The sequence below is a fragment of the Calliphora vicina genome, chromosome 4, assembly GCF_958450345.1.
Source record: "Calliphora vicina chromosome 4, idCalVici1.1, whole genome shotgun sequence".
Taxonomy (NCBI): domain Eukaryota; kingdom Metazoa; phylum Arthropoda; class Insecta; order Diptera; family Calliphoridae; genus Calliphora; species Calliphora vicina.
Genome location: NC_088783.1, coordinates 46994872 through 47048126, shown reverse-complemented (window position 1 = coordinate 47048126; position 53255 = coordinate 46994872). Strand labels below are relative to the sequence as shown.

The following is a 53255-nucleotide window of genomic DNA, read 5'->3' as shown; positions in this document are numbered from 1 at the left end:
ATTCCAAATATTGAAAAAATTGACTTTGACCTTCACGATTTAAGGGTTAAAGTTTTCCGATTTTAGAAAAACTTTCAGACTACATTTAAAATTACCTGGACTATATTATTCTGAATAGATTTTACTTAAAAATCATTACAGTAAAAATCATCTGGTCATTCCCCAAAATATGGCCAAAAAATTAGTTTTTCTCGAAAATCGCAAAATTTATATCGCAGGTACGGAAAAACTATTGGAGGTATTAACATACTTTTTTCACATTTTTATTCCCTATTATGTTGTCAATAAATCCCCATGTGATGATCAAAAAATTCTGAAATTTGTTTAACAAAATTTTTAAAAATTTGAAATTGGAGTTTTGAAATTGCCGTTAAAAAAATTAAATTTTTTTGGTCATACCTGCGAATAGGTTAACGGTAACCTACGAGGACAAAAACTCATATACAAGTAAATATGGATATATTTTAAGTAAAAATAAGCTTTTATTTTAATATTTCTCAAAATATGTTAATTTTGTTCATAAATTTCTTGTTCTAGTGGCCTGAGACACGTTAATGGCTTGGCGATTTTTTAATAACTTTAACATTTTTTCACCAATTTTTGTCTTTTATATCTTATTATAACGACAATTATGTACAAATTTCGATTCTTTTAAATTAAATTGTAAAAGTCATTATTTAATGGCAAAATTTTTACAAAAACTGAAAAAATTGCATATTTTCCCCTTGTAAATGCACCTCAAAACTTCAGCGTCGTTGCGCCACCAGTTAACGTTATCCTATCATCCTAATATTTTACACAATGTGTTTCTACAATACATAGAACAATTCTAGAGGGGGGGACGGTCAAAATTCGCAATTTTATTTTTTTTGGAGCACTCTAATGTACATATATCTAAGATTATGATCACAGTAATGATATTTGTTGTAATTTAGTAGTATTACTTTATTTATTTAGCTGCTTTATAATAAAAAGTTAATAAAAACATTCAAGAAACATTAATTTGCTGCAAATTAAGCAAACTAATAAACAAAACTTTCAACTATTTAAATACATTTTGACCAAAGGCAATTAATACGTACTCACAATTATACGACTTCAAGTAAACACACTTTTGCTTGTATGTCGAATGTAGAATGTATGGATAAATGGTTGACTGAATGGTTGGATGAATGGATGGATGGATGGTTGGAAGTGAGTAATAGTAGTAATGTGTAGAAGAAATTGCATCTACCACTACCACCCTTAATGACAATAATTGCATGCAACATGCATTTAACCGCAATTAGTACATTTATTAGGCCAAGTATTAAATAACGTAAAAGTTGTTGTAGTTATTTGCAGCAGCAGTATTTAGTATGAGTACGTATGTATGTGGCAAACAATATGACGAGAATGTGAAGAAAGGATGTCCCTTAAAAAAATAGTCGCAAACATTATCTCGCCGTTGCAACTGTCAAATATGTGGAAATTTGTATTAGATTTATAAAGTTTAGTAGCAGGGACGAAATGAAAAATGTCTCTTCTGAATTTGATAATCTTTCTTATAAAAGATGGATCCATTACGATAACCCAAAGCGTAATAGATCTTATGTAAAGCCCGGCCAACCAGCCGAATCGATACCAAAGCCAAATGTCCATGGCGCTAAGGTAATTCTCTGTATTTGGTGGGACCAAAAGTGTCCTATCTATTATGAGCTGCTGAAATCTGGCCAGACCATGACAGGGAACCTGTACCGAACGCAACTGATTCGTTTGAAGCGAGCACGCCTAGAATATGCGGACGTGGAACCACAAAAAAGATTTATTTATACGGTTTTTACTTTGGATCAATGAATAATTGCTTGTTGATCGATGACTTTTTAACCCTATTCCTGATATTTTTCCAAATGTGACTGAATTTTGAGCTGTCTTTAAAATGTGAGAGTCTATTATGGAAAATCCCAGCAGCTAATATATATTTAAATCTTTCACTACTTCTATATTCATGTTTTGGTTGATATGATCTTGTGATCTTGTTTCATAATATTTAAGAAAATTTAGCTTGAGTTTACAAACTTTTCAAGGGACATCCTTTCCATTAATGTATTGTTTTAACCCAAAAAATGCCTGTGAACAGTGAATTTAAACTGCATGTAATGAGCAGCCACTGCACTCTACTAAAATGAACAAAAAACGAACTAAACTTTAGCTGCAGGGACATTTACAAAAAAAAACAAAAATACAAAAACCCCAACAACAACATTCTTGTTGTTGTTGTTAAACTCCTGTTTAGTGCTGTTGTTGTTGTTATTGTTGTTTTTCATAAGTAATTTTGGTAACAAAACACGTAATACATTTAACACTAAACACTGCTTTTTGGAACGCTTGACTGACTACTGGCATTTCATTTCATTCACTTCAACTAAGTGTAGGAATATTTTGTTTATAATTCTTTTTTTTTTGTTTCTTATTTATTTCAGCAGCAGCTTGACAGGTTTTTAGGTTTTTAAGCAAACAGTTTTTTTTCTTTTTTTAAATTTTCCTTGAGTTTTGGCAAACAAATTGGCACAAATGTTTTACAGTGCCTTAAAACAATGACTGAAAATTAATAATTGCAATAAACAGAAACTACTATTTCAACACACAACAGGACTGAACCTAAAATATACTATTGTTTTTTCACATACATACAAGTCGAGCATTGCTACATTGCTACATTAAACTGTAATGCAAAAACCCTTTCATTAAACGTGGTTACGCTCAATTAAATATTATTGTTTGTCATTTAACTAACTGCTGCTGCACTGCAGTGAACTGCACTGCACAAGGGGTTTCCATTCACTCCATTAACCCATGCTCTAGAAAAGACAGACAGACGAACTAAGTAAGTATTTCAGTGAAATAATTATAAAAAACAATAAAATTGTTCAAATACCACAAATTAACATTTTTAATTATTAGTGGCAACATTTCTGCAGTTTAACTGTCAGTATTTAATGGAATCTAGTAAGTTTAGTTTAGTTTATTTTAATATGTTCAATACAGATGTTAAATTGTTTGGAAATCGTGTTGTTTGTTGTCAGAAGTTCTTGCAAATGTATACGTGGGTTATCTAGTAAGTTGCTAAAATATACTTTCATAATTTTTTATTTCTTACAAGAAACAATTGTTCCTTCTTTTTAAGAGACTAATTTGGGGTTCCTTTATCGCTCATGACTTAATTAGAGTCTTTTAATTGATTTTTGACAATATCCAAAGCATGATTACACGCAGAGAAAAAATATAGTTGTGCATGTTTACTGTAATGATTTCAATACTGTTAGAAGTTTTTTTAACAATATTATAGTCACAGTAACTATTTACATGATTGTGGTAATCATAATATGGTTAATTTACGATTCACATGATTTTATCAACCATATATATGGTTACAGCCATATTTATGATGAATAATTTTATCATAATATGGTAAGTCCTTCATCATATAAATGGCTGTCACAAACATATACTTGTTTACTGTAACTGTTTACTGTATATGGTTGATACAATCATGTGAATCGTAAATTAACCATATTATGATTACCACAATCATGTAAATAGTTACTGTGACTATAATATTGTTAAAAAACTTCTAACAATATTGAAATCATTACAGTAAACATGCACAACTATATTTTTTCTCTGCGTGTATTACTGGAAAATATCCTTAATTTATTACTTCTCTGAGAGCCATAGTAGTGATAATCGAATTTCACAAAGTTTGGAATACCAAAGCTTTATTATTAATGAATAGATCTTTTCCTAATATCCAACACTATCATACAATATTTAGTGGGAAGAGATCGCTGGGTGGTATTCTACTCCCACTTTTATGAGCTTGGTAGGCTTGGTCGTTTTGAATCACATCTAGATCAATCATGACTATACTGACAAATATTTTGGTTTCGGAATGATACCATAACAATATTGAATTGAAAATGAAATGTCACTACTTCTCATTTCTGAAAGCTATTGGAAATATTCGGAGGTTGGCCTATTTAGCAAGATTTTATAAATTGGTTTAAATAAATACTGAAATGGGCCGGGTCCTGATACCCTCTGTGCTTTAAGAATTAGATAAATAAACTACATCATCTACTACCACTGATTTTAGCAAAGTCTAAGCTAACAAGTTTTGATTGAAAGCACAGTGCACCATATGAAAAAGAGAAGTATTTTTGAAGGACTGTGTTTAAAAAGTGGCATATTTTTGATTCTAATTAAGATATTGACTTGAATTTTTTTTGTAAGAACAAAAATAAACTTATCTAAACAAAAAAATTAGTCAGCAATAAATATGGATCAAATTGTTTCTAATATTTGCAATTCTATTAACATTTTGATACAAATTTATGTTTTAGAAACTCAAATCTAGTTTTAGAATAAAATATGAAATAACCCCCAAGAAATAATCCCCCAAAAATAAAATGAAATAACCCCTCAAAAATTAGTACAGAGAGCAACAACAACAATTTTTGGGGGGTCATTTCATTTTTTGAATTGAGGGATTATTTCATATGAAATAATACCCCAAAAAGTTATTATGAAATAAGTCCCCAATATAAATGTTAGGGGATAATTAAATTTTTTAATATATAAAAAAAACGTAAAATCTGTAAATTATGTCCAGATATATTAACAACTTGTTTTACCATTCACAAAAAAAAATTTAAGTGATAATTTCGGAGAGTTAAGATCGTGATAATTTAGCAGTGCAAAGAAAGTTGTAAAGAATAAAAATTTATTTTGAAATTATAACTTGTTTGTTTTAAAAACAACAAAAATGTGTTTAAACTATCGGACATTATGACAATATGACCTAATAGCAGACCGTTGGAATCCCCCAATTTTTTTTGATCACCTTCACTGTGTTTGGGACGTATTTCATTTAAAAATTGAGGTTCTTTTTCATTTTAAATAATACCCCAATAATATAGGGTGTTATTATATAATAGGGTGTTATTTCATTTATGTTTGGGTCATTATTTCATTTCGTTGGGGTCTTATTTCATTTTCAAAATTGGGGTTTTATTGCATATGAAATAAGGTCCCAAATTTTGGGGGGTTATTTCATTTTATTTTTGGGGTGTTATTTCGTGGGGGATTATTTCATGCTGCCGTAATAAAATCTTTCTTAACAAAACTCAATGAAATGTTCAATGTTTTTTTAAATTTCTCATTGTAAATTTCAATGTTTAAAAAAACTAGTCACAAAAACAAACTGAATTCCTAATAATTGGAGCGAAAATCTCAAAAATTATATTTTTTACAATTTTGCCTATAGGGTCCACATTTCCTTCGTAAAGTTAACTTACAGAAAAACTTAAAATTGTTATACTATGTTCTTAAAGAAAGTTTTTTTTTTTTAAAGGAGTTAAGTCACCTTTTCACCCAAAAAAAATTTACTATTTTTAGAATTTTTATATTGAAAATGGTTTATTTTTTTGCCCAGAAATCTTCTGTAATTTAATGGTAATTTTGTTAACTAACTAACAGAAAAATTTGAGTCCATTCGGTCAAAAAGTACGGCCTATATTTTTAAAAGGTATGGTCAAGGTATGGCAAAATTTTAAAATTTCAATTTTGAAATGACTATAACTCTGAAATCATAAGAGATAAATAGCACACGCAAGTATCCAAAAATGTTAATCTTTGAATTCGGATTGGAAACAAAAAAAATTGCTCGTGTTTAAAAATGTTACATGTCGAAGGTACCCTAAATTGAGCACCCATTTTAAGGCCCATTTTAATAACTTAACCTCAAATACTCCTTGGCTACGAACTCGTCAAATTTTATCCCGATCGTACCAGCCGTTTAGAAATGCCAGATTTATTTCCAAAAAATGTTGAATCTTCCCCACTGTCTTGTAAAACTGAATCTACATACAAATGTCCTCGATGTAGATCAAAATTAGGTAAAAATTCGAGATAGACGTGGATTTTTGCTTATATCTCAGCCATTTGTGGGCAGATTTTCTCGACCTCTATAGCTGATATATTGATTTATGAATTATGTATGTAATAAAATATTTACTTATTGTATACCAGTTAGAGTGAATGAGCGATTGTAAATTTATCAGTACCTTAAATCGTCCACTAGATCTAGAACACATTTTTGAGCCCTGTCTGGCAAACTCAAATATTGGTGAAGGATTGAGATGTTGCACAATTTCAGATGGGGAAATTATTGTAATATAATCAAACTCGTGCTGTAAATTGGGGTTTTCAATGTAATTCTAAATTTATTTCGATGATTAGGTTACATATATTTGATATAAAGTACTCTGCGATAACGGAATTTTGTCCTATTAAGTTCCATTGGAGGGAGATACATGTCTGTCTTAACACTTTTGTTCTCACCTGTATGCGACGAAAAGCTGCAAAATACTTTGGAGCACTTTTTAGACATAATTTTTCAACAAGATCGCTCAAGAACTCTTTGAGTTAGAGGGGGTAAAAATTTGACATTTTGGCCAAAAAGGTGTTTTTTTCTCATCCATGTAACTTATTGTTCTTAACAAAATGTGTCCCAAATAGTTTTAGGTTAGGTTTCCAGGCAGCCACGAAATGAAGAAAAAGAAGGGCAGCTCACATGGGTCCAAGCAATGGTCCCTTTGTGTTACCTGAAAGTAGAAGAAAACAGAAGAAAGAGGGACAGATATAAGTGAAAAAGAGAGAAAAAAAAGTTAAGAAGGAGATGTCTGAAGAAAGAGAGAGGGAAGTTACGTGCTCATGAGTCGGCGGTTATTAGATCACTCTAAAGAGATCCCCGTGTCTGGTCTTTTTAACCAATTACTACTTCCTATAAAGGCATTAATGCCCTCAAGCCTCATATTCGAGAGCTCAGAAAGACTATTTAGGGAACGATGTCCCAGAAACCTTAGGCGTAGATCTCCTAATGCCGGACAATGACAAAGAAGATGAAAAATAGTCTTATCCTCCTTCTCGTTTTGACAACTTCTGCAGAAGTCGTGGTATGGCAGACTAAGTCTCCAAGCGTGGTTATCAAAGGTGCAGTGTCCAGTTATGACCGCCACTACACCACTCAATTGTGAGCGTGTAAAGCCAAGAAGATGTTTTGTTCGTCCCCGATTTAATCGGGGCCATATCGTCCTGGTTATAGTGCATGTGGGTTCACAATCCCATCTTGCCTGCCCGAGCTCATAGTAGAAGTTACTAATTTGTAGCTTGCATTTGGATAACGGAATCCCACATAGGAAATCTAGGTAACATGGCGCCTTTTTTCGCCAGATCATCGGCAACACAGTTGCCCATACTATCCTCGTGTCCCCGTACCCACGTGAGTACGACTGTTGAATGTCTCGCCATCCTGTTTAAGGATGAACGGCATTCCTGGACTAAATTAGATAGTTTAGATAGCTATTTCTTCAATATTTCGAAAAAAAAATTTTATTTTTTTTCCAAAATCAAAAACTTTTTTTTTTAAATTTTTTTGACAAAATCAAAAACTTTTTTGACTTTTTTTCAAAATGTCCCTCTAGAACATAGAACAAATATTTTTGACCTTAGTTATACTCTTTAAGAAAACTAACTAACAATTAAACACCCCTTTTTATAATTTATAATACTTTTGAGCTTTTTTATTCTGTTTTTTTTACGATAAAGAAAAAAATTTAATTAAATTACATTTATGACTTAAATACGAGAGTACATTATACAAATTACACAATAATATTATACAGATATCAAAACAAACATTATTCTTTTATTTTCAAATATTGTTAGTTTATTTTGAAATAATTCACACAATAATAATAATTTAAAATTTCAATTTAATTATTATTAAATTATATTTATACATCTTTATCACTTAGAATTTAAATAATACATATTTAAAAAAAGATAAACAACTCATAAATATTTTTTTGTTTTTTTTTTCATATTTTTGCTAAACTACCAAATGTCTTTATACAAAAAATAATAATTAATAATGAGAAACTTGTAAAATTATTAAAGGTATACAAAAAAAAAAAAAACAAACAATAATAATTAAGTAACAAAATACATTTAATACAATCAATATTGAGACTTTCATTTTAATTTAATTTAATATTTTTTTTTAGCTTTAGCTTAATTACTTGTTTTACTAAAAATTCTTTGTTTACTAGTAATAATCTTAATAATTCCTTTAATCTCTTTTTAAATATAAATTTGTGTTTAAATAAATAATTAATTAATTGGTTTATTGTTGTAATTAATTTCAAACTTGTATGTGATCTTCATCATCTGACTGGGCTTGTGATGAACTATCTACTGAACGTCCGGGTGGGCTGCCCGGATTTAGAGTAGGACTGGGGGATCTGGTGTTGGGACGTTGTATGGGTGAAGACTCCGCCAGCGGGGTGGGTGAGGGTGTGGTTGCTATGGGTTTAATGACACCCAGAGGTGATGTGGCTGAGGGTCCATTGGCTGCTGTAGGGGATGTAGCTTGAACTTGGGCCCCCGTGGCTGTTTGATAGTAGCTGCTGAGGGAGGACAGCGAACTAGAAGCGGTTAGATGTGAGAAAGGTGCTGCAGCGGCCGCTACTGGTAGACCAGCTAAATGTGTCATATTTGGCACTCCCGCATAGAGACTGTAGGGTAAAGGTTTTTGCATGGCTGCTGCTGCAGCAGCCTGCCTGTAATACAAATCAATTGAGGAAGCAGGAGGACCACCATGTCCAGGTTGGGCTCCGGGATAGGGCCAAGCACCTATGTAGGGCGAACCACCATATAGACGTTGGAAGGCAGCAAAGTTACCAGCTTCAGCTAAGAGTTCTAGACCGACAGCAGTTTGACGTTTCCATTTTGTTCTAAAATAAAGAAAATAAGAAAAAAGCAATTAGTTTTAAGTAAAAATTAAAAATGTGTTACAAAAGTGAACGAAAAAAATATGCAGGGGATCGAAACTCCAATAAAACAGAATTTCTATATGAGATTCTCTTCACCTTTTTGTTGTAGCCTAGTGTAATTATGCAATTAACCGTTATATTATAAGATTAAAAGCCTACTTTTGGGCGCCAACAAAATCACTACCTCTTAAACCAAACAATCTACCATTAAACTTTAAATATGTTAAATTAAAAGAAATTATCTCAAAAATTGTTTTCTTTCTTTCTTAATTTTTCTTCATAAATTTATAGCTGGGGGCCAAATATTTTCCACGAACAATTTTCTAACTCAGTAACTTTTAAAATTCCTAGAACATTTAAATGTTTTTTTTTTTTGCCAGGCTAAAAGAGAATTGCGTTAACAAAACAAATTAACGTAAAGTTTTTGTTAACAAATAATTCTGCAATATGCAGTAATTTATTTATTTATTTGTATGTACAAAGTTTTCTGCACTAGTGCTGATGCTTTCACAGCTCAGTGTTTGTACAAGTAAATAAATATTGTAAATAAAAAGTGCCACACGCACTTCTCTCTGTTAGCATACAGTTGCAAGTTTTGTAGACATTAATTTTGTGTTACCCTTTTTTTGTGTCTTGTTGCTGCTGCTAGTCCGGCAACTATTTGCTACAAAATGTTTTATGGTTGGCAAAAATAATGAATGTGAGGACTATTGCTACTCTTACTACTACTACAGCAGCTTTAGTAAGCTGCTGCCTCTGCTGCAGCAATAGTGTCCAGTATTTTGCTACTTGTGGCAATTAAAATACAATACAAGTTTTTCCAAATACTCGTTACTAGGTTCTGTTTGTGTTTATTAATAAATACAATACACAACTACACTAACACCAAACAAAATTCCACGAAATTTTCAAATGTCTGCTTAAACATTTATGTCTGCAAACTGCTTGAACTTAAGCTGCTACGTATAAGAATTGTCTGGCTGGTTTAAAGTGACCATTACCAATGGCCATTATAAGTGGGCATATTTTTGTGTTTTGTTAAAGTAGCTCCCGGTTAAAACATTATTTTTTTTTGTTGCTTAACATATAACACATACGTTGTTTGTAACAAAATAATTTATGGCTTTTTATAAACAATTATTTTTTTCTCTCTCTCTCTCGCTGTTAGAAAGCTCAAAGTATTTGTAGGTAATTTACAGATGTGTGCTTTGGCCGACTGAAAAAGACTAGTGTTAAGTACCCAAAATTGTCATTTGTGTGTTTAAAATGAAGAAATATTTTAAATTTGTAGCTATTTGGTGAGTCAGAGGAATTATTTTGAAGTAGATATTAAAAGACAGAACAAAAACAGGACGCTCTGGTCGATTGCAAGTGCTACATACATAAAGGAGATCAGCTGGAATGAAATGTCTCTTGCTCAGTTTTATAAACAAATTATTCTTTTTTCTAAAGACTCATACTGAATTGTCATGTCCAGAACAGGAGCTTCCCATTCCGTTAACATACATAAATACAAATGAAGCATTTCTGTTCTTTGCGCCAACGTCAGTTAACACAAACAAAGTGATCAGTTGCACGATCACTGAATAAAACTCAATTTAGCCGTCGTTGGTCGATAATTATGAGCGAAATTTTTGGCTGATTTTTTAACTTCCTAACTAATGTAATTTCAAGGACCTGACGGTTCCATTCATCAGCATCTGGGTTATGGCTAAAGACACTTTGATTTACACACATCTGGCAGTGTAGTCTGAGTGTAAGACCTGAAAGCTCAATATGGATGTGGATAAAGAAACTTTGTTGGCTAAATACAACACAATTGAACGGCTAATTGCAGACTGGAGGACGGCCACAGAGTGCTTTCTTGTAACCTTAGAATATCATATTCAGAAGCCAACTAAGGTTCTCAAAATTAAGGAATACAACATAACCTTCAGGAAGTAGACATGTGAGAAAAGACTTACGTAGGTTAGGTTACGTGGGTTGCTCGCAAATTAGGGAGTTTACTCGGATGTCTTGTGGCCCATGTGGTACCCTTAGAAATACTATTCTCCTTATGCCGAGAATTCATACATGAAAGGGGAATAGTTTTCCTCATTAATATCGTTGGCAATGGGATTCCTTTGATCTAATAAATCTGATCAAATTTACTAGTTACACATCTCTGAGACATTCCAGATCATTAAAAAGAGTTCTACCAAGATGTAGTAAAGCTGTTGTAAGGCCGGGCTTTCACATAGAAGGTGTTGTACTGATTCTTCCTCCTCTTCATCTAAACAACTTCTACAATAGCTATAACATGAGTAACCCATACATTCCGACATGTGAACTAACCTTGCAGGGAATGCCAATAGTAAATTTGTAGTGATTTACTAGTGACATTGTCAGTAGCACTACTACCATATGTACCCCAGCCAATGAAATCTTCTATTGACATTTGACATTAGCTTGTCATTGAAAATCCACCAGTAGACACTTATCACTATTGACTAGGTAGTTATTTTCTATACCTATTGATTAAACAGCATAATAAAAAAAACCATACTATTGACTCGATCGTCGACAATGTCACCAAAAATACATTAGAACTGTTGTCCCTTACGTGTTCCTACCGACGCTTAAAGGAAAGTTTATCGACATTTTAACTAGTGCAATTGTCTGTAGAGAAATAGTATTGACATATAGACATATGGTCCTAGGCTGGCTACAGGGAAGAGACAAAAGAGTACTGGTCCTGTCCTTTGTCAGAGTGGACCAGAGCATGATATTTGACCACCTGAGTTCGGTCTCCACAAAGCCCATTCAACTATCAAATTTCATACGGTCACCAAGGGAGTGTGTGAATATGCAAGAGTTATGTCCAATGACGACCCGTTGGTTGCGCAGTCATCAGATACTTCAATTCCCCGGATGCTCTCGTGTCCTGGAACCCTAGCAACTCGACGTGACTTGTGACAGTGATTGGATACAATTCAGAAGACATTTCAAACTAATAACGTTGGAGTTAAGAGCCTTGATTGATGCAAGGCAGTCCAACTAGATATGTATAGTCGAATTTTCGAGATTCAGTTCCCGGATTCTTCTTGCGGCTGTATTGATGACATAGATCTCTTCCTGGAAAACCCTGCAGATATCGGGCAATCGAAGAGACAACATAAAGTTCATCGGAGAAAACTCCCGAACCCGTGCTTTTGTCTGTTTTGAAACCCCAGTGTATATTAAGATCACGTCGTGTGTAATAGAAGAACACATTTGATCCCTGCTCGCACATACTTGATATCACATTTACCGAATGTAGCAGATGCCAAGAAGATTCAGCTGCTGAGAATAATTCAAAGCTGCCAAATTGCAGCCTTAAGGAACTCCAATGGTTGCTTTCAGATAACCTTAGAATGCTATGTTCTGAAATAAGCAGAATCTGTACTGGTCAAGGAGTACAAAGAAAAATGATCGGCAACAGATTCTTTAACAAGGATCTAGAAGAAGATCTCTGCTCGTACATTCATTAATTCCAAGACTGTAGCTGATGTCGAAAAGATTCTGCAGAAGTCTGGTTCCGCATAGACCATAATGTCCCCTACATACACTCACTATCTTTTTAGGATTTCCATGACACCCCCATACTGGACTTGATCTCTATGCTGGACTCCCAGATTTGACCACAAACTTGTTTTCTGGACCACTAGTGATGCCTGATATTAATTGGATAAAATTTTGTTAGAAAAACCACGATTGCTTTCTAAAATTAATTCCATGTGATTGAATTTTCAAAAGCCTACAGCTGAAGATCGTTTCCTGGCTTGTGGGAATACGATGCGAAAGATACAAATTAGAATTTGCTGTTAATGACTCCAAGAGTTAGAAAACTGTGTCATTTCGACTGTAAAGTAATGTATTATGAAAGAAATATATCAAAATCTCCTGAATATATTGTCCTCTTATAGAATTATAGGAAATGTATCAGGAGCCTAAACCATATAAATCAAAATATACAGTGTGAGGGATAGAATATCGGATGCGTCTATGTCTTCATTTTATTAAATACTTTAGGTCTGGAGCATTCAATGATACAAATCCTATTCAGAAATTGGACGGTTACTTCTTTAAAAGAGAAAGCATAGAATAGAGTCTGCATAACAGATGATGTCTATCTCTGTCAGAGATCTGTGGATTGTGAGGATCGCAAAAGAAGATGTTATATCGAGACTTTGGTATTTACTGATTCAAATCTTAAGACCATGAAGGGATCACAATGGCAAATATGTAAGTAATGAAAACATCTAGAGACTTTGAGACATCATTGGTAATATACGAGTTCGAAAGAAATCATCAAACCCACCCCAACCCCCGAACTAGTGATTTTAACTGTCTTTAAGGTCAGCACTAGTTACAGTATTAGCTAACATTGACGTGTACTAGGCGGAAGTCAATTTAAACTTCATAGATTATAAAAACTAAACTGGGACTTTAAAGAACACGAACCCACGACCAAGGCGTAGTAGAACAGATATATTACCGAGCTTTAAGGTTCTTTTAATTTTGTTGACAAATTATAAAGCTTAACTGTACAAATCTAATCAACCATAGTGAAATCTATTTATACTAAACAATTTGTATAATTGCTAACATCTCTTACCTTCTATTTTGATACCAAGTCTTAACTTGACAATCACTCAAATCCAATTTGTGAGCCAATTCTTGACGCTCCTGGACACTCAAGTATTTTTGGCGCTCAAATGATTTCTCCAAAGTTTGCAGCTGATGATCGGTAAAGGCAGTGCGTGCTTTACGTTGCTTTTTACTCAAGCCGCTCATGTCATTGGTGGAGCCGCTCTTAATGCTATTACCATCTTCATCTTTGCCACCTTTAATGAAAATGAGAATAAAAAAACAAAGAGGGAGGAGATTAATAAAAAAAGCAATCACAGTTTTATATATACAGACTTATATATAAATAGTTTTAGGTTAAACCCCAAATTTAAATACTTCAGCTAAGAGATGTAAAACAAAACTACACAAAACGTGTTTAAATTTAATTTAAAATCTGCCAAAAACAAAAACAAAAAAAGAATTGAAACAAAAACTTGTTTTATTTTATTTCCTTTCTTTGTTTAATTTTTATGTAATTTAATTTTAATTATTTAGCGTTAACATTTATTTAAATTTTATTTCTGCTAGGTGATTTATTAAATCATTAAATTGTTGAGTAAAATTTTTTTCTCTTTCAGAAATTTTAATTTTTATTCTAAAATAATTTGCATATTTTTTATGTGCAAGTCTAGCTGTCTGGCATTTTTTGTCATTACTAATTTTTTTTTTTTTGTTATTTTTCTATTACTAAATGTCTTAACAAATTGCACAATCTTAGACTTATTTGCCTTTTTCAATAATTATTATTTTTTTGATGTTATTTTAATTAAATGTTAATTGTTTCTTATCTTAAGAATGTTAGATGTTTTAGTACTTATATTAATAATTATAATATTATTAACTTTAAAATATTAAAGGCGGCTTTCTTTGTTTAATGAGTTATTAATTATTAGTTAAGCAGAGATTGAAAAGTTAGTAATAAAACACACAATTTTGAGATAAAGTTTTTATTAAATATTGTTTACAATAAATATAAGTTTAATTTATTATAATGACCTTTAAATCTGTCGCCATATAGGAAACCTAATGGCATCTACTTGTCAATAGTACAGCCAGAGAAAAAATATAGTTTACCATAACCATTTCAAGATTTTTTAACAATATTATGTTCACTCTAATTATAAATATGATTGCGGTGACCATAATATGTTTAAGTTAGTCATTCACTTGGTTATAGCAATCATATATATGATTGTAGTAAATAAATGGTAACTTAAACAGGTTATGGTTATCACAATCATATACATAATTACGGCGACCAAAATATTATTAAAAAACTTGTAAAATGTTCAACTATATTTTTATCTGCGTGTACTGAACTGATGTTTCAGTACAGAAATATTGAATGTTGTTTAGTACTACTGACAACGGATCGATTTTTTACTCGAAGCGAATGATACAAAAAATCTATTTTAACTGTATACATTCAAAATATTGTAAACTTGTCTATTATATAGTTTTAACATCTTTTTTTTCTCTATTTTCCAGGTAAGATGTCATTTTTTCCCCTATGATGTGTACTATTTATGGATTTGGTATGTAACTTGATTCTTAATGCAAAATTTAATAATGAACCTGTGTAAAAATAACTCATTTATTTGGTTGTAACTGGACACTTGCATATAAATCATGAAACAATTTATTACTCCTTATTAATAATTGAGTTCCTTAAACTTCCTTAAAAACCCTTTATTACTCTCAATTACGCTTCATATTATAAAATTCCTCAAAAGGCCAAAAAATAAAATTTCTTTTAATAAAATCAAATTTTAGCTAAATAAACAAAAGCCATGAATTATCAACGAATCAACTCCTCCACTGCTAATGGAAATAAACGCTAGACAAAAACATTAAAAAACCATAATTCTTTTCAGTTTTTTTTTCAAATGCTTTCCTCCAAAAATTCTCTGCTCTACACAATTTATGCAAATTCACCTAATACTTATGTTCTTTTTTTAACATTCAAGCAAAAAAAAGAAAAGTATTTATATTAAGGCGAAAATAATCGCCATTTCCGCTAAATGAAAAGTAAATTTTAGTAAATTTTTTGTTTTTCTAACAAAAATGAAGAGGAATATTTGAAATGAACGAGTATAACAAATAAATTTTGTTAAAGGAAATTCTATGAAATTGGTTTTGGGAATTAAAAGTTAAGTTATTAGTACAAGAAGTATAAATGCAAAAAGATAAAAGTGTAGTTAATTAAAGAAGTTGTAGTTTTTGTGAGCTTTAATTAATGGAATTTTCTAGGTCAAAGGTTGTAAACATATTTTTGGTGCAAACAATTTATTTTTTGGAAAAAGCTTTTTTCTTTGCAAAAAAACATAAAAAAAGCTTTTTTTACGTGAAACAAATTTTTTTGGTAAAAAGCATTTTTCTGTGAAAAATTAAATGTTGTATTATCAAAAATGTTTATGGAAACAAAACTTTTTTTAAAAAATAACGATATATAACGATTTTAAGGGCGGATTTAAAAGTAGCATAATGCTTTCAAATAACAGTGCTGTAATAGCAAACTGTAACATATATGTGGGCATTATTAAATAAAAGCTTTCAGTTGATTTGATCGTAAGTTGGCAACGCTGTATTCGAATTCGAATATTCAGTCAAAGAACATTGTAGAAAGTACACCACATATGGCGTATGTACTAGTAAGATCTAGAATATTTGAATTTTGACAGTTGAAGAACAATCTAGAGTGCAGACGGCAGTGTTATAAATAGTGGCAGAGGTTGCAGTCGTGAGGGAGTTTATCAGAGACGCTTTTGTGTTGTGTTTTTCAAGTAAATTCGTGTACATTATAAATTGAGTGACTATTTAATTCTGTTGTTGTTGTACATTTGAATAAATAAAGAGTTGTTACCATTTTCAATCTACTAAACGGCTTTTTGCAATCAAAAGTTTTATTTAAAGGAAATAAACCAGCGTTTTGAAAAGGTTAAAACGTAACAATATATATTTTGGTGGAAAATTATTTTTTTTTTCTTATTTGTGAAAAAACTTTTTCTGTGAATGTATTTTTTTTTTTGGTGAAGAAGTTTTTTTCTTAGCTATTTTTTTAAAAAAGCTATTTTGGTTCAAAAACGTTTTTCTCTGTGAAAATCCATGTTAAAAAATATTTTTGGTGAAAAGCTTTTTTTTGGAAAAAAATACTTTTTTTGTGAAAGTACTTTTTTTTGATAAAAGCTTTTTTTTGTGAAATTCATGATAAAACTAATTTTTGGTTTTTCAGTGAAAATATTTTTTTGGTGAAAAAGCTTTTTTCTTTGCAAAAAAGCTTATAAAAAGCTTTTTTTACGTGAAACTAATTTTTTTGTTAAAAAGCTTTTTTTTGTGGTGAAGAAGTTTTTTTCTTAGCTATTTTTTTTAGTGAAGAACAATTTTTTTTAGAAAAAAAACCTTTTTTTATGAAAAACATAAAATGTTTTTTCATCAAAAAATATTTGAGGAAACAAAACTTATTTTCAAAAGTTTGTTGTTGTTCCATAACGAGCTTTCTTCCCACATTTAAATAGTATTGTATAAATTACGGAAATTTATTTTTGGGGCAGAAACTAGTTAATTAATGCTTAGGCCAGTTCATGAGGAAACCTTTTAACAAAACCCTTTAGGAAAGCTAGAGATATTTTATGACAAAGAACCATTAATAAACAGCGATTCTATATTTTCTTACATTTGCTACTGCAAACAACAACAAAAAACTGTTTTTTTAAAGTACTATTTTGGTGAAAGAAGCCTTTTTCTGTTTTAGTTTAAGCTGACAACGTGTAAAAAAGCTTCTTTGGCGAAATATTTTTTATGTTAAAAACTATTTTTTGAACTTTTCTATTAATAATATTTTTGGTGAAAAAGCTTTCTCTATGATAAATATAAATTGCTGATATAAAAGCTTCTTTTATATGGAAAACAAATTTTGGTAAAAAAGCTTTTTCAATGTTATACACAAAAAAGCTTTTATATGTGAAATACCCTTTTGATGAAGCCTTTATCTGTAAATGAATGATTAAGCTGAAAACGATTTGGAAATAAATTTTCTTTGTCGAAATTATTTTTTTATAAAAAAAATAGTTTTGGATTTTTTTATTAAAAATATTTTTGGTGAAAAAGCTTTTCTTCTTAAAAGAATATTTTTTAAAAAAATTTTATAAAAATAAATTGCTATCAAAAAAAGCTTTCTTATAGGGAAAACAAATTTTCTTAAAAAAGCTATTATTAATGTTATTTTTGGTGAAGAAGCTTTTGTAAGTGAAAAAATTTTTGGTTAAAAAGTTTTAGTAAAAAGCATCCATTTAGCCTGCTTTTACTAATAAAGTTTTTATTTCAGTTTTTTGTGGAAAGCTTTTTTGGTTAGGAAATATAAAACTGTTTTTTTTTTTTGTCGAAATAGTTTTGTAGTCTTAGTAATCTCTGCAGCTATTTGGTTGAATTTCATTGAACAATTTTATAAATATATCTAAACTTCGAAAACATGTTGTTGGCATATTAACGTCATTATTATTGAAAAATTTAGAAAACTTTAAAGTTCTGATTTGATACCTTTAAAGCTTCCCTTCTCTTCATACAAAATTCAAACTAAAAGCTTAACTAATCTTAACTTGATATTCCCAGCTAAGTACAGTTATTTCCATTAATTTAGTCTCTAAGATAAACCAGAAATAAGTTATTTTAATTAAATAGCTTAATCTTAATATTATGTATTTCCATTTAAAAGCTTTTATCAACAGATAATCTTCACTTCCTTTAAAATCATTCTAGACAAGGCATGATTGAAAACATTTAGACGTATTATGCTAAAAATAAAGAAAAAACAAAACAAAAAAGAAGCGCTGATTGCGCTTCTTATGAAAAACTAAACAAACCGTGAAAATGCAATTTTTCCAACTTAAGCTGTAACTACTATAATACTAAAACATTGTTGCTGTTTTATAAAACATTAAATTGAAATTACAAATTTTTCCTGCTTTTAACTAAAATAAATACATACATTTATACATAAGAGTATAAATTTATAAAAAAAAACTAAATCTATTACAAAGCACACTTTTACAGACAACAAAGAAATGCAGACTTTATTAAAAAAGAAGAAGTCTGTTAATATAAGTAGTATTAATGTAATGTTCAAAATATTTTTAGCAAATTGTTTTTTTTTTTTTTTTTGTTTTGTTTGCAAATTTGTTGTAGTAGTCTTGTTGTCTATTTCCATTTATTATTTACATGGTTTAGTGATTTTTAAATTTCCTAACAAAATTCTCCATTTTTTGTTTTGTATAACTTACATATGTATGTTAGTTAGTCAGTTAGTCGTTTTAGTTAGAATTGGTTTTATTTAAACATTCATTCATTCATACATAAGTGTGTTTTTAGTTTAAACAATTTATGTTGTTGTAGATTTTTATTTTAAATTGTTTATGTTGTTTGCTGTAATGTTACTAACTAAATTGATTGTTTTATTTTGTTCTATATGTAACAGAAAAATAAATAACAAAAGACTTAAGTGACAAAATTTATGTATTTATGTAATTTTTTTTTAAAAAAGGGGGAAATATAAAATTTATAATGTTCATTTTAATAGAAAAAGAGGGTTAAAATTATTTATTACAGGTTAGATATGATAATATGGAAGAATATTTGCAAGTTAATAGCTAAGCACAGTGGGAGATAGCCATGAAATATGTGTGTGCTAAAGTTATGATAGGTTAAATGGTAGAAATACAAATATTGAAATAACAATATGTATAGGCAACAACTAAAGGGTCTTGCAATAGTTACTTCCCAACTTTGAAAATTAATAGCGGCCATATTATTGCAGCTACATTTGTATAATTGCCTGTACTTTGTTCAGTTTGTTTTCACTCATTTTAAGGAGAGGACTATCTCTAGATAAATGGGTACGACAACAAACTAAATTGTCGAACTAACATAAGATCCAAAAGCTCCCAATACATCCCGAAAAAGTCAGTGTTTGGTGTTGATTTTGGGCTGGCGGTGTAATTGGTCCATATTTCATTGAAAACGTCATCAACGGCTAGCTATATAATTCGCTGATTACCAGAATTGTTGCTCAGTATTGGGTGTATGACTTAAAAATGCTCGTATATTTTGAACGTGGTTCTTGTTTTTAATAATTTATAAGTCATTTTGAATAGTACATATCTGTAATTTATTCTCACTTAGTTATTGATCATTATTATTTAAACAACAACGTTTTTTTTACATCGAAAATGTCGAATTTTGTATCAACACAGCGTCATATGTGGGAAGTTTTGCGTTATTTCTTTAATTTGGAAAAAAGTGACGTTGAAGCACTATGATTAATCACCAAAGCTTATGGTGAAAGTGTGCAATTGGTTTCAACGTGCAATAGACAAACCGTCTATGCGGTTCAGATGTGGTGATTTTGACACGGAAGACAAAGATCGCCCAGGCCAGCCTAAAAAGTTTGAAGAATTACTCCATGAAGATTGTTGTCAGATTCAATAAGAGCTTGCAAAATCATTAAGAGCTACTCAAGCAGCAATTTCAGAACTTTTGCGAGTAGCAGGATTTATCCAAAAGCATGAAATTTGGGTACCATACGAATTGAAGCTGAGAGACTTTGAATCACTACTTGCGATGAAAAAGAGATTCCGAAGCATAATAGAATCGACACCAAATCCACGTATCCATGGTTTTAATGTAATTCTATGTATTTGGTGGGATCAAAAGGGTCCTCTCTATTATGAGCTGCTAAAATCTGAGCAGAACATCTCAGGGAACCTGTACCGAATCCAACTCATTCGTTTGAAGCGAGTAATGGCCAAAAAACGCCCAGAATATGCGGCCAGACATGAAACCGTAATATTCCATCGTGACAACGCTAGCTCACATTTTGCAATACCTGTTAAAAACTATTTAAAATGAAGTGATTGGAAAGTTTTGCCTCACCCGCCTTATAATACAGACCTGGCCCTGTCCAACTCCTATTTCTTTAGATCGATGCAGAACTTTCTCTCTGGGCAACGATTCACTTTGAAACAGAGTATCAAATTATTGGCTTGATTCGTTATTGGCCTTAACAAATGAGTAGTAGGTCTTTAAGCTCGGAATCTATATGTTTTCAGAAATATCGAGCCATAACCGCCAATACTTTAAATTGTTTCAAAATAAAAGCTAAACATTTTAAGAAATCCCGCATTTTTATGTCATACACCCAATAGTTTCAACAGAAGGGCGCTACGTGTCACGGATATTATGCGAATTTACCTTGTTAGACTTTTTCGTATGGGTTTTTTGAGTCGCAGGTCTATGCGAATAAGCCACGAATCACAGCGTCCCCCAAAACCAACAAAAAACATGGTATCAGGTAAATTCTGCCTAATTTATGCGCCATAGTCATGGAAGATTATATATTTCGGATAAGCGCCACCAAGAAAGAGCCTCAACGGACATTTTCAAGATGTTATATTCCATACTTAATGACATTGATAGGCCTTTCAACCACTAACAAATTTCGATGATATCTCACACACACTTTGTTTTATTTAGATTTAAAAATAGGAATGAAAGACCCTTTATAATGAAATATGTATTAGAAAAAACAATTTGCAAATAGATTTAACTTTATATTCAAATATACCCATATTAACAGACTTCTTTTTTACATTGAAATAATAAATTCATGACGAATTGTTTGAATAGCAAACTAAAATATAACAATATTGTAATTTTAATAGCGACCTGTCCATGCCAGTGAGAACCTTCATCAAAATAATATGGATTTGCATTTTTAGCTCTTGATTAAAACTAGCATAAATACATACAGGTTTTTCTTAAGTTATACCTATACTTTAGATATTTTCCTATTCATTCACATGTTTATTTGTTCTTTTAAAAATATTTCATATTAAAATACACACCAGTTGCGTTTTCTAACTCTGATTGCAGTGAAATTAATAATTGTAAATTGAGAGATTTCTTCAAACTGCAAATAGTTTTAATTTTAATCACTTTCTTTAATATTTCACTTAAATTTATCTAAACTTTTCCACTATACTGTTTCAAATTTGTTTGTCTTGGTCTCTCTTATACAGGATTGAGCATATATCCTTCAGAATAGTATAAATATTGATTTTATCATAATAAAGCTCAAAGGTCAAGTATTCAAATACCTTTGTTTAAAGCCTCTAATAATTATATACCAAATGCAGTTAATGAGAATACAAGATTAGAGTTCTGGGTATAACACTGATAAATATTTATATATGATCCCAAAAAGTCTATATGTGATATGAAATGCCAAGTCAGTTTACCTATATTATGTGTGTTTAAAACACTCTCACTTCCAAAATAAAATACATAAAGCAATGACATTCATTTAAAGTGTTTATTATTGTCCTAAGTACTTTGGTATTGAAAATTTTTAAAATGGATTTACTAGAAACAAAGTTATAAAGCAAAATTTGAGACAACCTCAACCTGTATTGAGCTGATACTAGAAAAATAGTTTTTAGTAAGAAGAAAAAAGAGTGTAGTGTTTGTAGTTGAACAACTAGGACGCCTTCGAAATGTTTATATCTGAATAAACAGATTTAGATAGGCTTCTAAGATGTGTAAAGAAGTTAAAACTGACAAATTGTTTAGTTTTTGGACATTCAAATGACTTGGAAATGATTTCTAACAGAGAATTGTGATAAGAACTCAAATCGTTTGAGTTGTTTTACAAGTCTTAAAAATATTTAAGCATTTTAAAAACACATTTACCCCCATTAACACGAAGTCTGGTTATGCCTTAACTAATAGTTATATTGTCGGTTAAAATAATTTTTGTATGAAAACTGTCAGTACATCTATTAGTTAAAACATAACCAGACTTCGTGTTACTGGGGGTTAAATACAAAAACTGTCTAGTAGATGATAGAAAATCTAGTATTCAATTTACATACAAATTAGGCAGCATATTTTTTGCTATTACTTTTTTTACAAATTAGTTTACTAAACCTAAAACGAGTTTTTTTAGTGTCTAAAATAGAAAAAAATCAATTGAAAATAGTTTTGTTTCCTCCTCTGAAAATTTCGCTGGTTTCCCCCAAAAGTATGCAATATTTTTTGGTACTAAGTTCTCAAGAAGAAGTATGCAATGGAAATGAAGAGTTAAAAACGTAGCTTCTTAATTATTAGGCGAGTTTGAAGACACTTTTTAGAATTAAAAAAAAAATAAACTTTAAAACTTATCTGTATTACTCCTAAAAATTTAATAAAGTCCATGTTTAAGATCAATTAAAACAGAATTTTTAGATTATTTATTAAAGAAACTGAAACATTTTATTTCTAAGGATAATGTGAAAATCTTCATAGAAAACTCTTTTTAAGTAAAAACATTTTCCAAAAGTAAGACAATTTAGAAGTTTTTAAACATTTATTTAACAACTACCAATAAGCACTTTTACTGGTATTCAAGTTGAAAGCAAGTGTAATTCAAGCCATGAATTATAGTCAAGCAATTGAATTACAGTTGTATTACACTTTATTGTAATAGCATTCTCCAGTAAAAAAGAAACGTAAATTCAAGCCATACGTTATTTGTTTGAAAAATATTGAATTTTTTCAAATATTTTTCAAGCTTAAAACATAATTATATTTGCATTCATGTCAAATTCCAACAAAATGATCAAGTGCTCGAATTTTTGGGACTTTGATGCTTAATGGGATTAAAGCTTGTTACTGTATTTTTATAATCCACTGTAAACTTGTGGCTAGTTATTTCATTAATTTCCTTAGTCAACAAATTGTTGGAAAATTTTGCTTCTTAATTTGAAATACTTAGATTCATTTAGGAATTTGTTGAAATTTCTTCACAAATATTAAACAATTCATTTGTTTATCCAATATCTAACTTCTAAACTCTTAAATACACTGAAGTTGGCAATAATTGTAGGTCTTAACTTTGAAAATTCTCAACTGAAAATCAACACAAAATTTGCTAAAATAATTATAAATTTTTAATGACAATTTTTAATATTAACACCTTTTGTTAGTGCTTACTTCAGTTTACGACTTTATTGTTAATTTGGTTTAGTGTTAACTGCTTTTATTTATACCCTAACTTAGAATTTACTCCAAAGCTGTTTAAACCATTAATTTGTATAGCCATGCATCTGTCCTATTTCCTTTGCTAAAACCCTATTGCCTCTAAACCCACACCCACATATAGAAATAAAGCTCACCTCACCATTACTACAGACGCTGTTATCATCCATATGACCACCACCACCTCCGCCGCCACTGCCATTGTCACTGTCACAATCATCATTGTCCTGATAATCACTGCTGTCATCCAAATCCACACCATGATTGCGTTCCACAGCCGCAGCACGTGCTGCTGCCGCAGCATTGGCCGCATTGGCATAATGTTGTTGCATGGCCGCAGCATATTGAGCCACATTCAGACCATTCGAACCCATCTGTGTGGCGCCGACGGGAAAATGCATTTTATGAGGGGCAGGTGTATGCGGCAATCCTGATGAACCATTCTGATGATGATGGGCCAAAGGGTGGGCCGGATGGCCTAAAGGTATAGTAGTTTGTCCTAAGGCAGGATGATGTGCATGTGTGGGATGTTGCTGGAGATGTTGTTGCTGAAGTTGTTGCAGTTGATGATGGTGGTGTTGATATTGCTGTTGCTGCTGGGCATGTTGTAAATGTTGCTGTTGGGAATGTTGATGTTGTGGAGAATTTGAAGGTGATTGATCTTCATTATTATTGTTGTTGTTGTTATTATTAATGTTTTGTTGCTGCTGCTGTTGTTGTTTATAAAAAGCGGCTGCTGCATTGGCCGCCTCGACAGCAGCAGCGGCCGCTGCACTACCCGCTAAAATGTCATTAATCATAAAACGTGAACGATTCGGTTTCATATTGGACATTTTTTGATGGTCACTTGTCGTTAAGGAAGGCTGTAATATGGTCATTGAATCTTTCATTTCCACAACACTTTTCATATAATTTTAACGCTTAAACACAATTACACGTTTCTTTTTTTTAATAAAAAAACTGTATGATAAATAGATTTGTTTTCAATAAGATAATCAAATATGTTTTTTCTTTCTGGTTTTTAGTAATATGTAACACAAACGTTTTTTTATTATTCTTTTTAAACAAAATTTTTTTTTTTATAAATTTTTCTTTTAACGCGCTCGCTACGTTCACATCCACGTTCAAAACGAAACTAACCGCACCTGCCTAAGTTGCCGATACGAAAGTATCTTGTGTATTTCGATTATTTTTGGTGTGTGTGAACTTGTGTGTGCCTCAGCAGAGTGTGATGAATGAGCCAACATTTGAAAAAACCAGTAATTGCTCACTTTGTTGTATTTATGAAATAGTGGTGGTAGTTGATTGCCAAGTTAAAAATGTTTTTTTTTTTTTTTCATTCAATATTTTTGTACTTCAAATGGTGGTTGTTTTAATACTTTTTGTTTTGTTTTTTTTTTGTCTTAAACATGCGCTCTTTAGTGACTGTAGCCATCTCTGTCTGGCAAACGTTATGTATTCAAATAAGATTTTATCGAACATCCGCCATATTGGTCTTCCTACTACCACCACCAAGTGGTAATACCACTACAGTTACATTTAAACAAATACTTGTGAATGTATCTTATCGTTTTTATCACTTTTAATATCTTCTCTCATTTAAACCTTAAAATGCTCTCTTTAAACGATTTTTTGTTTGGGTATTAAGAAGGTCTCTTGACACTGCTGCCAATATTTAACTGTCATGTTTTTTTTTGGTTTGTTTATTTATTTTCTTTGAGTGTTCAATCTTCCTTTTCACCACCTTTTATTTCAGACAAACACTTTTAGATAGTTAATGTATGAAAGTATCTGTGTATGCCTTTTGTGAGAGTGCCAACGTGTTTAAATATTTTCTCTACCATTTGATTTTCTAATTGTTTGTTTTGTCAGTTTTATTAGACAATTTTGTAACGGAAGCAATTGGGTTTTTATGAAATAAATGAGCATTTTGTTAAATGAAGGGGAAATACAAACGAGCTCTAGTACTCGAGGTGAATTTCATTAATTTCACCTCTCTCATTCAACACTAATATGAAGGGGCTCTTTTTTGTTAGTTGGGTTTTTATAGCATAACTGCAAATGATGTTTTTGTGTTGAATTTGTTGGTTTATTTTTTGAAGGGGGTATTGACAGCCATTTTTTCAAAAGATGTTATTGAGTAACTACTTTAAATTACACACTCATACTGTTCCAAAAACTTTTATTTGATATATTTATTTTTGAAATGTTTTAAACAATATGTATTTATGTATTTGTTTTATCAATTAAATAATTTTTAGTTTTTAATTAAATTATTAACTTGTATGTATAGCTGCATTTACCAGGAATATTTGCCGGATATTTCCGAACTCGCGGTGAATGGTTTTCTGGGAATTGTAAAAATATTTCGGCGAAGCTGAAATAAATACTCAATAGGTACAATTTCATACGTACTGGAAAAATCTATATGCTATTAACTAGATTGACACGGTTAAATAAAAAATCGAATAAATCTAGAATTTGCAAATTCTAAAAAGTGTTCGAAAATAGCTTAATTTAGAGTGTTCTATTCGGCTGTGCCGAAAAATTAACGATATTTTTTTTTTTGGGATAAACGTTTTGTGATGAAAAATTATTTTTGTAAGTAAATTTTTTTTTAACATTATTGAACAAAATGTTTTCTGAACAAAATGTTTATAAAAATCGAATGCTTTGGGAATAACACAGAGGAACAAAATGCTGCGAAAAATGTAATTGATAAAACATATATGGGACATTTCTTTTTCAAAACTATCTTTAGTTTTTTTGGGCAGCTCTTGTTTTCAAAATATCGCGGTTTTAATTTTTTTGGTCATTCTATATATTTTTTTCTTGGTTGAAGATTGCATTAATGGAGACTAAAATAAAAATTTTAAAGATGTTGAAAATTAACTCTGTTCAGTTTCATCCTTATAAGTTTGACCTTTCGTAAATAGGTTTCAAATTTTTTTCGCGATTTCCAATAAAACATCAATATACATACTAATTTACTTATATAACTATTTGGCAAATTTACATAACCTTTAATCAGTTTATAGATTGTGATTTAATCGGCATAGTAGTTTCGGAATAATACTTACAAATTGAAGCAAAAAATATTTTTTATACGTGAAAGTAGCTAATTTTTGAGTTTTAAAAACTCATGAAAAATCGAAAACCGCACTTCAGGTTTATTGCTTTATCGCAAAGCCACATATAATAGCAACAAAATGAAATATCGATCATAAATATCGATGGATTCTTTACGATTTTATTCACAATTAAGTGAATTCGCTCATTTTCACAAAGTTTTACTTTTTTGTTTCATATACTTTAAATGAGTAGTTAATAGGGTATTCAATCGATTAACCGTTAATCGGTTAACCGATTAATTTTGGACGGTTAACTGTTCGAATAATTTAAAATTTGTGTCGATTAACCGATTAACCGAAATTCCTTTTTTTGCACTTTAAACAATTTTTTTGTATTTATTTTTCCCTTTCAATTCAAATACAAATTTCAAATTAAAATTTGATATTTTTGGAACATCCAATAAACATGATTAGTGAGTATGTATAACACCTGACATATTTAATTTGCATGTCTTTGAAACTTTGTTTGTATTTACATGTATAGACGAAACTTTTTTTTTGAAATGAGTCTATTATCATAACTAAACGAAACTATTAAATTATTAAATCTAAAGAAAAAAATCGTTTAAATTATATTCTTTTTATAAAAGATTATTTCAGAAGATCTCACTAAAACTATAAAAACTCACACATCGCTCATTTGCTGCAACAAAGTCATAATTAAAAAAAGTTGTTTCGATAAAAACGCCTTTGAATGTTTTATGACATTTTACTATTTCTTAAATAAATTTTAAACAAATTTTTACTTATCAAATATACGAGAAAACATGAATTTTAATTTTGATGTTTACAACAAACAAATACTCAACAAATACAGAGAAACTGATGGATTTTTTTCGAATTTATTCCTAATTAAGTGAGTTCGCACATTTTGAGTAATCATAAATTATATGGAGAAACATCTAAAAAATTCACAATTTTAGAAAAAAAAAATCTATCCATAGAATTCAAAAATTTTACCATTTTTGTACATAGGTAACCATGATGCATCAAATCTATATAGTGGTTAGTGAAGCCTTTTTTTGTTGTTGACCTTTGTTGTACATAAATTAAAGTTTTATTTTTGTAGATTAGTGTGATCATAATTAATTACTTATTCAAATTCGCAACTTAGACAATTCCTTGATATAAAGAGTGAGCCAAAAAAAAAAACACTTATACATACTTTTTAAAAATAAAACTTAAACCGTTCAGTATAAAAATTCTGAAAAATACGTAATTTTAATCAAATATTGTATAAATTCATTAAACATTAAAATACGCGCGTATTACTCGGTATTTATAAATTTATCCACTTTTTCCGGAAATACTCCCATTACAGATTTTATAGTTGTTTCCGTTACCTTTTTGGACGTGGTGGTTCACTTTGCTTAAAATCGGACATGTCCTGGGATACCTTTATTGTGTTCTTTAATTTTTTTTTTACAGGCCGAGGTTGTGGACAGTTGGGAGGATTTGCCTCCCGTGGTACGAAATTTACATTATTGTTTCAATACTACTTAAGGGTCTATTTTCCATAGTGGCATGATGGCAAATCGGTCCAGAAATATGAAGGCTGTTTTAGGAATATATATTTCTGTGTTTATCGTGCCTGTTGACACAAATGATTGGCTTCTTTTGCCACAACTGCAAATGACTTGCCACACAAGAAACTTCTTGGGGAATTTTGTTTGTTTGTTTTTTTCCCGTATTATTCTTGAACTTTACCTCGTTCAGCAGCCGGAGTTTTGTTTTATTAAATTAAATATCAATTTTTTCGGCTGTTTCTTAACTTTCTGAAATTTATACGACTCAATCTCAAAAGAATCTGATCATTTAACTTTAAGATCTGCTTTTCACATAGAAGTGTTCGGTGCTCTTCGAAAGAGTTGTTCGACTTCTTTTGCCTTACCAATATCTGTTAGACCTGATCCAGGTTTTTTTTCAATGTTCAAATCTCGCACTAATACATTCTGTTGATATTGAAAATATGCAATACAAATGTCGTCCCATTTTGCACCAATTAGTTCTAAGTACTCTAAATTTATACTGTAAATTATTGCGAAAATCGAGCAACATTTGTCCTTATTCCTCATACAAGGTCCTCAGAAAAGGGATTGAACATTCATAATTGTCTTAATAATATGAAAAATATATTAAGGAAACTTAAATGAAGTAAATTTGTTGTTGTGATCCTGTGTTCGTCATGGACCTGTCAGATAAGACATCTCAGTAGTATAGAAAAGATATCGAAATAATTCAAAAAGTATTTTTTATGGGAATTAGTATGACTACAAGATTCTTATAAATTCGCTGTAAATAAAGCCAAAATGTGGAGAAAAATAACTTTTTTTGCATTCATAGAGAAAATACAATGAATATAGAAAAACCCACATTTTTTTAGCTTTAAGTCGTATCTGAAAGGTTAAACTTTTATTTTGAAGTCAATAGGTAGTACTTTCAGATGACATAACAAATTTTAGAAAAAAACTGAATTTGCGCTGTAATTTTGAATACACCGAAAACGGTTTTTATTTAAACTTTATGTTAAGATATTTCGAAAACCTGATGTGATGGAGCAATTTAGAATTCTGAATCCGAAACTGACCGAACCAAACCATTAAAAAAGTATACACTAGTTGTTGGTTTTTGACTTTTTTCAAATTTTGTCGGCCTGTCTTATTTAAAAAGATTTTGGACTCAATGTGTAGCAGTTGTTGGGAATAATTTGAAGAAATGTAAAATTAACTGTTTTTGATCTCTGATGAAAAAAACTAATTAAATAATAGAACTGTACACAATTTTCAACATTTTCCTAAAACTGTCTAATCTAAAAAGTTCTTGGATAATTGCTTAAAATTGTATGAAAATAAGAAAATAAGATCACTCGATTTTCCCAAGACCAACAGATGGTTCATCAATTAATATTCTTTAATTAACCAATGAAAGTGCAAAAAATATCAACCACATAATTACATCAAATACGAGTAGTAATCGACTTGCATAGAAAACGGAAGTAAAATTTCAAATGTTACGCTTTTTAACAATAAAACACCATAGCAGCAAATAACAAACGAAATTAGATCAATAATAATTTGTCTGCAATATGACTTAGAATGAAAAACGCGGCAAGACATCTAAACAGTTTGATTGATTTCTTAACGCTAGGCAGAGAGCAAACTCTTAGGGGCTCATCAAGGATAATGATGATTAAAGCAGACACATAGACACAAATAGTGGGTTTGTTTAAACAATTGTCTGCTTGATCAAAAACAAAAGTAATTTTCTAATTACGACTACAATTGTGTGGTTTCAGGTTAAATGAACCTAAAAAACCAACAACAACTCAACGTCGCATTGTAAATGAGCATGCGCGCCCACTGTGATCACAAAATTAATGTCGGCTTTCTAAAGGTTTTACATGTTTAATTTGACAGGAGAAACGAGTGAATGGAAAAACAAATGCCAATACCAAACGATTAAAAAAGGAGCATCAACATTTTCAAACAAAAAAAATTTCAAAAGAAAATAAGTGTCTGTCTGTTTGTGAGCAGTATGAAAGGAAGGGTGTCTGCCTCTGCCTGGCTTTATTAGTTACAAATGAGGTGCTTCTCCATCTGTTTGGTATCTTTTGTGTTTTCTTGTCATGATGTTCAATGTTCAATAATTGGAAAAATTTTGTTGTTCAAATAGATACTGTAGTTCAAAATACATATATTGTATTTGTGGTTAATTTAAATTTTTTGTGAGTTTGCGGTTGAATTGTATATGTAATTGCAAATAATTGTAATTATCCTTTAAATGCTAGAGAGAAGACAACAGCGAAAAAATTGCCAACTTAGCTTAAGAATGGTTAGTGCTTGAACTTTGTGGCATGCAGCCGATGAGGAAAGTGAATGTGTGCATGTGCTGTTAGTGCACACGTGTTAAAATTGTTTTGCAAATGCCATTCCATTCATTCAATGCTTCCAAAACAACTAAAATAGTATATTTAGTTTGTGGTTTTTTTCATTTCTTTCATGGACACTAGCATTACATGCAATTGTGATGTTCTGCGCTTGCACAATGACTGAACTTTAAGTCAACATAGCGCACTCACAGTTGGGTGTCTATCCCTGTAACGAATGGCTTTCTAAAGAAAATGTATAAGTTACAAAACATTTGATGTATTTTATATGATTAATATTTGAATTTATGTGATGCAGTTTATGCAAAACTCTTTATTAAATTTACAATATTTTAAAATGCTTACACGCAGTGACCATTGAATCAATTGTGATCAGAGCTACATTATTCTATCATAAATATGTTTTGTCTTGGAATTACAGATGCAATTTCATTTACTCTGTAAACCGGTCTAAATAAGCCATGATTGTATTGGATATGATGTCATTCTGTAGAGATATGGACTCTCCTGAAATAGGAAGCAATCCAGAAGGAACTTGCGTGAAGATTCCATGGAAAATGTGCAGACCGCCTCAGAAATATTTCTAAACGGCTGGTCCGATCTTGATAATATTTGATAACGTCATATACAAGGAGTATTCGAGTTTAAGTCATTAAAATGGGTCCTATAAATGCTATTGGGATACTTTGAAGGTACCTTCGACATGTAAAATTTTTAAACTCGTGGCATTTTGTTGTTTCTCATACGATTTCAAAGTTTTTTTTTATTATGTGCTTATTCTGTGCTTGTTTTGTTATTGTAACAAAAACAAAACACATGTAAAATTTCCACTCAAAGTACACCCTTGTAGCAAATAAAATTTTGTGAAAATGAGCGAATTCACTTAATTGTGAATAAATTCAAAAATAATCCATCGATTTTTATTATCTATATCTCATTTTGTTCCTATTATATGTGGCTTTGCTACAAAGCAATAAATCTGAACAATTCTGAAGTTTTCGATTTTTCATGATTTTTTTAAAACAAAATAATTTGATATTTTCACATTAAAAATATATTTTATGCTTCAATTTGGTATTTTCAAAATTCAATCAATCGAAAGAAGAACATTAACTACTCATGTATATCAAACAAAAAAATTAAATTTTGTGAAAATGAGCGAAGTCACTTAATTGTGAATAAATTCGAAAATAATCCATCAATTTTTATGATCGATATCTCATTTTGTTTCTATTATATGTGGCTTTGAGGTAAAGCAATAAATCTCAACAATTTCTGCTGTTTTCGATTTTTCCTGATTTTTTTAAAACAAAAAAAATTTGCTATTTTCACGTAAAAAATATATTTTTTGCTTCAATTTGTTATTATAATTCCTAAACTGCTGAGCCGAATATATAAGCGGATTAAAGGTTATGTAAATTTCAATTTTTCTAAGTTTATTTTAATAACATCGAACTAACCGTTTTTGAGTTATGATTTATTATGTGGAGAAACGTCTAAAAAAAATTCACAATTTTACTTAAACATTTTTTTAAAAAAAACCTGTCCATAGAATTTAAAATTTGGACCATATTGGTACTTTTAGTGGTTTAAAAAGCCTCCAAAATTTTTTTTCGATTTTGTTGCTCTGTGTTATGGATAAAAAATTAAACGATTTAAAATTCAAAAATTAAAAAATAGACTTTTGCAGTTTTTTGGGCGAAATGGTGACTTAACTCTTTTTTTTATTAAAAATAAACTTTCTTTAAGAACATATCGAGCCCTTAGCGCCAAATTATCGTAAGCGACATTTTCAAAATTTTTTTTATGGACCGACTGATGTTTTAGCGTTCTCAGAATATCAAAATTGTTAATAACTTCAAAATTATAGGGGGTAAGATTTTATCGTAAGTCAATGAGCCCCCATAGCGCCGCCCCTGGAGCATTTTAATAACTTAAACTCAAATACTCCACGTCAAATTTTATTCTGATCGGACCAGCCGTTGATTCTGCCTTACAGTGCGCCGAAAGAAAATCGTGGTGTGAGGATCTAGACACTAGAAACGTTAAAAGCAAAATACTTTTTAATAAATACTAAACGAACGAGGTATTTAGTAACAGTAACAGTATATGCTGATCAGAGCACCGGCATATGTCACCCGATATCTTCTCAGAACACAAAACTATTGTCTCAGACAATAGGAGCATTCTATTCAGGAATGCAGGCTAAGAAGTAGGTGAGCCGTTGAATTGGTAGGACATCGAAAGCTTGAAAGAGTAGCCGATAGCTTGATAAATTGCATTATGGCTCATTAAATAGTATATAAAATGTAATCAAATAAAGTGTGAAAGCGTGTACTTATGAAAATAAGCCCTGGACTACCCTGGTGCATATTCCCATAAACGCACTTAATTTGTTTCTGTATTTTTGTTATATCTTTGTTGTTCTCATCCAAAAGCAAAATTTAACTATTTTAATGAGAGACAACTTAACGGTACTTTTTGAAAGTAAACAATATCATCACTTTTAAAGATGCCCAAGGGAACTTTTTTGTCCGATCAAGAAAAGATTCAAATTAAATTTTTTCACGACCAAGGATGTTCCAATAGAGAAATTGGACGTAAAAACGATTGTTCGGAAAGTGTGATGCGAAATTTCTTGAAGAAAGGTCAAAATTATGGAGTTCTCAAACCTACAAAGGGAAATACAAAACTATCAAGAAGACAACTTAATCTAATAAAACAAGAAGCTACCCGCAACAAATTGAATTCCACACAAATAAAGAATAAATTGAATCTTCCAGTGACTTCCAAACACGTTGCACACATTTTACGAAACGATGAAACCATAAAATGGAAAAAACCGAAATGTAAACCAATGCTAAAAAAGCACCACAAAGAAAACCGTCTAAAATTCGCAAGAGAATATATGAAATGGACAGATGAGTGGAAAAAAGTAATTTTCTCTGACGAAAAAAAATTAAATTTAGACGGTCCTGACTCATACTCATGCTATTTGCACGATTTGAGATCAAACGATGTTCGGATGTCAAAACGTAATTTCGGTGGTGGCAGTGTTATAGTTTGGTCAGCGTTTTCTGCAGTTGGCAAGTCGAAAATATGTTTTGTTCCGACAAAAATTAATAGTGCGATTTAGAACGAACTGTTGGAGATGCTCTTCTCTCATTTATGGATTAAGATTGCATATTCTAACAAGATAATGCTGCAATCCATGTTTCTAAGCAATCGAAATCTTGGTTTAATGAACATAGCCTTCCTCTGTTGGACTGGCCGGCTTGTAGTCCGGACTTAAACCCAATGGAGAACTTGTGGGGATACATGGCCCGTAATGTCTAGAATGAAAGCATAAAGACTGTGACAGAGCTGAAACTAAGAATTAAACAAGTCTGGGAGGAAATTGATTCCAATCTGCTTAAAAAATTAGTGGAATCAATGCCAGGCCGTATTTTTGAAACAATGCCATAACAAAGGATCATCCACACATTATTAATAATGCTACAGTGGCCCATAAATTAAAGTGCGTTTATAGGAAAATACCCTTAAAAATGGCTGTTAATCTCGAAATTTAAGTAAAAAAAAAATAAAGTACAAATGAATTTTTTTTGTAAACAATATTTTAAGTGAAGTCTTAACTAATTTAATAAACAAATTTGTAGCCCCCTAAATATGTTCATGTTTATTTTTACAATCTTTTTTTAAAAAAAGTAGTGTGCGTTTATATGAATATCCACCAGTGTACATTGAGATGTGATTGAGGAAATCTGTATTACTTTGACCTTGACTTAGGCGGAACAATCCTTTCTGTCTTTCTAAGTCTCCCTAAATAGTACAATATATAAGAAGTAAACAAATAAAGTGTAGTTTCCTTATAATCGATACACAAATATCTAGAATCATTTCTTTGTTTTGAAATTTCAAATGCTATCAATGAGATATCTGAATTACTTTAACCTTGACCTAGGAATCGGAAGAATTTCGAACTCATATCTCTTGCAACGTTTACTACAGATGCTTTTTGAATAAAGAAGCAGGAAGATGAATCAGAACAACATTCGGAACTGTCTATGAATTTCTTTTAGGACTTGTCTGTCTCAGAAATGCATCCCTGAATGATATGGTGGGATTTATCTTAAACATATTCTTGTTTACTGTAACCATATATATGATTGATACAATCATGTGTATCGTAAGTTAACCATATTATGTTTACAACAATCATGTAAATAGTTTCTGTGACTATAATATAGTTAAAAAAACTTTTAAAAATATTGAAATGGTTACTGTAAACCTGCACAACTATATTTTTTCTCTGCGTGCAGTTGTGAAATGTATTCCATGTCGAAATCATTAAGAAATAATCATTTAACACAAATAAATATTTAATTCAAAAACCAATTGCTTGCTCTCCCCTGTTTTCTGTCTGAAACAATTAATAAATTCAAAAAATCATGAAATGTAAAATTTTTTTTGTTAATCACCCGATAACTCTTTATCACTACTCTATTTTTTCTATCACTACATTTACTCGTATAATGGCGTTTTATCTATGTATCTTTATATTTATCTACATGTTTATTTATCTATGAATGAATGAAATGTTGTTGTTGTTTTTCGTTTGCGATAATTGCCATGTTTATGCCACATTTGCAATATTCTTTTGCTGAATCAGTAACGACGACAATAACAACTACAACATTTAGTTGCAAAAGAAATTTATTGATTTCTATCGTAAATTTCATGTTTACAACATCCGTAACACATTTTTCGTTATCTTATTCTCACTCTCTCACTTTTAAAAACCACCATTTTTTTTGGATTTGTTGGTTTTTGTTTTAAATCAGTTCATACTTCTTTGGGTTTTGTTTTTTTTTATTTTTTAGCTTTTGTTCTTGTTGTTGTTATCATTGTTCGTTTGTAGTCTCTGCAATTAAATTTGAATAAGTGTTGGCCACCTTTAATCATAGTTGATTGCTGATTTTTCTTGTTATTTATTATTTTTGTTGTTGTTTTGTTTTGAAGTACTGAATTGAAAATAATATATTTTATCTTTTTGTTTAGTGATAAGAGAGTGAGTGTAAGCGTTTTAATTTACTATGCTTTTGAATAGTATAATAGTGGGCAAGAAAAGTATACGCATGCAGAAGTCATTTTATCATTTCTAAGCTCTTGTGAATTCTTGATTCTGGGGCTATAAATATAAAGTCATATTTATGTTCTACACAACTGTGATCATTGGACCTACTCCTAACAATATTTCCAAAGCAATCACATATTTGGTGGTATCCCAGAGAGAGTGTTCTGCATCGATCGAAACAAATAGTTGTCAAGATGGAGTATTACGGTTTCATGTCTGGCAGAATCAGTTGCGTTCGGTACAGGTCCCCTGTGATGGTCTGGCCAGATCTCAACAGCCCATAATAGATAGGACCATTTTGGTAACACCAAATGCTCTGCATCTGCTATGGATATTTGGCTGCATTGTCGATTCGGCTGGTTTGCCGGGCATCACGTGCGATCTATAAGGAATATAATGCTTTACGAATTTGTCGTTACCACGAGAACTTAGAGTCCAAAATTATACCAAAGTATTTGGCTTGCCTCAAAATTCAAGGATGGTACCATGCAACCTCATAAAGGCTTCACATTTCAACTCTTTTTAGGAAAAATTTCTGACAAGTTTTATATTTAAATACATTTAATTGCACCGTACTTACAAAATCGTTACGAATACATAATTCATTTTTCAGTTTCTTTTTCACTTCATTTATTTTCATTTTTTTCTTTGTACGAATGGTATGCGTGTTTTTGCATGCTTTTAGCTTTCTGATAGTCGAGTAAGCTAGCGAGAATACATACTGCTCGTATGCTAATCATTCAAACATTCAAGATTAAAATTCAGTTTTTACTGTTAAGCTAAACGGCATTTGTTTGTAACAATTTCCAAACAAATTTGAAGTTGCGTGAAATTTAGCACTTTTTACACTTCAATGTTGTAAAACGAGCCAATCTTAACTAAACTCCTGAAGCTAATCAAGCCAAATGGCGTGTGATAAAATGTAAATTTAAATGGTTGACTTCGAACAAAAAATAAATATAAAATAAAAACGCAAACAGAAAAGTATGTAGTTATGCATATAAAAGGATAGAGTTTTAAACACCTTGACAGGAGAAACAAAAAAATACATAAAATAATCCTTTAAATCTGCTTGAAATTTATTTAAGGCAAAATAAAAATGAGAACTTTCTTTGTAATGACTTATTTAAAATAAAACAAAAAGAAAGTAATAAAAGTTAAAATGTTGATGAGTATGAGGCAAATATGAATGCAGATCGAAAGGTAAGTCTGTTCAACAGGAAAAAGTAATTGGAATTGATAGAATATTGGTTGCCCTATCTATAATGAGGAAATTTCTTTAAATCCTATCTGATTTCTTTCTAGGTCAATTCTCTGACCTATTTTTGTTTAATTTTACAGTTTAGTTCAAACTATATTGGAGACGCTACGAACTAATTCCTCTAACCGAAAATTAATTAAATCCCCAAAGTATTCTTTAACATTAATATTAAAAACTATTTTCTAGTGAAAAAGGTTTTTGGTGAAAAAAATTGTTAAAAAACAATTTTGGTAAAAAAAATGGTTAACAAATTTTTTATGAAAAAATTAAAGTATTCGCGTCCCATGTGGATCGATTTTAAATAACAACCTCTTCTGGACCGTTATAGATTGAGGATTCGTTATAGCAATCTCCGTACGCCAGTTGAAATTAAGTTTCCGAACTTTACTTTACCATAGAAAAGTTATCGATAACTTTACTTTTCTATAGAAAAGTTATCGATAACTTTACTTTTCTATAGAAAAGTTATCGATAACTTTACTTTTCTATAGAAAAGTTATCGATAACTTTACTTTTCTATAGAAAAGTTATCGATAACTTTACTTTTCTATAGAAAAGTTATCGATAACTTTACTTTTCTATAGAAAAGTTATCGATAACTTTACTTTTCTATAGAAAAGTTATCGATAACTTTACTTTTCTATAGAAAAGTTATCGATAACTTTACTTTTCTATAGAAAAGTTATCGATAACTTTACTTTTCTATAGAAAATTTATCGATAACTTTACTTTTCTATAGAAAAGTTATCGATAACTTTACTTTTCTATAGAAAATTTATCGATAACTTTACTTTTCTATAGAAAAGTTATCGATAACTTTACTTTTCTATAGAAAAGTTATCGATAACTTTACTTTTCTATAGAAAAGTTATCGATAACTTTACTTTTCTATAGAAAAGTTATCGATAACTTTACTTTTCTATAGAAAAGTTATCGATAACTTTACTTTTCTATAGAAAAGTTATCGATAACTTTACTTTTCTATAGAAAAGTTATCGATAACTTTACTTTTCTATAGAAAAGTTATCGATAACTTTACTTTTCTATAGAAAAGTTATCGATAACTTTACTTTTCTATAGAAAAGTTATCGATAACTTTACTTTTCTATAGAAAAGTTATCGATAACTTTACTTTTCTATAGAAAAGTTATCGATAACTTTACTTTTCTATAGAAAAGTTATCGATAACTTTACTTTTCTATAGAAAAGTTATCGATAACTTTACTTTTCTATAGAAAAGTTATCGATAACTTTACTTTTCTATAGAAAAGTTATCGATAACTTTACTTTTCTATAGAAAAGTTATCGATAACTTTACTTTTCTATAGAAAAGTTATCGATAACTTTACTTTTCTATAGAAAAGTTATCGATAACTTTACTTTTCTATAGAAAAGTTATCGATAACTTTACTTTTCTATAGAAAAGTTATCGATAACTTTACTTTTCTATAGAAAAGTTATCGATAACTTTACTTTTCTATAGAAAAGTTATCGATAACTTTACTTTTCTATAGAAAAGTTATCGATAACTTTACTTTTCTATAGAAAAGTTATCGATAACTTTACTTTTCTATAGAAAAGTTATCGATAACTTTACTTTTCTATAGAAAAGTTATCGATAACTTTACTTTTCTATAGAAAAGTTATCGATAACTTTACTTTTCTATAGAAAAGTTATCGATAACTTTACTTTTCTATAGAAAAGTTATCGATAACTTTACTTTTCTATAGAAAAGTTATCGATAACTTTACTTTTCTATAGAAAAGTTATCGATAACTTTACTTTTCTATAGAAAAGTTATCGATAACTTTACTTTTCTATAGAAAAGTTATCGATAACTTTACTTTTCTATAGAAAAGTTATCGATAACTTTACTTTTCTATAGAAAAGTTATCGATAACTTTACTTTTCTATAGAAAAGTTATCGATAACTTTACTTTTCTATAGAAAAGTTATCGATAACTTTACTTTTCTATAGAAAAGTTATCGATAACTTTACTTTTCTATAGAAAAGTTATCGATAACTTTACTTTTCTATAGAAAAGTTATCGATAACTTTACTTTTCTATAGAAAAGTTATCGATAACTTTACTTTTCTATAGAAAAGTTATCGATAACTTTACTTTTCTATAGAAAAGTTATCGATAACTTTACTTTTCTATAGAAAAGTTATCGATAACTTTACTTTTCTATAGAAAAGTTATCGATAACTTTACTTTTCTATAGAAAAGTTATCGATAACTTTACTTTTCTATAGAAAAGTTATCGATAACTTTACTTTTCTATAGAAAAGTTATCGATAACTTTACTTTTCTATAGAAAAGTTATCGATAACTTTACTTTTCTATAGAAAAGTTATCGATAACTTTACTTTTCTATAGAAAAGTTATCGATAACTTTACTTTTCTATAGAAAAGTTATCGATAACTTTACTTTTCTATAGAAAAGTTATCGATAACTTTACTTTTCTATAGAAAAGTTATCGATAACTTTACTTTTCTATAGAAAAGTTATCGATAACTTTACTTTTCTATAGAAAAGTTATCGATAACTTTACTTTTCTATAGAAAAGTTATCGATAACTTTACTTTTCTATAGAAAAGTTATCGATAACTTTACTTTTCTATAGAAAAGTTATCGATAACTTTACTTTTCTATAGAAAAGTTATCGATAACTTTACTTTTCTATAGAAAAGTTATCGATAACTTTACTTTTCTATAGAAAAGTTATCGATAACTTTACTTTTCTATAGAAAAGTTATCGATAACTTTACTTTTCTATAGAAAAGTTATCGATAACTTTACTTTTCTATAGAAAAGTTATCGATAACTTTACTTTTCTATAGAAAAGTTATCGATAACTTTACTTTTCTATAGAAAAGTTATCGATAACTTTACTTTTCTATAGAAAAGTTATCGATAACTTTACTTTTCTATAGAAAAGTTATCGATAACTTTACTTTTCTATAGAAAATTTATCGATAACTTTACTTTTCTATAGAAAAGTTATCGATAACTTTACTTTTCTATAGAAAAGTTATCGATAACTTTACTTTTCTATAGAAAAGTTATCGATAACTTTACTTTTCTATAGAAAAGTTATCGATAACTTTACTTTTCTATAGAAAAGTTATCGATATTACTACTTCTCTTAATAAAGGTAAGCAGTAAACACGTTTTTATAAGTTTTCCTCCGTTACAAAAGAACTATAATGCCTATAATACAATCCAAATTCTCATAGCATTTAGGCATAAAAACAAAATAACATGTTTCATTTAACTACATTCGTTTTTTTACCATTATTATATGTATTTCGGGGCAAAAGGTGGAAAATTGTGCAAACTGCCTACACATATTTTGTTGTTATTAAAATTTTACCATTTATATCCCCTTTCTACAACACTCACACCACAACTTGTCTCAAAAGTCCTTAATAAATGTACAAACATTTCTTTTCACATTTCACTAACAAGCAACAGAGAAGAGTGAGAGAGGGGTCTGAGACGAAAACAGTATATTTGCATAATTATGATTAATTTTCATTTGAAACATTTGCCACTCAACTTAAACGACATGCCATTTTATTAAAATGTGAAATTTACTTTCGCCTGCCCCAGCTGACAGCCAAAAAGAGCCGCCGTGAATGTAGAACAGTTTATTTTTATTTTTTTTGTTTTGGCTTAGTTTAGTTGATTTATACGTAAAATGTTTTTAAATACATTCGGAAATTTGTCTGAAATATATTCAGGTAGTAAAAAGAAAACATTTTCATGTAATTTTCTATTCATATTGTTAATATAATTTTTGGTTGTTTTTGTTTGTTACCTTGTTCCACTTAATCGCTATAATCGCTGGCAATCAAATTCATATAAAATAATTCACACACTGCCACCATCACCACACCGCACTCAACGGCTAACACCGCTCTCAACTAACGTCATCAGGAGAGTCTAATAGGCCTTAACAATTTATAAGTGGTCCTTTTGGTTTACCACCTTGCATGCTTATAAATGTTTTCCTTTGTTGGTCTTTGTTGTAGTTGTATTTGACGTTTATTACATTGAGAAAAACATTTTCATTTCATGTCATTCAGTTGTGTAATTTGCCAAATACTCAGTACTTTACATGAAAATTTATATCAATTGAACAAAAAAAATGTATAAGATAATTAAAATTTTACAGAGAAAATTGTGTGTTTGGAGGGATAGAATTGAAAGATGGGTGTTTTATAGAAGGATATTAGGACTATTCGTGGAGATTTCCATGTCTGGCCTGATTAGTTAATTGCTATTAATGATAATGATATTTTTGCACTCTTGCTTCGTGTCTTAAAGCTAAGAATGCAGGAATAATATCAATATTTTTGAATATGGGTAAAATGTTTAAGAATAGTTTTTGCAAAATCTAAAAGAAATCTACCACTATGTATATAGAATCCAACAAAATGTTAGCACATTCTTTAGTTATGTTTTTTTGAAATAATTTCAAAGTATTTAATGACTACTTGCCTCTTATAAGCAATCACTTAAATTCCTAACAAATCCCCTAAATTTAAACAAATATTTTGAAGTTAATTAATGATTTCATTTTAATTGTTTTGTCACATACACATTTCATCAATCACTACAGCTACTACTGCTAACATTTCCAAGAATTACTTAACAAAATCATCAAAGGATTGAAAGGAAAGGAAAAAAATAAAATATTGTTAATTCACCTAAAACATCAATCATTTGTTTAGAGAGCCTGGAATGGCTAAAGTGTTGGCTAAAAGGTCTTTAAAAGCCTTTTGAATACAACGAAATTAACTTTTGCGTTTATATTATTTCACCATCAGTTCTTGTGTATTTTTTTTGGGAAACAGGTACAAGTATGAATGATTTCTTTTGACATTGTGCCTAAAAAAGCGGTCAAATATCAATTCAACACCACTACCACCATTAAAAAAATCTTTCTCTTGGAACTGTCAACTTTTTGTTTTTTTTTTGGTAACACACACAATATGACTTTGGTATGCTTGACACAAGTGTGTTTCAAAATTAAATTCATAAGTTGAGAACTAAAAGTAAGTAAAGTAAAGCGAAACAAACAATCCTTATATGTCAACGCATAAACATCATTTATCATGTGACAAAACACAATTTTACACTTTAAATTAATGAAAATGTCTAAATTTTCAGAAAACAACTTTATCAAAATGTTGAAAATCACAAAATACTTATTCATACACACATGCATACATACGAAACAAATCAAAAAATCATTGATTAAAATACCAAAAATGGAAACAATTTGAACTGGTTAAGCAAAAATTCAAATTGGTCAAGCCAAAAAAAAAAACAAAAAAAAAAAACAAAAAAAAAAAAACAAGCCAAAAATTAAGAAAACCCCAAAGTGTTTAATGAAGATTAATGGTAAACAAATCTGTGATAAGATCTCTTTTTAACAATTTAAATCAAATTAAAACTCAAATAAATAGAAATTTTATTTTTAGTATACGCGTTCAAGTAGTAACAAATTTAGTTTGAAATTGATTTTAATGATTATGATTCGTTCATTAGAGTGCAGACATTCTAATAAAAAACTATTTTTTATGAGATATTGTCGTAATTGTTTGAGATATGAAAACAGATTATGTAATATTTGCAAGTGTTCTAAAAAAGTTAATTAATATTTTGGGCTTTGAAACAGTATTCGTAGTTTGCATGAAACTGTCACAATATCCCAGTAAAAACTTTACTTACTAGGGTTCTATAGCTGAAACAAAAAGTCGACTTTTCGACCTTTCGACGTTTTCTGTTTCTTAAAAGGTCAACTTTTCGAACTTTCGACTTATAGAACCCTATTACTTACTTACCATTCAATCTAAAACTATTCAATCAACAGATAGATCTTTTTGAATATCTAAATCACTGGCTCCAACTTCGACGAAAATATAAATTTTTCAAATCATTTCTCAAATGTTATTTAACCTAAAAGAAGCTATTTAGGATGAAATGTTATGAAAACAGCTGTTGCACAGTAGTGGCCCGACGAAAATATAGAATTTTCAAGTAATTTCTCAAATTTTTTTGACCTAAGATGCTATTTTGTAATAAAAACAACTGTTGCACAGTGGGGTCGGTCACAAACAAATCTGAATCTTCTAAAGTATTGGCCCAACTGCAAAATGATGTATGAACAAAGCATAGAAGGAAAATAGGCTTTAAAAAATTCGTATGTACCAAGAGGATAAGGCAGTCAGTTTAAGGCAGGTAGTTTCAGATTTCCGAGATCGATCCCACTGTGTTTTAGCTCATATAAATTCAGAATCTGTGTAATAGCATCATTCTGTGTTTGTTACAATCTCTACATAATACTCGATTTATTTTAGTTCGAGATGAGCGTTCACCTTGAGTTCGAATTATGACTACATATGCTTTCGAGTCTCTGTCTAGCTTAAAACCAAATGTTAGGAATTCCGCCTGTTATCGGATATAAACATAAACGCACCCGCGGCCTCTATGCTCTATGTTAAGCTCGGCTGGTTAGGTTGTTTGGTTCGAATCCAAGATGAGCTTGACACATATTGAGTGGCACTCTTCTCAACGTATTTTTTTTTCTGTTGACCAGAACTCAGGGGATGACCCCTACTCCTGCAAAACAGTGTGTTGGTACAAGGAAAATAGGTTATGGGAGGGAGGATAGAGGGAGTAGTGTTTGTGGACATTTGATTTGAATTTTCCTATAATGAAAGTGACAGGAAACACTTCAGGAGGAAGCTTATTCCACATACAGACATTACGGTTAAAGAATGAATTTTCTCTGTAATGTGATATGCGATCCACTGTCCAGTCGACAACATATTGATCAGCTCTTGCCGTAGGGGTTTCGGGAACAAGTTCCCTAATTTCAGCAGAGCACATGTCATTGTAGTATCGGTAGAACAATGAAACACAACCCACATTGCGACGATGTTCCAATGAGTCAATGGAACTGGATACCCTACTGTGATCGTTAAGTACCTTCGCACTCTCCTGTACGCGTTCGAGTAACTCCAAAAAATACTTCAAAGCACCGGCCCACACATGAGAGTTGTATTCCATTTTGAGACGGATATAGTAAGGAGATCAAATGGAGTGAAGTATTTCCTTCTCCGGTTTAGAAAACCGAGGCACTTGTATGCTTCCTTCGACACTTGGAAAATGTGTTTTGTCCAGCGGATATAGCACTGAATACTCATGCCTAGAACATCATCACCACCCACTAAAACAGATGGAGCAACATGTTGTGCGTTTGTTTGTTAACATACAACATTGAGTCTTGCGTGTATTAAAATCGTCTCTATTTGCACAACCCCATTCATATATTGTCACAAGATCTCGGTTAAGGGAGTCTTTCATGTTTTGTCTCATAGCCCCAATCAACGACAGTCTTGGTCTATAATTGAATGAATATGAATGGCAAATGTTGCTGTCATCTGCAAAAGAATAGATAGGATTGGAAGTTTGACGTATAAGGTGGTTTAGAAATAGAGTACGAGAAAGGTCGGAGCCTTGTGGTACCCCTGCTGAATTGATCCAAGGGAATCGTTAATACTAATATTTTTAGAGCAAATGGAGCTTCCCCAAGTTCAGTTGGGCCGAATGTTACTGGATTGCATAGGTTTTTGACAAAACAGAAGATAATTGAGTACTCGGCTTACCAACTCTAGAATTGGAAGGTTTTAACCCTTGAGAATGACATGTTCATGGTGACATCCAAGTCGCAAAAATGAAAACCAATGAAAAGTATAACAAAATTGAGCTAATGAAACGAAAAAGTCTCTCTTCTGAACTTAAGGGTGTTGAATGCACAAAATTCATCGAGTATGACTACAAAGAAGAAGCGGAATGTTACTGGATTACATTGGGTTTTGACAAAACAGGAGATAATTGAGCTGAACGAAGACGCGGTTGACAAACTCTGGAACTTGAAGGTTGTAAACCTTATGAGACCGATGAGAATGGCACATTCATGGTAACATCCGGATCACAAAAAGGAAAAGCACCGAAAAGGGATTTTCGGCATAGGATGACAAAATTGAGCTGATGGAACTATAAAGTCTCTCTCTTAATGGCGTTGAATGCACAAAATCCATCGTTCATGACTACAAAGAAGAAGCGGAATGTTATTGGATTACATCGGATATTGACAAAACATGAGATAATTGAACTAGATGAACTCGGTTGACCTGCTCTCTAACTTGAAGGTTTTAACCCTTACGTGAACGAAAAAGGATGGCATTTTTTTTGGTAACATCCGAGTCGCAATAAGAATTTTGGATAGAAAAAAAATTGAGCTTAAGGAATGAAAAAGTATCTCTTCAGAATTTAAAGGCGTTGATGCACAAAATCCATCGATCATGACTACAAAGGAGAAGAGTTTGAAGCGCAAGCATGTCTATCATACTCAGAAGTTTGACGCTCTGCTAAATAGAGGTCAAACAAGATGGATCAAACCCATATTAGTTCTTAGCTCATATAAGTTTTCATGTAAGTTATTTGGTCACGAATTGCTCTCAATGTGAGCTACTTCTAATACTTCAAAGAGGTCATAACGAGACCAATTGAGGCAAGTGGCAGGTTTGAGTATTAATCAGCAACAACGAATATGTCGAAGGGAATTGAAACCATGTCTTAAGTGCAAAATGACTGAGTGTTTTGAGGAACAATGCGGCAAGACTGAGGCTTGTTGGAAAAATATATCTATTCGAGTCTCTGAAGTAACTATCAGTGGATAAGCATGTGTCAGAGGAAATGCTGTTACACAAGATACCCTGATTTAAACAATAGGGATTAACATAAAACTTGTGAAGTGGCTAGTTCCATAGTGATAGGGGTTCAAACGCTTTATATGAAGGGGACCTGTCACTTTAACATAACGATGTCCTAGGAGGGGGTAAATTAACACCATTTAAACACTCTGTGATAGGTCACGGAACCAACCAAATATTTTTTGATATTTTGTTTAAAATTCCTTGATAAAATAGTTGACAATTTATAAAGTCAATTGATATGTCCTCTTTTCACATATCACGAGACTAGTTCGTTTAAAACAATTGACACAAATTTTTCGCAGGGAAATGACTACGGATAGGTTACTACTTTTGGAGGAGCACGTCGAATTTCATTTACATTAAATTTTTAAGCGGAGTCGTAATTCAACTTTTACCAGAGATAAATGCTGTTGAACGTCTATATTTTTGAATTGTTTAGTAGTCGATACTACAGGATTTACGAGGAAGTCATAGCTCGAATGCATTCAGTTTTGTTTAATGAAATATATCTGTTAAAACAGCTCTTGTTTTTCTTAGATTAAGTTTTAATAATGCCCTAGCATGACTAAACCAAATTCCTCTGCAAAATCTAAATTTAGTGTCTTTATAAACAAAACCCTCTAAACCAAAAAAAAAACTTTTATCTTGCAAATTCTTCCTAATTATTGTCATGTGCCTCAATTTTGATTGCCCTGTGCTGGCTAAACACACAAAACACAAACAACAAATTCCAATTTCTTTATGGCAATCGTCAGAACTGTATCTTTGCAACGTGTAAATTCCATTTTCCACCCATTTATGATAAATTTTATTTCATACTTTTTGTCGTTCTTAAATACCACAATGACGATGTGGTGTAAAATAAAAAAAATAAATAAAGTTCAACAAAAATTAACCGACATCAATTTAAATAAGTGTTAACGTCCTTTTCATTTAAATGTCACATTTAGAAATGGACCTGTCCATATCGAGTAATAAAAGAAACACACACAGATACAAAAAATAAAACAAACTCATGATTTAAATATACTACATGGATGTATAAAACCAAAGAGTGACACTTGTGGATTGTGGACGCAAAATGACAATACAAGAAATACACCAAAATAAACAAACAAACACTGACTGATTTCAATACAAACACACTATATAGAGAAGATAATGAAATGAATGAAGAAGGAGGAGGAGGGGTTACATGTAACCAAGATGCTGCCAAGAAGGAAGAATGTTTTACCAAAATCAACACCAGGCTGAAAAGGCAAACTGACTGACCGACTGGTTGTGTGGCAGGCTGACTGTCTAGTTGGCCTGGCTGTTTAGCCAGGCAACTGTGACAGTAAATGCCTAGAATGTCTAGTTGACTTAAATAATCTCCACTGCTTTAAAATTGCCTTCATTTAAATGAGTGTGCCTGGCCAGCAAACGTTCTTGTTGTTCCATATTTAATTTTTATTATTCGTCATTTTAACTCTTTCTTCTGTTTTTATTTTGTTTGTTTTCTGCTGTTAATTTGTTTCTGTTTCTGTGTTTGTTGGTTTGTGTTTTGTATGTTTCTTTTTGATTTGAACCAAGATAAATACGTTAACAAATCAGCGGCACCTAAAAATTGAATACCTGCACACATCCAATCTACATAACTCCATTTACGAATACTAAGGCATATTCTTGTGCCACAAATATTGATACTAATTTGTTGAAAGGATGTTGCTTAACAGAGCTTTGAAAGAAGCAGTTAATGAAATGGTTTGTCTAGCAATACTTAGGAATGCCAATGAAAATGATCGAAAAGAAGAAGGTCAGATCATTCTGGATTTTATACAAGTTGCAATCACAGATCACTTGATAATAACGTGATTACCGCAACCAAAGTGATTTGAATGTCCCTATACGACTCAGTTAGTCCTAGGACAAATTGCGCATTCATCATCCTGATCTAACCTTCGATTTACCAAAGGTTTTTTTATGGACATAGGTATTGGTAAAGCGAAGGTTAACTCGATGTAGTGCTGGGTTAGAAAATGATTGCAGTCGAGAATACATAGCCACCTTACAATTAATATCGAAACTAAATTTCTGAATTCTCAGAGCTGTGTTGATGGCGTCAATTTCCGCTGGAAAAGGGTATATGTACTAGACAGGCTGAGAGAGAAATTTTCCCTTTTATATCTTTCCAACATCAGTGTAGACTCAGATACCATTTTGCCAGAGAACAGAGTTGGCAGTCCAGTCGTCTCTTGTTGGTATATTTACCTTGAAGGTTTTACAAAATGTCGTTACATAATTTTAATTTGAGAAAATATGGTCACATAGTTCATTATAAACATTCTGCATTAGGTATAGTACTCTTGGTTGAACGTAGAAAGATAGATCTTGAGATTTTGCTTTTCTCCTCCTTTCACCACCTTTTCTTCTACACTCCAAAGAAAGTAACACAATTATAGGCATATTATTCGCATGAGTGTTACTTCTCTTAAAAAAAAAATATTCGTACTAAAGTATTCAGGTATTTGATGAAAATCACTGGAATTCAAAACGATCGATTGGAAAAAGGGGTGATGAATTTCTACCGATTTCAGGAATACGTTTTTAACCACATGCTTATTATTTCCTAGCAACATAAAGTCCAGATGACAAATAGCTAATAATTTAAAAGATCCATTACGATCATGGGCCCCTGATGTACTCTCAGTTAGGAACCTCTTGTGATTTGATTAATATTTGGCATCACTTAACTTGCTCCGGCCAAATGATTTCATTTTGATAACCTATGTTTTATGCTTTGAACTACCAAACAAAACTAAATTTGTATTTTGGTTGAAATCAGAAAACCCAGGAGTTGAGTTCGAGGGTTCCGACTTCCTATATAAAGAAATATTTCAATTGCTCTTGGATGAGACCCTTCTAGACGTAAGCCGTAATTTCATAACAAAGAGATTATTTAATGATGAGTCAACTGAATATCAACCGGACAATATCTTTGTACGGATAACATCCAGAATTACTGGATTATCTTGAGTATTCGCTCTGGATCTGTCGTATTCTGCTTATGGCAGAGACACCTCGAAACGTTCATAGGACTACGAAGAGGTATTAAAGATTATCGAGTAGCTATAGTTCAGATCCCTTTAGCAATCATTGTATGTACCCAAAGAATAGAGTTGGCATCAATGTTCGCCATTTACAAAATGTTGGCTACTTCATTTAGTTAGGCAAACTTTGGCATATAAAAAGCACAAAGGCTAAAAGTACAAATAAAAAAATTAAAATTAAGGTGAAACTAATATATTCTAGATGTTTCCAAGACAAGTCTTGAGTGTTGTTATAGCAAAAATTAAGAAATCTTAAATATTATTTACAGCTCAGATGAAGATATGGATACATTGGTCAGCAATACATCCGAAGTTCGCTAAAGATGTCATTATTGTGGAGGTCGTTCGATATGAAAATGAAAAAGATAAGGTAGGAACTGCCGTGTCAAGATCTTGATATTTTGAATGATTTTGGAACTTCATATTGTGCTATTAGTGAATATACTGAAGATACTTTCTGTTATGAAGGAACTTGGATGTAAATCAGAAAAGGTCATTTAAAAGACCAGAAATGTTTAGAGATCATTGATAGAAAAGGCTATTTCCGTTATTTGAAAGCTACAATACAGAGGAGATGTTAAAAAATAATTGAATATGTTACTAACATATTATGAGATGAGAGATGCTGATAACATAGAGAGTTAGTAAAGAAATGTAGATGTCATTGTTGCGGTAGTTGATTCAAATATGAGTCCTGGGCCAGATGGTATACCAGCACTGGTCTTGAACCAGTGTTCTTCACCACTAGCTCGTCCATTAGCTAACCTTTTCATGTATGTTGGAAGGTTGCTAAAGTAACGTCAATTCCTAAAAAAGGAGAGACTAACAGCCCTGAAAATTATCGCCCAATAGCAATTTGTTCTGCACTTTCCAAAGTTGTGGAGAGTATGGTTAACTGCTATCTTGTGAAATATTTAGAATCTACTCAGCGACCGGCAGTATGGATTTTGTAGAGGACGCTCCTATCGGAAAAATGGTGTCATTTCATTCACCTTTTTGGCGAAAGTAAAGTGGTGGCTGTCGATATATCCAAGGCGTTTGAAAGACTATAGCACAGTGTACTTTTATTAAGGCTCCGTTCTTTCTTCTACTCTATTCCTTATTTTTTTAAACGATCTTCTACAACGTTTGCAATTCATATTCATTCATTTATAGACCAACCCTGTCGGAGATTGGGGCAAAGAGGCATATCATGTATGATTCCCTTAATCAGTACCTTATGACAGTCTGTGAATGGGGTCGTGCGAATAGAGTCGCTTTCAACGTTCGCATGATTCAGTGTTGTATATTAACACAAAAACGAACGACAGCTTAATCTGTATTTATGGATGGTGTAAATATTGTGGAATCAGACGCTCTTGATGTTCTGGTCATGAGAATACAATGTGATGTCCACTGGTATAAACACATTTTTCAAGTGTCGAAAGAAGCATTCCAGTGTCTCGGTTTTCTGAAACGGTGTCGGAATTACTTCACTCCATCTGATGTCTTCACTTTTTACACCACCTACATATATCCGACGGAAAATGGAATACAACTTCCAGTACTTTAAAGTCTATTTTGGAGCTTCTCGAGAGGAGAGGGCCAAGATGATTATTGGTGACAGTAATGTATCCAACTCTATTGATTCGCAAGAGCACCGACGCATTGTGGCCTGCGTTTCACTGTTTTATCGGTACTACAATGGAATGTGTTCTGATGAAATTGGGGAACTTGTTCCTGATACCCGTAGATTTGTATGTAATACACGCTTTGCATCAAGAACACATCCCTTTGTGGTCGATTGGCAGTGAAAATTCGTTCTTTAGCCGTACTGTCCGTAGCTGGGACAAACTTCCCGCAGAAGTCTTTCCTATCATTTTCAATGTCGGAAAGTTCTACTTCTTTGCTCCCTCCCATAACGTATTTTCCTAGTTACAACACAATGCTTTGCATGAGTAGGGGTCATCCGCTGAATGCTGATCCAAGAAGAAGAAAAAATTAAAGCAGCAGAGTTCAACTGTTGACTTCTATTCTTTCCGAGGTTGTTTACAAGTGAAGATCCAATTATTATGGAAACATGAGATAACGTAGATGATGGTCCTTAATATATTGGCGCTGTGGTTGTAGCTGGTGGGACAAGTCCTTATGATATTGATTTTAGAAATAGCCAACCAATGGTCTAATAAACATATTATTAAAGACAATTGAAAGTAGCTCACAAAGGATCAGCTTAAATGCCTAAACGAAATAGAAATCAAGGCTGAAATGATATAAATCCATGTTAGAAAGTAAATAAAGAATATTCATTAAATCTTGAGAATATCACCCCCAAACATGATTTCATTATTTAAACGACTGCGCCTACATGCAGCAACTTCAGATTTGTCGCCTTCGTCGTCATTGACGATCATGCTGGTTCTGTTGTAAATGTGTACTTTAAATATCTGAATGTGTTTATTGGTTTCTTCTGTTTTTTTTTCATTATTCCGAAACATTTTTGTTGGTGTTCTCTGCTGCATCCTCATCTCGTACTCATTGTTGTTGCATGTAGAATTTCTAAAGTTGAAGTCGTCGTCGTTGTTGTCATCGTTAAAGGGAAACACATTAAAAGTAAATTAACTTATCAGCAACAACGATCAGTTATTTTATTACGTTTGTCCACGCAGTAACACGAACATTATAATATCAAACGAAGCCGTTTTTGGTGGTAACTCTTTGGATTTGATTTTTCAGCTCCATGTTCCTGAGCTTCTTTTGGGCTCAGCCCAGCTTCATGTTATTGTTATTGTTGTTTCTGGTTTATTAATAAAATTTAAATATTGTTGGTAATTTTGTAGGGATTTCTGGTTGCCTTATTTTGGTTGGTTGTTTAGTTTGCTGTTTGTTCGCCTGTTTAGATGGATGGTTTGGATAGAATGTTTAGTTCGAAGGAAAATTATAGCTGTATTATTAAGATTTATATTAATTTTTGTTTAATTTGAACGATTTATATATCGGCTTAACGCTTTTGTTGGTATTAATCAAATAAGTTACAATTTGAGGTGGATACAAATGGCTAAAGAAAATGTGTGGTTATATTCAAAATAGAAGGAAAATGGGGTATAGAGGCCCACGTAAATGAAGAACACTTAATAGAAAACAGTTTATTGAATATCTATAAAGACGTATTTCAGAGACTAATTTTAACAAAGAGCATATATTGAACTTCTGAGCATATTTTCTAATGAAAAACCACTCAGATTCTGAGCATATTTTCTAATAAAAATCCACTCAGATTCTGAGCATATTTTCTAATAAAAATCCACTCAGATTCTGAGCATATTTTCTAATAAAAATCCACTCAGATTCTGAGCATATTTTCTAATGAAAATCTACTCAGATTCTGAGCATATTTTCTAATAAAAATCCACTCAGATTCTGAGCATATTTTCTAATAAAAATCCACTCAGATTCTGAGCATATTTTCTAATAAAAATCTACTCAGATTCTGAGCATATTTTCTAATGAAAATCTACTCAGATTCTGAGCATATTTTCTAATGAAAATCCACACAGATTTGAGCATACTTTCTAATGGAAATCCACTCAGATTCTGAGCATATTTTCTATTGAAAATCCACTCAGATTCTGATCATATTTTCTAATGAAAATCCACTCAGATTCTGATCATATTTTCTAATGAAAATCCACTCAGATTCTGAGCATATTTTCTAATGAAAATCCACTCAGATTCTGAGCATATTTTCTAATGAAAATCCACTCAGATTCTGAGCATATTTTCTAATGAAAATCCACTCAGATTCTGAGCATATTTTCTAATAAAAATCCACTCAGATTCTGAGCATATTTTCTAATAAAAATCTACTCAGATTCTGAGCATATTTTCTAATGAAAATCTACTCAGATTCTGAGCATATTTTCTAATGAAAATCCACTCAGATTCTGAGCATATTTTCTAATGAAAATCTACTCAGATTCTGAGCATATTTTCTAATGAAAATCTACTCAGATTCTGAGCATATATTCTAATGAAAATCCACTCAGATTCTGAGCATATTTTCTAATGAAAATCCACTCAGATTCTGAGCATATTTTCTAATGAAAATCCACTCAGATTCTGAGCATATTTTCTAATAAAAATCTACTCAGATTCTGAGCATATTTTCTAATGAAAATCTACTCAGATTCTGAGCATATATTCTAATGAAAATCCACTCAGATTCTGAGCATATTTTCTAATGAAAATCCACTCAGATTCTGAGCATATTTTCTAATGAAAATCCACTCAGATTCTGAGCATATTTTCTAATGAAAATCCACTCAGATTCTGAGCATATTTTCTAATGAAAATCCACTCAGATTCTGAGCATATTTTCTAATGAAAAT

The 53255-nt window shown here is 31.1% G+C and overlaps 2 protein-coding genes across 2 annotated transcripts; both read right to left on the bottom strand.

The window, feature by feature from the left end:
* Nucleotides 1-8212: 8212 nt before the first annotated feature.
* Nucleotides 8213-24561, bottom strand: LOC135957449 (homeobox protein B-H1-like). The gene is made up of 3 exons (XM_065508192.1): nucleotides 23731-24561; nucleotides 13510-13738; nucleotides 8213-8834 (listed from the first exon to the last, which is right to left on the bottom strand). The coding sequence occupies exons 1-3, from the start codon at nucleotides 24494-24496 to the stop codon at nucleotides 8243-8245; spliced, it is 1587 nt and encodes a 528-aa protein (XP_065364264.1). The 5' UTR covers nucleotides 24497-24561; the 3' UTR covers nucleotides 8213-8242.
* Nucleotides 24562-43631: 19070 nt separating this feature from the next.
* On the bottom strand, nucleotides 43632-44087 carry LOC135958403 (uncharacterized). The gene has a single exon (XM_065509307.1). It carries the CDS (start codon nucleotides 44085-44087, stop codon nucleotides 43632-43634), a length of 456 nt encoding a protein of 151 aa, XP_065365379.1.
* Nucleotides 44088-53255: the final 9168 nt, after the last annotated feature.

Coding starts and splice junctions, on each gene's coding strand:
- LOC135957449 (XM_065508192.1), bottom strand. CDS start 24,496: ATGAAAAGTGTTGTGGAAATGAAAGATTCAATGACCATATTACAGCCT. Junction 13,739..23,730: donor TAACAGCGTCTGTAGTAATG/GTGAGGTGAGCT, acceptor TTTTCATTAAAG/GTGGCAAAGATGAAGATGGT. Junction 8,835..13,509: donor ACTTGGTATCAAAATAGAAG/GTAAGAGATGTT, acceptor TCTTTATTTTAG/AACAAAATGGAAACGTCAAA.
- LOC135958403 (XM_065509307.1), bottom strand. CDS start 44,087: ATGGAATACAACTCTCATGTGTGGGCCGGTGCTTTGAAGTATTTTTTG.